This window comes from Larus michahellis, chromosome 9 (genome assembly GCF_964199755.1).
Source record: "Larus michahellis chromosome 9, bLarMic1.1, whole genome shotgun sequence".
NCBI classification, from domain to species: domain Eukaryota; kingdom Metazoa; phylum Chordata; class Aves; order Charadriiformes; family Laridae; genus Larus; species Larus michahellis.
The window spans coordinates 50770249-50835078 of record NC_133904.1 but is presented as its reverse complement, the minus strand read 5'-3'; the positions used below and the strand labels follow the sequence as shown (position 1 = coordinate 50835078).

At 61.2% G+C, this 64830-nt stretch overlaps 6 protein-coding genes across 16 annotated transcripts in view; 4 read left to right on the top strand and 2 right to left on the bottom strand.

Moving 5' to 3' along the window:
• Nucleotides 1–14833, top strand: part of OCRL (OCRL inositol polyphosphate-5-phosphatase) — a 23222-nt gene extending 8389 nt beyond the window's left edge. For 2 of the 5 annotated variants that reach the window (XM_074600336.1, XM_074600335.1), the window contains exons 13-22: nt 748–859; nt 1935–2044; nt 3024–3159; nt 4103–4213; nt 4499–4664; nt 4884–5119; nt 8504–8527; nt 10894–11013; nt 11236–11320; nt 12168–12987. In XM_074600336.1, coding sequence (XP_074456437.1) covers nt 748–859; nt 1935–2044; nt 3024–3159; nt 4103–4213; nt 4499–4664; nt 4884–5119; nt 8504–8527; nt 10894–11013; nt 11236–11320; nt 12168–12853 — 1786 coding nt within the window. In that variant the 3' untranslated portion in view covers nt 12854–12987. Of the gene's footprint in view, nt 1–747; nt 860–1934; nt 2045–3023; nt 3160–4102; nt 4214–4498; nt 4665–4883; nt 5120–8503; nt 8528–10893; nt 11014–11235; nt 11321–12167; nt 12988–13102; nt 13215–13366 lie in introns of those variants that run through there. The other 3 variants (XM_074600338.1, XM_074600339.1, XM_074600337.1) reach the window with 3 other exon arrangements.
• A 3965-nt stretch (nt 14834–18798) lies between these two features.
• APLN (apelin) lies at nt 18799–20824 on the bottom strand. Its single transcript, XM_074601229.1, has 3 exons — nt 20707–20824; nt 19681–19852; nt 18799–19588 (listed from the first exon to the last, which is right to left on the bottom strand). The coding sequence occupies exons 1-2, from the start codon at nt 20774–20776 to the stop codon at nt 19686–19688; spliced, it is 237 nt and encodes a 78-aa protein (XP_074457330.1). The 5' UTR covers nt 20777–20824; the 3' UTR covers nt 18799–19588; nt 19681–19685.
• A 7512-nt stretch (nt 20825–28336) lies between these two features.
• XPNPEP2 (X-prolyl aminopeptidase 2) lies at nt 28337–35063 on the top strand. 2 transcript variants are annotated; one of them, XM_074600347.1, is made up of 21 exons: nt 28337–28455; nt 29303–29376; nt 29495–29605; nt 29694–29757; nt 29955–30059; nt 30199–30285; nt 30389–30535; nt 30649–30750; nt 30861–30942; nt 31307–31502; nt 31687–31776; nt 31868–31977; nt 32060–32137; nt 32226–32297; nt 32429–32489; nt 32614–32683; nt 32806–32910; nt 33331–33390; nt 33574–33650; nt 33748–33846; nt 34728–35063. In XM_074600347.1, the coding sequence occupies exons 1-21, from the start codon at nt 28365–28367 to the stop codon at nt 34941–34943; spliced, it is 2097 nt and encodes a 698-aa protein (XP_074456448.1). In that variant the 5' UTR covers nt 28337–28364; the 3' UTR covers nt 34944–35063. The 2 variants fall into 2 exon arrangements, 1 of the variants encoding a protein (XP_074456448.1); XR_012588977.1 differs by lacking the exons at nt 33748–33846; nt 34728–35063 and having other exon boundaries at nt 33272–33390; nt 33574–33590.
• An 891-nt stretch (nt 35064–35954) lies between these two features.
• SASH3 (SAM and SH3 domain containing 3) lies at nt 35955–41810 on the top strand. 4 transcript variants are annotated; one of them, XR_012589029.1, is made up of 9 exons: nt 36065–36220; nt 38677–38772; nt 39016–39165; nt 39232–39376; nt 39452–39609; nt 39779–39985; nt 40298–40448; nt 40553–40845; nt 41054–41113. XR_012589029.1 is itself a non-coding variant. In XM_074600830.1 (8 exons), the coding sequence occupies exons 1-8, from the start codon at nt 36167–36169 to the stop codon at nt 40738–40740; spliced, it is 1149 nt and encodes a 382-aa protein (XP_074456931.1). In that variant the 5' UTR covers nt 35955–36166; the 3' UTR covers nt 40741–41810. The 4 variants fall into 4 exon arrangements, 3 of the variants coding, with proteins under 3 accessions (XP_074456931.1, XP_074456930.1, XP_074456929.1); XM_074600830.1 differs by having other exon boundaries at nt 35955–36220; nt 40553–41810; XM_074600829.1 differs by having other exon boundaries at nt 39235–39376; nt 40553–41810.
• Nucleotides 41811–42001: 191 nt separating this feature from the next.
• On the bottom strand, nt 42002–57569 carry ZDHHC9 (zDHHC palmitoyltransferase 9). Of its 3 annotated transcripts, none has more exons than XM_074600825.1 (10): nt 57478–57569; nt 56876–57159; nt 48597–48757; nt 47860–48018; nt 46743–46880; nt 46540–46588; nt 46150–46252; nt 45883–45986; nt 45178–45346; nt 42002–44371 (listed from the first exon to the last, which is right to left on the bottom strand). In XM_074600825.1, exons 2-10 carry the CDS (start codon nt 57040–57042, stop codon nt 44267–44269), a joined length of 1155 nt encoding a protein of 384 aa, XP_074456926.1. In that variant the 5' UTR covers nt 57043–57159; nt 57478–57569; the 3' UTR covers nt 42002–44266. The 3 variants fall into 3 exon arrangements, with proteins under 3 accessions (XP_074456926.1, XP_074456927.1, XP_074456928.1); XM_074600826.1 differs by having other exon boundaries at nt 42097–44371; nt 57516–57555; XM_074600827.1 differs by having other exon boundaries at nt 42097–44371; nt 57283–57500.
• Nucleotides 57570–57740: 171 nt separating this feature from the next.
• UTP14A (UTP14A small subunit processome component) lies at nt 57741–64087 on the top strand. The gene is made up of 14 exons (XM_074601021.1): nt 57741–58047; nt 58302–58372; nt 59044–59108; nt 59277–59419; nt 59572–59727; nt 60664–60783; nt 60865–60959; nt 61200–61323; nt 61415–61492; nt 61932–62322; nt 62443–62822; nt 62900–63087; nt 63160–63259; nt 63640–64087. Exons 1-14 carry the CDS (start codon nt 57988–57990, stop codon nt 63910–63912), a joined length of 2244 nt encoding a protein of 747 aa, XP_074457122.1. The 5' UTR covers nt 57741–57987; the 3' UTR covers nt 63913–64087.
• The last annotated feature ends 743 nt before the right edge of the window (nt 64088–64830 follow it).

Sequence of the window (64830 nt, the reverse complement as noted above, 5' to 3'; positions counted from 1 at the left end):
GAGTAAAGAGTGAATACCAGAAGTGTTTCTTTGGCTGCTGTAATGAGAAGGCTGTGGGTCTGTTTGAAAGCCCCGAGAGGAGTAGAGTAAGAGCAGGTGCCAGTGAGGTGTGGCTGACGGGTGAGACAGGACAGGTCACAAACTCAACGGGAACCTAACTCTGCTTTTGCCAATTCTGCATCAGGCAGCCTTTGCTGGGTAGATGATACAGCAGTGGCCTGATCTGGCTGAAAGAAAGGCAGTGGAAAACAAACCGGTAAAACCACGGTATGACATGAGGTATGAGCAGGCAGGTACGTGCATGTCAGCCTGCCGAACTGGTTGACAAGCAGGCTCTGCTTGGCCTGCTCCGTCATTGCCCTCTGCTGTACACAGGGGCCAGAATACAGGTGGGGTTTGTGGAGGTTGAGAGGTTGTAGAGCTTGGTGAGATACACTGGTTTCACCTTGTTAGAGAGTTGGTGGTGGTCTCAGGCTTTTTTCGGACTGAGGCAAACCCAAGTCTCTACCATTAAATCAAGTCTCCGATCCCATGTGGGATTCCAAAGGAGATGGACTTAGTACTGTAGTATCTGCTGCCACTAGAAATTTCTGCTGTCAGATTTGATCTGTCACGTCTCCTTTTGTCTTCCACGTGTCTCAATCTTAATCACCAGCAGCCAACCATCTATTCTCTGCCCCTTCCTCCCTGTGCAGCCTGCAGTACTAACTCCTGCCTCTTCTCTTCCATGTTTGTCTTCGTTTTCAGCGTTGTCGTCTGGCTGGGAGACCTGAACTACAGGCTTTGTCTCCCTGATGCCAGTGAAGTGAAAAGTCTTATCAGTAAGAACGAGCTTCAGAAGCTGCTGACATACGACCAGGTCAGTGAACTCCGCTTATGTTTGCTCCGTGCTTGTGAGGCCGTCTTGGTTTGAGACGTGCGTGTGCTTGGGAGGAGCTGGCGGACGCCCTGCGACATAGACGCTAGACCCTCGACAGAGCTCTGGGTGGCCTGGTGCCATCAGCCCCCTAAACAAAACTCGATTGTGCGTGGTACCGGGGTTACCGGGTGACTCAACTACCATAGAAGTCTCTTTGCGTCTCCTTGGAAGAGTTCTCTCTTACTTACAAGCTAGAAGACAGGAATTTGTAACGGCCACAAAAGCTGCTGTAATCAGTGTTCTGGAAGAGGTATTGATTCGGAGAGCAGCGCCTGTAGCCGAGCCTCTCTGCTCAGCCGGTTTGACCTAAATTCGGTGCTGTAGTCTGCCCCGCTCAGCGCTTCTTCGCAGCACACTGAAAACTGAGACAGCACCAGACGTGCCTTTAAGATGAAGGATTGTACCTGTGAAACATGAACAGAAATAGTGTAATATCATCTCTGACACACAATTTAACAGTAAATCTGATTGATTCTGTTCTGTAGCTCATTTCCGCCATGCTGCGGAGTTTCATGCAGAAAACAACTGTAGCTGAGATTTTTTGTGAGGAAAACGACTAGGAAATTTTTCAGAAGACTAAATGAGAAAAGGAAAGTAGTGTCAGGTTGTCAGCCAAGCGCACTCCTGGAGGCTTTTGCTAAAATGATTGGCAGTGAAATATTAATGATGGTGATGCTTAAGCCTGAAAACTAATGAAGGCATTTAGCACAAGTGGAGCAATTAATATTTCCCTTAACTATTGTTCTGTGCGGTCTGCATGGTCTGGTAAGCAGCGCTACGCCGATTTGTATTCAGTGTGTTCAGAAAACATTCCACTGATACGTTGAATTTTTACCCCTGTTAAGGGTATAAGGTGTGAGAGGCGGTTTGGGGGGTGGCTGGTGAATCCCACGGCCACAGGTTGCCATTGCTCTGCCTGTGGAGCTGCTTCTGACACTGGCGTGTGGGGGGTGTTTGGGGTGGTTTGTTGGTTTCGGTTTTGTTTAATATTTAAAGTCTTCTTTTTCTGCTTTAGCTGAACATTCAGCGCACTCACAAGAAAGCATTTGCAGATTTTACCGAGGGAGAGATTAAATTCATCCCCACATATAAATATGACTCTAAAACAGATCGCTGGGACTCCAGGTAAATCGGCTGCCTATGGACATGTTTGCCCATGACATAAAAAGCATTTTCTCACAAAACTTGATTTCCTGCTTCCTAGAGCTGCAAATACCTCTCAGTGTTATGGTGATGGCTGGAGTGCACAGAAAGTTTGTACTCCTTCGTTTCCCCTGCTTTCTGAAATAAGCAGACCCTGCGTACGTTGGCCAGGCGCAGGCCTTAAACCTCAGTCGCTGCTGACTCCAGTACTGGGCGCGGGCACAGCGTGAACGCGCAGGTGGCCCTGCACTGGAGGGTTTCTTCTGCTACCAGGGACAGACAAACAGTATGAAAGGAATTGAAGAGATAAGGAAACGCTGTCTCTGAGTCATCCTGTCCCCTGACTTGCACGCCTGCTGGGATGGCTGCACTGCGATAGCAGCAGTGGTTCCTGCCTGCTGCTCTCTGCTTGGTGCCTCCCACAGACGTTTGTGCATCTGCTGCAGAAGCTGCTTCTAAATGGAGAAACTCCCAAGAAGGAGTTTCAAACCATATAGCGATTGGATTTTACTCTGCCCGTGTTTATGAATCAGCACAGTAGTTAATCTGGAGAAGGGTAACCCAGGATTCAGTCTTCCTAACATAATAGTAATAGCTGAGTAGACTTTCCGTAGTGAAACAATAGCCGATGGATCAGATTGTAGTGGGCAGAAAGATCTGGCAGCAAAAGAAACTAGTGTGGCTTGGGTCACGGTACACATGGCTTCAGGCTGTGGAAACGGTCTTGTTTGAGTTTTTGTTTCCTGATGCTGGAAAGGATGAGAATTTCAGCTCTTGCATAGGGAAAGGGGAAGAAATAAGATAGTATTGAAGATGAGGGAAGTGACAGGAGCTCATCCCATCGCTGCTGATGCAGGCACTGACGGTGGGGGTGGAGGGAGCGGCCTGGCTGGGAAGAGGAACAGCTTGGATGGTTTGTTAGGATTGTTGGTTTTCCCTGGTAACCTGTTTTTCTTTGTAGTGGAAAGTGTCGTGTGCCAGCATGGTGTGATCGAATCCTTTGGAGAGGAGGGAACATAAATCAGCTCCGATATTGCAGTCATATGGAGCTGAAGACTAGTGACCACAAACCAGTCAGCGCGCTTTTCCGCATCGGGGTAACTTTTTTTATATGCTAGGGTAGGATCCCAATATTGTCACGCATTCCTTCGGGAGGCGGTTACATAGTCGAGGCACCTCTGCTAATGCTGTTGCAAGAGGACAGAGTAAATAAAAATCAGGTGCGTCCCCTGTGTAGGTGTGCGGCTGTAGGCAGCCGTGCCAGCCTCTGCTCAGCAAACAGCTCGGCAGCCGTGGTCTTCACGTGCGACGCAGCTTAGCTGGGTGGCACCGGGACGGTGTTATGCCACAGTAATGCAGGTGTTCGCTGGAGTTTACCCGAGCGGGTGTGCTCATGTAGGAAAGAGAAAAGCATTCCCATCGACTGTTGTAATGATGCTGCTTAGCTTCTGGGGTATAAGCCATGATCTCTAGTACTAGAATGGGTGAGTTACTCTTCTCTCCTTCGCAAGGAGACACAGCAGATACCCGTAAATAGTTGTGCCTGCTGTTGCAGCGCTGCCTCTGATGTTTAAGAGGGTGTGCCACTGGTTCACCTCTGCATTTCTTTGATGGTGGGTACCTGGCAGCAGGTTTGGGTTTCGTAGCTTACTGAGTAAAGACAGTCCATGGCCGTTTTTGCTACTTCCTGCTCCCTAGTAGCTCAAGTCTCCTTAAAGAAGGGCCTTTCTCCTCTTCCTCTGGAGAATCACAAGTAATGCTGCAGGATGCCAGTGCTGTCCCAGAGAGATCGCCCCCAGTAATCTCCCAGTAGTGTGATCAGTGGCCAGAAAGACCCTAGTAACAGCTGTAGGGGTAAAAGATGCCTAAAGTTGCATATGCAGCTTGGAGGTGCACCCATGCGTGCAACTTCTCTTAGCCTCTCAGCTGCATGTAGCAAGTACTTAGAGAAATAATTCACTTCTGCAGTTTCCTTGTGATCAAAAGAGTTCCTGTGAAGCTGGTCAGAAACTTTGCTGAGTGTTTTCTGATCTTCCACAGGTAAAGGTTGTGGATGAGCAGAAGTATCGGAAGTCGTTTGAAGACATTGTTCGTCTAATGGACAGAATGGAGAATGACTTTCTTCCTTCGCTGGAGCTAAGCAGGAGAGAAGTGAGGATAAAACCTGAATCCCTGTCCGCTTCCCAAACACAGCAGCCTTAGAAGTGCTAGAACTACTTTTAGAGACTTTGATTCAGTAAACTGGATTATAGAAAAATGAACCTTATCTTATAATCAGGAATCGGGTCGTCTTGGCTGCTTGGCAGGTCTTCTGTTAGGAGTTCTGCATTGTGTGGGTGATTCCCAGCCATGGGTTGCCCCTCCGGAGTCTGGATGCCTCGCTCTGTGTCCCGTCCTCGCCACTGATACGATTTGTGTCTTCTCTTTGCTCTGCAGTTTGAGTTTGAGAATGTCAAGTTCCGTCAGCTGCAGAAGCAGAAGTTCCAGATCACCAATAACGGGCAGGTCACCTGTCACTTCTCCTTCATCCCAAAGCTCAACGACATCCACTACTGTAAGCCATGGCTTCGGGCCGAGCCTTGTGAAGGTTACTTGGAGCCAGGTGAGTTTTACCACGGTTTCTAGAGGGTGTACCGGTGCGGACAGCCACCCCATCTCCATTCGGTCCTTCCCACTTCTCCTGTGTCTTGCCTTTCTTGCCATCATCCTTGTTTGTTTGTCTTCTCAGTTTTGTATCCTTTGTCTCTGCCACTGTATGTTTGTCCTTGTCATTCCTTTTGGAGAGTGTCTGTGTGTTCTTGAGAGCTCCGCTCTGTTGCAGATGAGAGCACAGACATCTCCCTGGACGTGTATGTCAGTAAGGACTCGGTAACCCTTCTGAACTCTGGCGAGGATAAAATTGAGGATATTCTTGTCCTTCACTTGGACCGAGGGAAGGACTATTTCCTTACCATCAGTGGGACCTACCTGCCCAGCTGCTTTGGCACCTCCCTGGAGGCCTTATGCCGAATGAGACGACCGATCCGAGAAGTTCCAGTCACGAAACTCATTGACCTGGTGAGTAGCAGCATCCTGGAGCAGCTCTCTTAACAGGGAGAGAGCCTATTGCCTTCTGGTTACTTCTAGGAGTAATGCCTTCAGCTCGGGTCAGCTGTGCTGGCTCTGAGCTGATTTACTTTTTCCAGAGCTTGAGGTGCTCTGTTATTTCCCTCCACCCACCTCCAAGGGATTTTGACAGCCTGTGCTTGATCCCCTATTTCTGAGTAGGTTCTAAATATTGCTTGGTGGGACAAAAAAGTGATCCCAGCACCTTGTGTTTTGTTACTGTCATGTTGGTGCTGGCAGGCTCAGCTGGGTGGCACTGGTGTGTTGTAAGAGGGATGACTGAAATGCTCTCCTCCGAGGTCCCTGGGCTGCTTCTGCAGTGACGAGGGCTCCAGGAGCCTTTTCCTCTGGATGCTTGTGGCGTTGGCCCTGCTGAGGGGAAGGGACAAGCAGGAGGACTGAAGAAAGGACTTTGATGCTGTCAGGTTTAGTGCTGGGCACGGCTCAGCAAATGGCCGGTCTCGCAGCCTCTGTGGCCGGTTCCTCTCACACCGACCGCAGTAAGCGAGCTCTCCAGCCATGCAGAGATAACTGTTCCTCTCCGCAAGCTTCACCGGCCCCTAGCATCAGTAGTCATCCTTCAGAAGCCACTTGTGTGCGTGTGAGGGGGGCAATCGTGCCCTGGTCGCCTTTTGTCTTTTGGTATCTCATGGCTGTTTCTGACGTTCGGCCCCATTTGGGGGATGTTAATTCCTGTTCTCGGCCTGCATTCATTCCTCTCTTCTGACGGCCTTTCCTGGCCTTGCTTCAGTGAGGTTTCGCAGTTCCTGAGTTTTAGTCTGTTACCCGTTCTTTTTCAGCCAGGAAAACCAGTCTTTGTTGTTCATTTGAAAAATTAGCCCTGTTCTCTTAGTCTCACTGACAGGTGATACCTTCCCTCTCTTCTCATATCTTGCAGTCTCATCCTCACATGCGTCTTTTTTGTCCAGTGAGCTGCTGCTTTTTCACATCTGTAGGTTTGGCAGCTTCCACTCCCATCTGCTTACGCTTCTTTCTCTTCCCTTTAGCAGTTGCACCGTGCTCTTGAACCTCTTTCGGTTCCCACCTTTTGTTGTAGGTGTCTACTTTTCTCACAGGCCCAACATACAGCAAGGCCGTTATTACACCAGAATTTCGGTAATCGCAAGATCAGGCTAAGCAGAATCCAGGTGGCAAGATACAGTGTTTGCCCCCTCAATTCAAGCAGCTAATGCAGGCCTCAGGCTCCTCATACTTTTCAGGATTCGACTGAAAGTCAGTCTTGTTCTAGAAATGAGTTGAACTTGGTCTGGAGCGTTTCATCGGTCTTGGTGGCTTTTCCACCTGCTTTTATCCGCTCAGTGCTCAGCGCTGACTTCTTGTTGGTAGGTAGGAACTCGGGCCTAGACTCTTAGCTTCTGCCCTCACAGACAAACACTATTACTTTTCTAAGAGTACTTTGAGGCTTTCTCTGCTTCCTTTACCTGTAGGTTTCCTCCTTCTGTTATTCAGTGAAACATACAGAAGTACAGGAAGCAAAACAAGCAGCGAAGAGCATCCTGTCCCAGCATCCGCAGCAAAGAAACAGCCTCTTGTGTCGGCGAGGTCAGTGTGACTGCAGTGCTTCAATCAGAACATGTTAAGCAAGCTCAAGGAATACGATGTGTAACGTCCCAAAGCAAAACTTAGTCACTTGGATTGTAAAGCTACTGTCATGTTGGAGCTATTTTAGGTCTTTGGTTTTGATCGTACCTGTGAGTTGAGAAATTCTTGGAGACAGGACAAGCTGAGCACGTTCTGCCAGGGCGAGCGGTGCTGGTGCTCACCGCTCTGCAGCCGGAGCGGTTTGGTCCAGTTACGTGTATTTGGATGATGTTTAGACTGTGTGCAAGGAAAGCAGTGTGCTTGTTGTGTTAAGAACCGTTTTCCCTCCTGCACTTCTGTAGCGTTAGGGCTTGTCATTCGCTGCACCGAGCATTTTTCCCAGCTCTCTCAGTTGCCCTCAGCAGAGGGAGATCGGGAGAATGCAGGTGAATAAGGGTGTGAGAGGCGGTTTGAAGCAGAATGGCAAAGTGTAGGTGGGAGCTTTGGAAACGCCTCTCCTAGTTATCCTGGGAGAAGCTGCTGACACTTGAGCATCTCGCCTTTGGGATTTCAGTATTAGTGTCTCATCCTGTTTTTTCTTGGGATCCTACTGTGGGCTTTAAAAAGCCTCTTGAAGAACCTTTGTCGGGAGCAGGTTAGTCTCACGGAGCTAGTCATGCCGAACGCTACGGGAAGGGAGGTGAACAGCGGGGCAGGCAGTCAGGTAGGTGGTAGTGAGACGGTTGGGATGACTCACTGAATTACGAAATGAGCCTCTCCCGTGCAGCGTGGCTATCTGCCGTCCCAAGCCTGTGACTGCGGTCCCTCCCCCTGTGCCTTGGAAGAAGGACCTGCGCCAGCTCGTGTTTGGAGCAAGCTGTTCCCTGCAAGAGGCCGGTCTGTCGTGGCTGTGTTAAAACTCTGAGCTTCCAAAGGAAGCAGGCGCTGCAGAAATGGCGGGAGAGACCGAGGTGCTGCTCCCTCCCAGGCATGCCCTGTGCCGTGCCGGCTGCGGCTACGTTTCCAGCTCAGCCCTTGAAAGCATTTAGGTTGCTCCCACCCTGAAAGGTCGATCCGCCAAAACTCAGCTTGGGCAACCTGCTTCTGTGTCCTCCTGCGGACTCCGCTAACCAGTGTCGCACACTGCCAGCCCGCACTGCGCTGGCGAACGGATGCTGTGTTCCAGGATCACCGGAGGGATTGGCCGTGCAGCCTGGAGGGGGCTTTGGCATGCTCCTCCTCGCACTGTGCTAATACTATTAGGTTGAGACAGACGAGCAGCCTGGGGTTTTGAGCACAAACACTCATTTCCCTGACTATACACAAAGCTGCTTAGGGGGCCTGTTAGCTCCACAGCTGCCACACACTCAGAAATACAGATTTAGCCTAGTGAATGTTTTATCTCTGGCCTGGTCACAAGGGAAGATGGCTGAAATAATACGGGGATATTTATTTCTGACCGGGAAGATTCAAGAAGGGGAACTTTTTCCTGGCGTTTACCTCTCATCTGCCTGTGGCCCGACTGCTCACTAGTAGCGAGCAGGGCTGCTGCAAGGCCCCTGTGAGGAGTTTGGAGAAATCCTGACAAGGTTGTGCATCATGTGAGCAGGATTTTTGCTAATTGGCAGGCAAATCTCTCGCCGCAGGTTTAACTTTGGCCATGTCAGCAAAATGTGTGAAGGACCTGGCATTCAGTGGGTTCTTGTAATGCAAATGAGGTTTCTGCTTAATCTGAGAGTACATTCCCTCTCTTAACGATGCTTTTTCCTCTTCTCTCTTTCCCACTGCTCTCAGGGAGAAGACAGCTTCTTAGAAAAGGTAACGCACGCAATGGCTGGGAAGTCTGCTTACCAATGCCTTGTTTGTAAAGAGTGAGAGTTTTCCCCCGTTCGCTGGGGAGGAGGGAGGGGAGGTGGGAGCAGAGGGAGCGCTCCTTCCAGCAAAGCCTCTTAGCGCAGCTGCGGGCTGGATGAGAACACGTAGAAGCACAAAGCGACCCCGTAGCCGAGATGGGGCCAGCCCAACTGAGCTGCTTAAAGCTCACCAAATTTGCTTTGGCGGGGGAAAAAAATACTGTCCTCATCCTGGCAGCAGTGATAGACGTTTCCAGAAAAGATTGGCTACCTTTGACATACCTGAATTAGCCCTAACTGTGCGCACAAGGTGGGGTTCACCACAGCACCCTCTTCAGACCTGTGGGGAGCCAGCTGAATTCAAAAACTGAAGTATTTTGCTCTTTCCATCTTGGCGTGTCCTTATGGAGGCCTCACATAGGAGGCAGATGTTTCTCTGCTTCCTCGAGCAGCAGAGCTTGGGCTGCCGCCCCCGCCGCCCCCATCGCCCCCGATGCCTGAGCGGGATCCCAGCTTTGCTTTGCACTTGTGCTCGGTGCTGGGACTGAGTGAGTCAACTCTGCCGCTCAGAGAGCAAGTGGAAGGTGCAGGGGGGTGTGCTGGTGTTGCTCCCGCTCTCCCTGCGCTGGCTCGGGCGTTTGGTAACTTGTTCGAGCTCCGAGCCTCCCTGCGCTGGGTCACTTGTCCCTCTCCAGGCTGGCAGCGCAGTGACAGGGTAAAACAGGAGATGGAGTGGATGTCGCCTCCCCAAGAGGGGGCTGAACTCGGGTGTTGAACCAGATGAAGCTTCCAGACTCCTTCCTGGCAGCGGGGAAGGGAGGAGTTTGGTGCCGGCCTCCTGGGAACAGCCTTTTGCAGAACATCTTCCTTCCCGGGGAGAGGACGCAAACCTGCCTCCTCTTCCTCGCAGGCGGCAGGAGAGGGCGCTCAGGGCCTGGCCAATGCTCAAGGAAAACCGAGAACCCAGCTCCTCCTCCTCCTCCTCCGCCGCCGCCGCCCTGAGCCTTCTCTGCTCTAAGCAGCCGGGGTCTCCTGCCCCGGGGGTCTCCGCAGCTCCCCGCGTCGTGCCAAGGGCAGCTGGCAGAACCGGGTGCTGCTCTGGCACTCGGCGCCGCTGCTGCGACGCCCTGGCGTGGGGATTTTCTGTTGAAGAGCCCTAAGCTCTCGGAGGGCCCGCAGCTCTCGCCTCTTCCCGTTTAGAGGAAAGCTGTAATGCGCTTGCCTAACGTGCCGCTTCCGACCCTGCTCTGTGCGCTCGGATGAGCGAGGCAGACGTGTGCTCACCACCAGCCTCTGCTGGCTGGGTAAAATCTAGCGGTGTGCGAGGCAAAGCAAAGCGGTGCTGTGCTGTGGCAAGTGTGGCTATTGCCCGTGCCGGCGGGGCTCGTGCCAACCTGAGGTGTCTCTGGGGAAGCCGAACCCTGCCCCAGCTGGCTGTGAGCGATTGTGTGTGCTGCAGAGGGACGGCGATCGCAGTTGTCACGTAAGCTGACAGCTGAAATGAAGCGCTTTGCGTTTGGCTTGTGGGGCTCCTCTCTGCTGGTGTCCTTGGGTTGTGCTCCTGCTTTTGTGCCCGTCTCTTCGGGGCGCTTCTGCTGAAGGTGCTTGAGGGGAGCTGTGCATGGCTTCCTCCGTGGGAGCACACAGGAACATGAGCCATCGTAGAGTGAGAGTAAAATCAAGCAAAATACATTGATCCCCTTCAAGATTGGTGTGATGGAGACTTCTGAGCAGTTGAGCTCATCAGCTGCTTTGCATGAGTAAGTGGGAAAACGTGACGGTGGTGTCAGGATAGTCTGTGTTGAGCAGAGCCTGCTCCTTAGGAAAATGAGGAAAGAAACTAGAGAACTGGCCTGTTTCAGAGCCCGGAGAGCAGACGCGGTCAGAGCACACGGGAGTCGGGAGATCAGCTGGGTGAGCAGGGCACGGTGTCCGGGTTGGACCTGAAATGTGGAAGCCACTGCAGCAGAAGGACTCGTCAGGCTCCATCCCCCGGTGTCAGCCGCAGGGCGCGGGGTGGGAGCTGTGGTTTGGACAGGCTGGCTCTGCCAGCGAGAGACCCATCCTGGGGGAGCTGGTGTGGCCGGGGCGAGTCCTCTGAGCATGGCTGAGACTCTGCTGCAGTTTCGTGGTGGACCAGGCAGGGTGTTGTGTGGGGCAGCGGGAGGGAGCGGAGCTGGGACCTACAGAGTGATGGCTCTGGGCTGTAAAAGAAGGTAAGGGCCAAGTGAGCTCTGGGTCCTGCTTCGTCCCCTCTCCAGGCTTTCTTTACCAACGCCCTTCCAGAGGGAGTGAGGTTTCCCTGAAACGTTGTGTGCTCTTTGCCACCAGGAGAAATCCGTTCTGCAGATGGGCTCCCTGGACAACGAGGATGCGAGTGGGGTGCCGCTGCAGGTGCCGAAGGAGATCTGGCTCTTGGTGGACCACTTGTTCAAGCACGCCTGCCACCAGGTGAGGGAGAGGGCCCCTGCCATGCCGGGGAGCTCTGAGGAGCCTGGTGACCTGATTCATTGCTAGCACCTGGAGATAACTCCAGTTTGGTATTTATGGGGCAGGGCTTTTCTCCTGGGCTTGAGGCACTGGCTGGGGGTACCAGCTTCCACCTGCTGTCGCTATGTGCCTCAGCCTTTGCGAGGACGGTGACTTTGTCCATCCCTGTGCTGTTTTTGGCAGGAGGACCTGTTCCAGACTCCAGGCATGCAAGAAGAGTTGGAGCAGATCATTGACTGCCTGGACACCAGTATCCCCGAGAAAATCCGTATCCTTGCTGCGCCTGCCTTTCCCAGGAGCCTGCTGGATCTCGGCTCTGCTGGGAGAGCTCCCTCTCTGGAGAGCTTGTCTGCGACCGGTAGCTGGCAGGGTCCCTGCTGGGGGGTTGGCTCCCCTCTGTCCCCCAGAGATAACCTCTTGTTATGGTTTGAGGAACCCACAACAACTTATTGTGATTTAGACAATTATTCCATCACCTGACAACCCCTCCCCACCCAGGAAGGGGAATCGGGGAAAAACAAGAAAACCCAAGGGTTGAAATGTAAACAGATTGAATAGAATAAGACTAAATAATTAGCATTAATAATACAAAAGAGCCAGTATTGATCCCGACACCGATATAAACTAGACAAGAACTATACCCAGCTCATTCCATCAGCAGAAGCCATGCACTGCCAGCCACTAGAGTCTTCTAGAAGTGCAGTTTTCCCAGGCATTAGAAGAGAAGTTAGTCCTGCGTCGCTCAAACCAGGACAGCTCTCTTGAAGCTGAAGGTCTGCTGGCTAAAGCAGCCACAGGGCCAGAGCTCTGGAAGCTTCTGCAAGGCTGTGCCCGGCACAGGAGCTGAGGAGGGTGGACACTGGGGAGCACGAGCTGGAGAAGGGGCTTCTGTCAGGCTACACGGTGGGCAAACGCAGTGCAGGGTGGATGGAACAGCGTTTTCCGTGGATGGGGAGGAGGAGGAGGAGTGCTTTGGTGTCAAGTGGTGGTTGGGAAGGCAGAGAACTTGCAAGACCTGCAAGGAGGAAGCAGGGAGGAGGAGGAGAGGCAGGGAGCAGGCTGGGGAGGGAGGTGGTCCATCTGCTCGGCATGGCCCTTGATTCCCACTGCTCCAGCGGGAAGTAACCACTCCGTGGCTGAAGCACTCCTCATCTTCCTGGAGGCCCTGCCGGAGCCCGTCATCTGCTACGAGCTGTACCAGCGATGCCTCGACTGGTCGCACAGCAGCCGGCTGTGCCGGCAGGTGCGGTGCTGCCTCTGGCTCCGCTTGCTGCCGGCTCAGGACGGCTCTCCCCACCACTGCCACCTCCGCCGTGGTTCAGGGCCTTGCTGGGTCCCGCTCCCTTCCCGTGAGCTGGCGAGGGGCTTTGGGAGCTGGCCTTTGGAGAGTCTTTGCAGGGGGCAGGGTGACCTGGGTGCTCTGGCAATGCTTTCCTGCCCCAAGGCTGGCACTGCAGTGTTCCCCAGCAGTCCTGGTGGCTTCCAAAGAGCCCCCGAGCTTGCCCTGTGTCACCCTGAGCACATGGGGGTTAGCCTCCACTGGTCTCGGGGGCTCAAGCACCTGCTCAGAGCCGCAGTTCCCGTGCTTCCCTTGAGGACTAGGGCTGAGTGGCTCTTAAAAAAAGCTGGTGGGGCAGCAAGCAAGGCCAAGCGTCTCCTTGGGCAGAAGGTGACGTTTTGGGGCGTTTTCAGTACTAACATCGGGAAACCTCTTGTCCTCATGCTGCTGCTGTGCAGCCAGGAGCATGAGAGCTGGGATCCGACTGGTAGCGAGTGGGAAGCAGCCCCAGGGCCGTGGTAGTTTTTGCCTGGTGACACAGTTATGCTGGAGGCAGTGTTACCAGGCGCCAAAGCCCGTGAGTGCCGTCAGCACCAGGCTACAGCTAGTAGTTGCTTGCGTTCTGGGCCTGGGGCTTGTGCCACTGGGCCTGCAGCAGCCTCAAGGCAGCGGAAGGGGGACGGCCGCCCATCTCGTGTCTGGAGTGTCCCAGCATGCCCAGGCTGCAGCGGTGGGAGCCAGGAGAGATTCCTGTCTCTCCTTTCTTTGCAGGTGATTTTCCAGCTGCCTCGTTGCCATCGCAGCGTGTTTCGGTACCTAATGTCGTTCCTCCGAGAGCTGCTCAAGTACTCAGAAGTCAACAACGTCAGTGTCGCCATGATCGGTAAGTGTGCCGTTTCGTCCCTCTGCTCCTGCTGCCCTCACTGAAACGTTATGTTTCAGTGTTCATAACGTTGAAACGTTATGTATGGCCTTTCCTGGCCACTTTCAACGTCTCTGTTCCTGACCGGTAACGAATTTTGCCTACATGTACAGCCGCCTTGTTCTCCAGCCTCCTCCTGCGCCCTCCACCCAATCTGATGGCAAAGCAGACTCAGCAGGACCGCCAGCGTGCCACCAACTTCCTCTACAGCTTCCTGCTCGCCGGGGATGAGGAGTGACTCCTGCCCGTGTGCCAAAGCTGAGGCCCGTGCCACCAGCCTTGCGCTGAGGCCGGGCTTCTGACAGCTCCAGAAGGCTAAAAGGCTCTGAGCTTCTCCAAGTGCCGTGTTTACAGTAGGAAGGGACGTGTTCCCCTCTCCTTCCCACCGCTCTACCCTACGCTGCAGAGAACCTGCACACTCATTGCACTGCCATCCACGACAGCAGCCTCCTGCTTTCTCCCCGGGAGCTGGGTGGATCCGTTGATACCCAAGCACTGTGCCAGCGACCCATCGTCCCGTGACAGTGTCACCAGTTCCCCAAGTCACGCTTCTCACTCCTTTTCACCCCCGTCTCCCTGGAGCCATTGTGGGGAAGGGTGGAGACTGCTGGTGCTCTTGGAGGGCTGTGTCACGGCTGGCTGGTGGCATGGCTGTGTCCCTGCAGGTGCGTGTGCTGGTGTGCACTGACTGTACTGTTGGCCATCTGTCACCCTCTGCCACGCAACAGACCAAGCCAACCCTGATGGCCTGTCACTGTGCTGTGAAAGCTGGACCGTGGCTGTCCCAGGAAGGTTATCTGGACGTTGGGCCTCTTCCCTGCAGCAGGGCCTCATCCTCTCCCCTTGCTCCTGGAGTACAAGGCTCGGGCACACCGGTCTCTCCCTGCGCGCCCAGCCTTCTGCCCCTGTCCCCCCAGCCTTGCTCTTCCTTCTGGGCCGGGGGGTGGTGGGTGACTCGCAGGGGCCTGCGTCGGGCAGGGCGGGGAGCTGCAGGGCTGTCCCTGTGCGTGGCAGGGAGCAGGACGCGGCTCCTGTCCCAGCCCCGCTTGCAGAGCTGTGGGGGTAGGACGGGGGCTGGGTGATGGGGGGGCTGTTGGATGCTGTCCTTCCCCTCCTCCCCAGGCTGCTGCCGGAGGGCACGAGCTGTGGGGAGAAAGTGAGGGGGGGAAAGGAGCCAGAAATCCAGGCAGGGATGTGGGGGTGTTGTGCTGGGGGGGCTGTGGTGCCAGGGTCACACAGCAGGGGAGGGGACAGCCCTGGGGCCGGCAACTGATGGGTGCAGGAGAGGCCTGTCCCGCTGGAACACTAAGCAGAGTCCTGCCCGCTCGGCCGGGGGCTGTGCGGCCTCGGATGAGGGGGGCAGAGCTGTGGGCAGGGGGGGCTGCAGTGCCGGAGCCCCCGCCGGTGCTCAGCCCCCAGGCGTCCGTGTGGCTCCGTGGTCCCCGTGCACCGGCTGAACTGCTGGGGGCTCCCCCACCTTGCGACCATTTTTTTTTTTTTTTTCTTTCTTTAAAATTTTTAAATTACGTAATTTATTGGGAAACTGTTCGTTCCAAATAAACCTCCGTTGTGCAAGGTTTTGCGGGGCTGCGCTGGGTGCTCGCACCGAGCCTGCCATCCCTCACGTAGCTGCGTCCCGCGCGGCGCAGGGGTGGCTCCTGCTGGGCTGCGGCATCCCGTGACACAGAGCCGCAGCTCAGCTCAACCGTCCCCCCCGTCCCCTTGCCCACGGCTGGAGCCTCGCACCGAGGGGCTCCAAAGGCAGCCGAGTCCTCCCCTGGGCTCTCCCACCCCGGCGGTGGCCGGGCAGAGCTGGGGACAGCAGCAGAGGTTCCCCCTCCCCTGGTTCTTGCTGGCTCAGCTCCTGCTCCTGGGTAGCAGCTTGCAGGCTCCTGACACGCGGGCAACCTGCAGCCCAGCACCGGTTGCCTGTTGGGCGGACAGGCCTGGCACAGGGGACGCTGCGGCCGGAGGGGTCGGCACGGAGCAGGGCCTGGGGTGCGCGGGAGCCGCAGGGGGCTGGTGCCAGCGCGTGGCACAGGGCTTTTGCAGGCCCGAGCAGCGATGCCCGTGGCCCCCGGGTCCCGCTAGCTTGGCAAGTGGAGCCATGGTGGAGAAAGCCAGCGCGTCCTGCCGCAGGAAACGGCCGCCGGTGTCATCTCCATCTGCTTCCTGACAGCTCCTTGAGAGCAGGGCCGTGCCCGGGCAGCTGCTCCCGGCCCTGTCACGGAGGGGACCGGTGCAAGGTGCCGGCATTGTTTCCCCGGCCACCACATTCCTGCCACTGCCGGCGGAAATGCCGGAGCTGAGCACGAAGCCCTGCTGCTCCCCAGGGATGGGGCCGAAGGCTGGGCGAGACCATCCTCCAGGCTCGGCACGGGGCACAGGGATCTTCGGGGCACCCTGGAGGCGGTTGGTGCCCTGCTCTGCACCCTGCTTGGAGGTGGGGGGCTCACGTGTGCCCACTGGCCACCACGGGCTGATGGTGGGTCGGGCAGAGCTGGTAGCATCCCAGCGGTGAGTCTGACACAAGCGGTCGGGCTCAGCCTGTGATTTCGGCACAGCCGGTGTCCCATGTCCACCTGGGGCGTCCATCGCAGGCGGGGCGTGAGCCCTGCCTGTCCCTCTGGGTGCAGCCGGAGCTCCCCAAGGACTGGAGGGCTCCAGCGATTGCTCAGCCCATTCCCATCCCTCTCCCAGCATCCGGAGGGTTTCCCCGCTCAGCGGGCCGGGACCCAGCAGAGCACCCCGTCCTCGCCACGCCGAGGCCAGTGCCTGCACACACGCACCCGGCGACAGCAGCGCGGGGTGGGGGTTGCCGGTACGCACTCGCCATCTGCCCCTGGCTCCCCATCTGCCCCTGGCTCCGGGGACGCTGCAGCCCTCCGGCCTCAAACCCCCCGGCAGCTCTCGCAGCAGCCGCTGCGCTGGAGATGCTGCTCCAGCTGTGCCTCCCCCTGCCCGTCCCCGTCCCTGCCACAGCTCCGCGCCGCGGTGCCAAGGCTCCGGCAGCCTGCCGGGGAGCTGCCATGACACGTACCGTGCACAGGGAACGTGGCGGAGCCCAGCAGCCTCCCACCTGCCTGCGGGCAGCCGGCCAGGCCAGGAAAAGCCAGAGATTCCTTAGGTCTCCCGGCCCAGGAGCCTTTTCCTCCGGCACGGGCTGGCCACAGCCCAACTGGGGGGTCCTCCCCGGCCTCCTCCTTCCAGGCCGGCGCGGGGGGGCCGGGGTCAGGGCTCAGCTGTGCAGCCCCTGGCCGCAGCCCAAGCCCCCGCGCGCAGGGCCCTGGGGCACCGCTGCCTCGCCTGGCACAGCCTGCGGGGGGGGTCTCTGCCTGTGCTGCCCCGGCGCCCCCCGCCAGAGCTCATGGGCAGGGCGCTGGTGCCTGCGGCCGGGGGCGGCGGGGGGGTGGTTTGGGGTGCAGGGGAAGAGCCCTCCCAGTTCAAACCAGTAGCAGCAGCACCGTACGGTGGCAATGGAGGGATGGTACCCTCACCACCACCCCCCGACCCAGCCAGAGCAGGAGCTGGGGTCAGCCGGGGGGGGCTGTGGCCAGGGCACCGCGTCTGGGCCCCGTCACGGCACCGGTGGCAGCGCCGCCGCGGCCCCGCAGGCTCATGGGGCTGGAAACGGCGGCGGCGCAGGGCCCGGGACGGGACCGGGCAGCCCTCGCTGCCCACCCCACACCACGGCGGGTCCCCGGAGGCTTGGGGGCAGCCGGCCCCACGGCGGGCGTGGGTGGGCGGCGTGGGGGGAGCGTGGGGGGAGCGCGCTGGCGCGTGGCCGGGCAGCACATCCCTCCCGGTCCCGCAGGATGAGCTAATGGAGGCCAGCTGGGCCCAGCCCTGCTTCCCCCAGGCTCTGCTCCCAGCCCCGCAGCTGCAGCCTTTCCGCTCCTCGGCGGCCCCATTAACCCCCTCCCGGCCGGAGCTGCCACCCCCTACCCCCCCACCCGTGCCCCCCATGGCTGCCACCCTCCCCTGCCCACAGCCCCCACGGTGCCGGGGCTGAGCTGCCTCTGCCCGGGGACGTCGCTCGCAGGAGGCCTCCTGCAGACAATATGGGGTTTGGGGGCCCCGCACGGGCACTGCCATGCCTGGGGGTCCCGGCTGGGGCTGGGGGAGGTCCTGTCCCAGGGAGGGCTCAGCCCCCACCCACCACATGCAAGGTCCTACAGGGATCCTCAGTCCGCTGAGCCCCGGACCCACTGCCCCCCTGCCATGGGTCCTGCTCCCACAGAGCCCCGTGGGGACGGGGACATGAGGATAGAGACACCAGGGACAGGGACACCAGGGATGGGGATACGACAGGCAGGGAAACCAGGATGGGGACAGCAGAGACTGGGACACCAAGATGGGGATGCTAGGGACAGGAATACCAGGCACAGGGACACCAGGGCCGTAGACACCAGAGATGGCGACACCAAGGATGAGGACACCAGGGTGAGGGATGCCAGGGATGGAGATGCCATGCACCAGGCACCCATAGCTGCTCCTGGGCTGTGGGGGTCACGCTGGGGAAAGGGGGGATCTGGCAGCTGCTGGGGCTGCCTGGAGGCAGCAGAGTCAAAGGGGGCCAGTGAGACACCCATGCCCAGGACTGGGCCACCACCCCGCAGCACTGGGGCAGCCGCCGGCCGTTCACCCAGGGCTGGAGCACCTGGCGAGGCGCTCGGCACGGGCAGAGACAGCTCCAGCGGCTGCCGCACGGTCCCTGCCTGTCCCACCGGCCTCATCCTCCCCCGTGCTGGGGCCAGGCCGGGCCCAAACCCCCCCTGCCCCGGCATGGCGCTGCTGCACACGGGTGCTGCACCCTCGGCTTTGCCCAGCTCCCGCGGCTCTGCTGAGCACGGCGAGGGCAGCACGGCGGGAGCTGGGCAGGAACACCCGCACCTCCCTGGGGAAACCGCCTCACAAAAGCTGTTATCCCAGCAAAGGCTTCGGCTCACGAGCCGCTTGGGTCCCCCAGACCCGGGCACCGCCGGTGCCTGGGGGACAGTGAGCAGGACGGGACGCGCCATGTCCCACGGTGGCAGAGCCTGTCCCCCGCCCCGCTCCCCGCTTTTGAAGTGACTATTGCCGCTCAGCCCTGCCTCGCGCAGCTGATGCCCACCGCGGAGGGAACCGAGGTGAGCAGACAAATAAACCCCAGAAGAGGATAAAGGCCGGGGGGGTCTCGGGGCACCATTTGCAGCCAGGGGCTTTGCTCCACAGCCCTAGGGTCTCCCACCCCCAGCCACGCACCCCACACCGTCTTGGCCTGGACCAGCATCCCTGCGCCCTTCCGCATCCCGCCTCCATCACCCAGCCCCTCTGCAAGCCTGCGGGACACTGACCTGTTTTCCCACCCTCCTCCCCAACTTCCCAGCCCCGCAGCTGGTTTCTCTCTTCGCTGGGCGCCTTCTCTGCCAGCAGCGGGCTGGGGAAGGGGCTGCCTCAGCCCCCAGCCCCCGCCGGGCAGTGCCAGGAGGGAGCGGAGGGTCCCTGGGAGCCCTCCCCCCGGCAGGCGAGCAACCCCTGCCCCCACCTGCAAAACTGCGGGCTTACTGTCATCGTAACTCTTTATTATAAAGATGTATTTACACGGAATAAATCTTTACAGACATGAGACACGTGGTCAACGGGACCCGGCAGCACTCAGAGCAAGGGTCCCCCCTTTGGCATAGTCAGTGTTTGACACAGACACCCCAGTGCCCCCCCATGCTCCCAGTGCCCCATGGAGTGGAGCAGGGCAGAGGGGCCCAGAGCCCCACGCTGTGTCCTGGGTGGGCGCCCCACGCCTCGGGGGTCCCCAGGAGGTGGGTCTGCCAGTGGGGGGGTACCCCATGCTCACCAGGGAGGGGAGGGCAGCTCACCCAGGGTGTGGGATTAGCACCATGGGAATAAATAGACCCCCCAGGACAAGCTACGTGCTCGCCCCAGCGTGTGGGCCACAGGGAGGGATGGGGCAGGAGCCCCGAGGGAGCTCACAGACCCCTGCGGAGAAGCTCCTCCGCCTGACAAAGTGCTTTGCGCAGAGCCCGGGGGTCCCAGCGAGCCGATGCCCAGGGCAGCCCCGTGTCCACTGGGACAGGGGTGTCACGGCAGCCCCCGGTCTCACCACGGGCTGCACAGGCGACCTGCTCCCGGCCACCCCAGGAGGCGGGGGGGGAGGCAGGAGGCACCCACGGCACCAGACACGGAGCCAGGGCCACCAGGGACGGCCGCAGGGAGGAGGTGACGCCAGCCGAGGGCTCAGAGGTGGCACCCTGCGCTCGGGGCCGGCAGTCGAGCGGAGCAGGCTAGGACACAGAGCGGGCGATGGGAGCCGCGTCCCTGGAGGGCTGGTGGCAACCCTGCAACGAGAGCAAACCCAGGTACGCGTGAGTCCCCTCCCGGCAGCGTCACGCGTGTCCCCTTGTCCCCCTCACCTCCCGCTGCTCCTCACCTGCCTCAGAAGGGCATGGGGCCCTTGTGGGAGAGCCGGGGCCGGGGTCGCCGGTACCTCCGTGCACCCCCTGGCCGGTGCCCGGCCCCGCGCCGCGCACCCCGCGGCCTCACCAGGGTTCGGATGAGACCATCCTCCGCATCCTTCCCGTCCGGCGCCTGGCCCAGCGGCCCTGGGGACGGCAGGAAGAGCGTTAGCCGTGTCCCCCCACCCTGCCCGTGGGACGGGGATGCTGTGGCGCTTGCCCGCGGCAGGCAGGGCCCTGCCCGTTTCCTGAATTGCCCCCAGCAGGAGCCATTCGCCGGCCGAGTGCTTCCTGCGCCGAGGCGGCCAGGCCACCTGCGCCGAGCATGGCCACCACCTCGTGCGGCCACTGCTGCCGGCCTCAGCGCGGGACACTGAGCAGCCCAACCTCGGGCTTTGGCCCCCGACCCTCCCCAGAGCCACCCTCCTGCACCAGCAGCGGGGCAGCGCCCACCCAGACCCCCAGCCCTCGCCCTGCAGCCGGCTCCCCGCTGCTCCGCTGGCAGAGATGCTCCGGTCCCAGCACCACCAGTCACATGTGTGGCGAGCTGGGACAGGGCTCGCAGCCGGGCAAGGGGTCCGAGCCCCGCCGTGGGCAGCGTGGCAGGGCCGTGGCTCCCGCCGCCAGCCATGCCCTGGGCTGTCACCCGCGGCACCAGGCGGGTCGTGCCCCGGTGGCAGCGACGGCTCCCGGCCCTCGCCCAGCTGTTGTTCCGCTCGGCCGCCCGGAGGGATAGTGGGGGGGTTTGTTGGCACCATGAAAAGCGCTTTGTCCTCCCCTCACACCCCCCCAGCTCCTCAGCCGGCACGGGCAGGGGGTGCCAAGCCCCCCCTGCCATGAGCCCCGCTCCGACCACGCTCACCCGGTCACCGTCCCCTCCATCCTCCCCGCTGCACCGAGCGATGCCGGACCGAGGGATGGCGGGGGGGGCTCGGAAGGTGGGGGGGGGTGTTGTATGTGTGTGCGTCCCCCCCTCTCAACTCGGGGGTCCCAGCACTCACCGGCGGCGACCAGGGCGAGCCAGAGGAGGAGCAGCAGCAGCGCCAGGAGGAGCCAGCGCGGCGCGGCCATGCTGGGGGGGCGGCGGGAGGCGGCGGTGATGGCCCCGCTCCGGGGGGAGCCGCATTTGTAGGCGGTGAGAACCCGGCCCGGCCCCCCCCCGCCCGGTCATGTGGCCACCGGGCCCCCGGGGCGGGAGGGGGGGGTCCCGGGAGGGGTGCGGGCGATGGGGCGGGGCGGGGCGGTCCCGCCCCGCCCCGCCCCATCGCCCGCACCCCTCCCGGGACCCCCCCCCCAAGCCTTATCCCCCCCCCAGGAACCCCTCCCCGAGTCTTTTCCCCCCCATTCTGGGGATCGCCCGCCCCCCCAGCCCCGTCTCAGACACCCAGCCCCCCCCCGCAGTCCTGGTCCTGGGATCCCCCTCCCACCCTGGCCCCAGGAGCCCCCTCCCATGCTGGCCCTGGGACACCCCTCCCCCCCCCATATTGGCCCAGGACCCCCCTCCCATCATGGTACTGGGACCTCCCTTTTCCCAGCCTGGCCCCAGGACCCCCCCCACAGCCCAGCTCTGGGTTATCCCCCTCCCATCCTGGCCCTGGGACCCCCCCTCCCAGCCTAATCCTGGGATCCTGGGACTCTCCGCCCTGCCTGGCCCCCCCCTTCCCTCTTCCCCTGACACCCAAGGGGGCAGGAGGCTGTGCTGTCACCCCCCCTTCCATGCCCACTGCCCCCGGCAGCCCCTTTACCCCCCCCAGCCAGGCAGTGCCCGCAGAGGGGTCCACCTGCAGCTCCCCCCCCTGCTGCCCCCCATGTCATCAGCCACTGACTGGGGAGCGGGGCACGAAGCCCCCTATGCCGGGGCAATGGTGAGGGTGCCACCGCCGGGAGGGGAGACAGACCGACGCTGCAGGATGGGCACTGCAGCCTCCGGCTCTGCGCTGGGTGGGACATGGCGGGGGCTAAAGCACCCTGGGCCCCCCCCCCCATGCACAGCGGTGCCATGGGTGCTGGTCCTGCGTGGCCTGGGGGCTGCCTCAGCCCCTCGCCCACCCGGCTGTGCGGGTGCAGCCGCCGGCACGGTGACGAAGGCAGAACCGGGGTCTCCCTCAGCCTGGGGACCCCCTCGCCTGCAGCCAGGTGCTGCCGGGGAGGCCACGGGAACCACGCACCGAGCCAGGACATCGCCCGTCAGCACCCGCAGACATCACTGGGGGGGTTGGGGAGCCCCAACCCTGTTCGTAACACGCCCCCAAGCACCCTGGGGGTGAGGGCTGCCGGGACCCCCCCAGGCTGCCCCTCGGGGGTTTGGGGCTGGGAGATGGCAGCAGGGGAGGGGGCAGTCGGGGCACACTGCAAAACCACATGCGCCAAGGACGGCCGCGGTGACAGCCACAGCACGCTGGGGACACACGCTGGGCTCTGCAGTCGGGAAGCGGCTCCTCCAGGTCCCCTGGGCAGGGTGTGGGTGCAGGCGTGCATTGGGTTGGGTGGCCAGGTTTTGGTGGCAGGGGGCTGCAGTGGGGCTTCTGTCAGAAGATGCCGGGAGCTTCCCCCGTGTCCAACAGAGCCAATGCCAGCCGGTTCCAAGGGGGACCCACTGCTGGCCAAGGCTGAGCCCATCAGTGACAGTGGTAGCCATTCTGGGATAATATGTTTAGGAAAGGGAAAAAACCGCTGTGCAACAGCAGCCGGAGAGAGGAGTGAGAATGTGTGAGAGCAACAGCTCTGCAGACACCAAGGTCAGAGAAGAAGGAGGAGGAGGAGGAGGAGGTGCTCCAGGCACCGGAGCAGAGATTCCCCTGCAGCCCCTGGTGAAGCCCGTGGTGAGGCCGGCGGTGTCCTTCAGCCCGTGGAGGTCCACGGTGGAGCTGGGGGCTGCCCAAAGGATGCTGTGACCCTGTCGAGACAGGACCCCACGCTGGAGCAGCTCGTGGAGGACTGTCTCCCGTGGGAGGGACCCCACGCTGGAGCAGGGGAGAGTGTGAGGAGGAAGGAGCAGCAGAGACAACGTGTGATGACCCCACCACAACCCCCATTCCTGATCCCCCTGCGCTGGCGGAGGAGGTGGAGAAATGGGGAGTGAAGTTGAGCCTGGGAAGAAGGGAGAGGTGGGGGGGAGGGTGTTTTGAGATTTAGGTTTTATTTCTCGTTATCCTCCTCTGATTTGATTGGTAACACATTAATTTTTCCCCAAGTGAAGTCTGTTTTGCCCGTGACTGTAATTGGTGTGTGTGTTCTGTCCTTATCTCGACCCAGGAGCCTTTCGTTGTATTTTCTCTCCCCTCTCCCACTGAGGAGGGGGTGACTGAAGGTTTTGGTGGGCACGGGGCATCCAGCTGGGGTCAGGCCCCCCCAAGGTACGGGGTATCGCCCCTGCAGAAAGTGGGTGACAAGTACAACCGCTCCCTGGGACAGCACCGACATCGGGAGAGTGAGAGGTGGCCTTGCCCCGCCAGCACCCCAGCGTGCAGGGGGGGCTGTACTGGGGGGGTAGGGGAGAGAGGGGTGTATGGGGGGCTCTACAGGAGGGGCCGTACTGGGGGGTGCTGTAGGAGGAGCTGCAGGGGGTGTGTGGGGTGGGAGGCTGTACGGGGTTTGTGGGGAGAGGGGATGCTGAGGGTGCGGGGAGGGGGCTGTACAGGAGGGGCCGTAACGGGGGGGCTGTAAGAGGGGCTACGGGGGGGCGCAGGGACCATGTCGCAGCCCTGCAGGTGTCCGTAGGAGAACATCCTCCACGCCTGTTCCTGTCCCGCTGGTTGTGCCCCCCCCGCACCACCGCAGCCTGGCCAGGGGCTCTGGGCATGTTGGCCTGCAGCCCCAAAGCGGGGTGTTCCTTCGGGGGGGGCAGCTGGATCCCCAGACCTGCAGGCCAGCTGCCAGGCTCCGGGGCACAGCGGGGACCCCCACGTCCCACCCCCTGGGCACACATCCCCTGCTGGGCTCTGGGGCAGGCAGGGGCTGGCATGCCCTGCCTTCGCGAGGGGTTGTGGCGGCGTCCCCCCTGCCACCCCTCGCCTTCCGCATTCCTGCGGCCGCGCACACCCTCCCTCCCTCCCCAACCCGCGTCCTGTTTGCCGGGCGCGTCACCCCGGCCTGAGTCACCCCGCGGCCTCCGCAGGTGACGGAAGGCCAACAATAGCCCACAAAGGGAGGATGTCCCCCCAAAGCCTTCCTCCGGCTCGTCTTCGAGGAAACCTCCCGCGGGAGGGAAGGGCCCCACCGGACGCGCGGCGGCCGATGAGCTTCGTCCTGTTGACGCTGGCTTGCTCGGGGTGGCATGCGGCCCCGGGGGTCCCCAGGGACGGCCGGTGCCACCCTCCCATGCTGGGCGAGGAGGAGGAGGAGGGATGTGCAGTCGCAGGGGCTGACGCTGTACCCGTGGTGACGGGACAAGCCAGCCTCAGCCCCATCTCTTGGATGCGGCATGGGGGGGTGGCATCGCGGAGTTGAGCTCAGAGGTCGGGAATAAGGGGGTTGGGGGACACCCTTGTCACCATGCGGATCCCGTGGGACTGGGCGTGCAGCTCTGCGGTGACGGGCGGCTGGCGGGGAGGGCGGCGGGGGACGGGGGGACAGGGCACCGCTGCGGGTGTAGCCCCCACCCTGGCACTGGGCAGGGACCGGGCGGGGAGGATGGAAGCATCATTAGCACATCTCACTAATTAGCAGGATGGCAGCAAACCGCTGCCTGCCTGTCACCACGGCAACCGCGTCACTCATCCTTGAGAAACTTTGGTTGCCATAACAATTACGGGCAGCTTTGGTGTCACCCTGCGCCCCCCTCCCTCCTGTCCCTGTCCTGCCCGCACCGGGGCTGCTGGGGCCGGGGGTCCCCCGCCGCCCCCCTCCTGCGCTCCTCCGAGCGGGGGACCCATGGCGATGCCAGGAACAGGCAGCCCGAGAGCATCCGTGGCATAAGTGTCCCCCCCCCGCAGCAGGGGGACAGGATGGCGACGGGACCACCAGGCTCTGCTGCTGCTGGCCCCCGCGCTGCCCCGGAGCTGGGGCAGGACCGGGCGGGCGGGCAGGGGACAGGAGAGGGGGACGAGGGGACAGGGGGCTGTGCAGCTCCACAGCGCGGTCCTGGTGCCACCTCGTGGTGAGCAGCATCCCGGCGACACAGCTGGACGGTGGCTGCGGTGACACAGCTGGACAGTCCCTGCGCGGAGCAGACAGCCGGACAACCCCCCTGCGGGACGGACAGCCGCTGCGTGGGCTCAGGAGTCACTCGGTGGCCCAGTCGGGTGGTGGCCGTGCAGGCACGGTGTCCCCCAACCCTCCAGGCCCGGGGCCAGGCTGCTCCCCAGCCCCAGGGCAGGGGGGCTGCCCCACACCTCAGGGGGGCTGGTCACCGGCCCCACCAGGGAGTGCCAGGAGCGCAGTGCCCTGAGCCCCACATCCCTGCCGGCATCCCTGCTGGAATCCCTGCTGGCATGCCGGCCTTCATCCCTGCCTGCAACCCTGCCTGCATCCCTGCCAGCATCCCTGCCGGCATCCCTGCCTGCATCCCGGCCTGCATCCCTGCTGGAATCCCTGCTGGCATCCCTGCCAGCATCCCTGCCTGCATCCTTGGCAGCATCCCTGCCAGCATCCGTGCTGGAATCCCTGCTGGCATACCTGCCTGCATCCCTGCCTACATCCCTGCCTGCATCCCTGCCGGCATCCCTGCCAGCATCCCTGCCGGCATCCCTGCTAGAATCCCTGCTGGCATCCCTGCCTGTATCCCTGCCAGCATCCCTGCCGGCATCCCTGCTGGAATCCCTGCCTGCATCCCTGGCAGCATCCCTGCCTGCATTGTGCCTGTGCGCAGTGGCAACCATGCCAGAAAAAGCAGGATTGGAGGGTGGGGGGACAAGGTTGGGACAAGAGGGTGGCCAAGGGGCCGTGGTACGTGCCCCGGTGCCAGCAGGCGCTGTGGCAGCTGGGCACACCTGCAGCCCCCCGTCCTTGCGGTCCGGGCACTGTGAGCTTCTCCACTCTGGGGACAAGACAGGTCCCCCCAGATCCCAGTGCGTGGAGTGGCACCTGTGCCGGTTCCCTCAGTGCTGCCTTGATGCCGGGATGGGACGCGCCAGCTGCCCTGGGGCCGAGGGAGGGTTTCCATTGCTATTCAAGACCCTCCAAGGGTCCCGTAGAGGTGCTGCCACATTAAATGGGTTGAAAACCGTCTGTCCAAAAGGTCATGGAATGCCGCTGGGAAGGGGCAGCACCTCTGAGCGGGCCCATGGCTCCCACCCCTGGCCCGGCCGTATCCAGCCTCGTGGCCGTGCCCGGGCAGGGAAGCGGAGAGCGCGTGTGGGGTGGCGCAGGGACCCCCAGCCCCGGGGCTGGCCCAGGATAAGGATCCGGCCGGGAGAGGGGCTTGCGAGGAGGAGGGAAGGGCAGCAGAAGGGCGGCGGGCACGCTGCCGAGCCCAGGCGCCGGCCGGGCAGGGCTTCACGGGCTGTGGCGAGCAGCTCTCCCCCAGGGACCCCACCAGGGACCCCTGTCCTGCGTGGGGGTGTGCGTCCGTCCTGCGTGGGGGCGTGCGTCCGTCCTGCGTGGGGATGCGCGTCCTCCCCAGAAGGTCCGTGTCCGACCCGTGGACGGACACCTCCGCTGCCTGCCGATGCCAGGCCTGTCCTTCAGCCAGCCTTTCTCTTCAACGATCACAGAGAAGTCATTGAACCAGGTAGAGGAAATGCATGTGCAATAAAAGTGACAGGCCTCGGGGTCAAGGCTCGTTATGACTAAGATAATGAGGTTTTTAGTGAGGCAGATGCCGTGGCGGTCCGGAGCTCACGGGCTCAGCGGGACAAAGGGCACATCCCGGAGGGCTGATCCCACAGAGAGCGGGTCCCAGCGCAGCCCTCGGATGCGGCCGCCGGCCCCGAGCCTGTGCCTGGGGTGTGGGCAGGGGCTGGCACACCCCCGCAGGGCATTGCCACCATCGCGCTCCCCCCCCTCCATACGCTGCTGCCAAACGCGTCCCTGATCCCATCAGGCTGCTCGATGCTGAAACATGGCCGTTGTCTCCTTTGCCGGCGTTTCACACCTGACCCACTAATGTGCTCCGAATTCGTTATTCCTGTGACTCCGTTGTCAGGATCGTGTGCTCTCACTAGCGCTGCCGTTACCCCGTGCTCCCCCCTCAAGGCCTTACACCTATTCCTGCTCCCCAGGAACCTGTACCCGCACGACAGAGCTGGGCTCAGACGTTCAGCTCCATCTCCCCAAAGCCTGGTCCCTTTTCCATGTAACCGCTCCGGGTACAAGCCGGGATGCCAGCACCATGTGCGCTGTGTCCCCGTCCCTCCGTGCTCCTTCCAGACCCCACCTCGCTGTGCTGGGGGGTCCCCGTGCTCCTCCATGTCCCCCCTCCAGCTCTGCCCCACATCACCCACCTCTCTCTGTCTGCAGTCCCCGGGGGCCCGCAGCAGGATTCCGGGTGCCCTCCAGCCAGCCCCGCTCAGCCCGGGGAGACCCAGCGGGACCCGTGCCCACCCCGGGGGGTTTCCCGCACCACCACCTCTCACACAGCCCAAAGCGCCTGCAGGCGCCCGGGGCCCGCAGCGGTCTGGAGACCAGCGACACGGGCGAGCGCGGTGCACCGCTGCTGCCATCGCCGACCCGTCCTCCTCTCCCATCCCTTCCTGCCCCGCTTTGCCCTGGCACTGCCCACAGCCCCCCTGGCCAGCTCAGGGCTCATGGCTGAGGACGCGGCTCCTTCCCGCCCGCCAGCACGTCGCCTCACCCAGGGGATGTGGACGTTCGGCACGGAGCATCCCGGCAGCGCCCCGCACACAGGCACGGAGGTGAGAGCGGTTCAGGCGCTGATGTGGTCCTCGGTGCCGAACGGCTTTTCCCTGGGGTAAAAAGCCCAGTGGTGTGAGATTCCCGACCCCATTGCTAGAGCTGCAGTGGAAGAACCGCCATGTAAAAAAATTAGGGGCCCAGCCATGGCCAGGGGTTGCAAACTCGCGTGTTACCAGCACGCAGCCGTCTGCAGGAGCCAAAGGTGGGTGTCCCACCCGTGCCGTGGCTGCCCCTGCTGACGGCCGGCCACCAGCGCTGCTGGCACAGTCAGGGCCCCACAGGAGAGAAGGACATTTTTGCCTCCCGGTGACAGCTGTAATGTTTAGCAATTGCTATGGAGTGTCCCCCGCCCCCACCGCTGGCCTCTGCCAGCCCCGGGGGTGGCACCGGGCGCCGGGGTGGGGACGGCCACGGCCGTGCCCAGGAGGATGCTCTGCACGGCTGCCATCCCGGGCAGGTGGAGGGCGGCTCAGGGCGTCAGCTGGCTCTGGCAGCACGGTCCCCCCCCGGGCACCCTCACCCCAGGGGTCCCCGTGTCAGCTCTCCGTGGCTCCAGGGGACAGAGGTTTCCCCGGGGACGTGGGGGAGCAGAGCACTTGCAGTCCCTTCTTGCCCGCTGTGAATCCCGGGCTGGCACGTGCCAGGCTGAGCTGGCACAGCCCCACCTCTGCTCCGGGAGGATCTTTGGACTTTGTGCTGATTGTGCTGTTTGCTTTTATTTAGCAGCAGGATTCGCTTTCCATGCATAGGACAACAACCTCCCCCCCCAGTATCTGCTCCGGGCCTTGGCCCTCCCGTCCAGCATCCCCCCGCCCCTGGGGCAAAGGCGCAGGAGGAGGGACCTGTCACCCGAGGCACTGTGGAAATGTCCCCTCCGCTCCCCGTCCTGCCGGGCACCCCCAGGGCAGCCATGCGCCCTACGCAGTGGGTCGCAGCCTGGGTGCTGCTGCTCCACGGTACGTCCAGGCTGGGAGGTGGGGTGGACTCTGGCCCCAGCGCGGGGGGATGGAGGGGCTTTTTGCTGCAGTCCCAACCACGGCTTTGGGTGAAGCAAGGGAGGGTTTGCCCTGAGGGAGCCAGGGCTGTGCCGCTGCTCCAGCCCTGCCGCCCTAGGGCAGGGGGCCGGGCTGCGGAGAGGGGCTAATCCTGCCGGCCTGGCCCCGGGGATGAGCTCTGGGGAGGTGACGGGCAAGGAGCAGCTCCCAGGGGCACAGAAACCGGGCGCCCAAGGCCCCACCACACTAAGGGTGCCCCGTGGACCCGAGCCTGGTGCCCTTGTCCCAAGATGAAGAACCAGGTCCCTGCCCACAGATTGCAGCGGTGACGGTGATGGAGCGCTCGGGGGGAGGCGGTGGCAGGAGCCGCGGTGGCAGGGCGGTGGCACCAGATGCAGAGCAGTGCTGGGGAGAGGCCGGGTCCCGCCGGGGCACAGCCCTGGCTGCCGGCAGGTCCTCCAGCAGCCCCAGCACCGGGATGCCCGGGGATGCTCCTGCCAGCCCCCTCCCCAGCTCCCGGGCAGGGCGGGCACTGGCTGCGCACCCCCTGGGACTGTCCCCAGGCCATGGGGGCTGGCCATGCCCGGGAGCATTTGATTCCTCGACCCGGGTGATAGTGTTGGTTTTCACCCACTATTCCTGGGGCTAGAAACGCTGATTTTTGCAAAAAGCCCCAGTCTGGGCTGGCTGGGTGTTTGGGACTGGGGATGAGGGTCACAGCTGCCCCAGCGCTGGCCCTGGGATGGAGCAAGGGGCCAGCGGGACCCCGGGCTGCAGCCTGAACTGTGGGGTGTCCCCGTGTCCCCAGGCTGTGCCGCAGGCCAGCTGCCACAGGCTGCCTCCGCCAGGACCGATGTCCGGGACTGCTCCACGGACCCGCCGGTGAGCCCCGCCATGCCCAACCCTCCCTGTCCCTGGGACCCCTAGTGTGGGGGTCACCCCCCCAGCCCCACCGCGGCAGCCGGTGCTCCCCCCAGCACGTGTCCCCTTCTGCCACCAGTACCTGCCCCCTACGGCCACCAACACAACAGCGAGGCTTGCCGCTCTGCGGGACACCATGCGAGCCCACGGCGTCCATGCCTACATCGTGCCCTCCACGGATGCCCACATGGTAAGGCAGCAGCCTGCCCATGCCCCCGGGGACCGGCTCCCCGGCTGGTGCCCGCGGCCGCCCCTCACGGCTCCGTCCCCGGCTCCAGAGCGAGTACATCGCCGAGCGGGATGCCCGGCTGGGCTGGCTGACCGGCTTCACCGGCTCTGCAGGTGAGAGCATCCTCCTTGCCCTGGGGTCCCTGCGCGGGGGGCAGCACCCAGCTGCCTGCTGGTCCTCATCCTTGGGGCTCCTCGGGCAGGGCACGGTCCCGCTCCAGCAGCAGGTCGGGCTGGGGATCCCTGGGGGTCCCCGCCAGCTGCTGGGAGAGGGGGCAGAGGTGACGCCTGAGCCCCCACTCCTGTCCCAGGCACCGGCGTGGTGACGCAGGACAAGGCTGCCCTGTGGACCGACAGCCGCTACTGGACCCAGGCAGAGCGGCAGCTGGACTGCAACTGGGAGCTGCAGAGGACAAGTCAGTGTGGTGCAGGATGGGGGGGCCGCTGTGTCCCACCACCGCCAGGACCCCCCTGGCCCCACCACGGCCTCACCTGGGCTCGGCGTGGGCCGGGACGTGGTTTGTCCTCGTGGTGCCACCCAGGTCTCTCCTGCAGCCTGGATCGAGTCCATCGGGCTGTGGATCCTGGAGGCGGTTCCCGTGGGGGGGAACATCAGCTTGGACCCCTTCCTCTTCTCCATCGGTAGGGCTGGCCACCATATGGGGTGACCCTGCCCGATGCCAGGGCAGCTCCTGGGTGTGGATTTACCAGGTCCCCCCAACCGCGGGCTGTCTCCCCCCCTCAGACACCTGGAACAGCTACAGCCAGGCTCTGCACGGCTCTGGCAGGACCCTGGTCCCCATCGAGACCAACCTTGTGGATCAAGTGTGGGGTGACGAGAGACCCTCTTCACCCTCCAGCACGATCTACAGCCTCCCGGAGGCATTCACGGGTACGACGGCTGTCCTCCCCGAGGCTGCTGGGCGGATGCTCGCCCATGGCAGCCCCCAGCCCGGGGGGCCGTGGTGGTCCCTGAGCTGTGCCGGCCGCTCGGTTCCCTCCCAGGGAGCAGCTGGCAGGAGAAGGTGGCTGGGATCCGGCAGCAGATGGAGCAGCACGTCCGACGCCCCACAGCCGTGCTGCTGTCAGGGCTGGAGGAGACGGCCTGTGAGTAGCCACGGTGCCGTGGTGGGTGCCGTGGTGGGTGCCGTGGGCTCCGAGCCCTGGGGGTGGAGGGCAGCCGGCGGGCACAGGCTCGGAGGTCTCGTTCCCGGCAGGGCTCTTCAACCTCCGCGGAGACGACATCCCCTACAACCCCGTCTTCTACTCCTACGCCCTGCTGACCAACACCAACATAAGGTGGGCCTGCGGCACAGACGGGGGTCAGCACCCACCCTCCTTCCTTTCCGGGGCCAGCACCCATGGGACCCTCCCCTGCCCCAGCCGCCCCCTTCCCCAGACCCCACCACGTCCGGCAGCGCCCAGCCCCGTTGCGTGTCCCCTCCAAGCCCCCCAACTTTCTGAAGCCCAGCCCCCTCCCACCCAGCCCACCCTGGGGTGCAGCACCCTCCCTCCCAGCACAGCCTGAAGCCGACCCCCGTCCCCAGCCCAGCACCCCCTCCGGGACCCCCGGCCAACCCTTCCTCCCCGCTGGCTCCGGGGGGGACCCAAGGCAGCAGGCCAGCCCCAGGCGGTGCCCACCCCATCCCGCGTCCTTCCCCAGCCTCTTCGTGGACAAGAGGCGGCTGTCGGCGGCGGCGCAGGAGTCCCTGCGGGCAGACTGCCCGGGGCCGCTGTGCGTGGAGCTGCAGGAGTATGGGCAGGCGCGCGCCCACCTCCACCGCTACGCCCAGGGCAATGTCACCATCTGGCTGGGCACCGAGTACACCACCTACGGCCTCTACGGCGTCATCCCCCAGGTGGGACACTGACACGTGCCGGCGTTGGCACCAGTGCCATTGAGCCTGGCCATGGGCGACGTGGGTCCTGCCAGGCTCGGGGACAGCCCCATGCCACTGAGCCACGGGGGCGCAAGATGCCCCGCGGCCATCCCTGGGGCACGAGGGGGCTGGTGGCCGTGCCACCCCCAGCCTGCCCTTGCAGGAGAAGCTGCTGGAGGACAGCTACTCCCCCGTCATGATGGCCAAGGCTGTGAAAAACGCCAAGGAGCAGGAGCTGCTGCGAGCCGCTCACGTAAGGGCTGTCCCCGTCCCCACGGCCCCGAGCAGGAGTGGGGGTTGCCGGGGGAAGCGGGTGCTGATGCCTCCCGCTGGGCCACCCCCAGCTCCGGGACGCCGTGGCTGTCATCCAGTACCTGCTGTGGCTGGAGAAGATGGTCCCGCAGGGGCAGGTGGACGAGTTTTCAGGGGCACAGCACATCGACATGCTCCGCCGGTCAGTGCTGCCGCCCCCGAGCCCGCCGCCCGGTGCAGGGCAGCCAGGGACCCCCAGCATCTCCCTCCCTGCTGCCTTCCAGGGCCCAGGAGCACAGCCGCGGGCCCAGCTTCCAGTCCATCTCCGCCAGCGGGCTCAACGCGGCGCTGGCCCACTACAGGTACGGCTCAGCCCCGGCCAGGGCTGGGGGGGCCAGGGCCAGCAGCAGCGGTGGGGAGCGGGCTCTGACCCCCCTTTTCCCCTCGCAGCCCCTCCAACGGGAGCAGTCGGAACCTGTCTGTGGATGAGATGTATCTCTCGGACACCGGAGGGCAATATCTGTGCGTAGCCCTTAGTGCGGACCCCCTCAGCACTGCACAGCCCCCCCACCCCCTCCCCACGCCCCCAGCGCAGGGTGGTGGCAGCGCTGGGGCTGCATCCCCCTCCCCCCGTTCACGTCCCCCCTTTGCAGGGACGGGACGACAGACATCACGCGGACGGTGCACTGGGGTGTGCCCACCCCACTGCAGAAGGTACCAGCCCCACCCCCCCCCCCGCCAGCCAGCACCCTCTGCGGCACTCAGCACCGGGGCTGGATGTGCCAGGGGGACCCTCCGGGTACCACCGCGCTCAGCCCCCCTGCCGTGCCCCTCGTAGGAAGCCTACACCCGTGTGCTGATGGGCAACATCGACCTGTCCCGCCTCGTCTTCCCGCCCAACACGGCAGGTGGGTGCTGAGCCAGGCGCCGGGCAGCCCGGCCATGTCCAGCCCCCCCGAGCATGGGGGGGAGGAGGGCAGGGGGGCCCTCACCGGCCCACTGGCTCCCATCCCACCCCATCGTTCCCCAGGGAGAACAGTGGAGTCCTTCGCCCGCCGGGCGCTCTGGGACATTGGACTCAACTACGGCCACGGGACCGGCCACGGCATCGGCAACTTCCTCTCGGTCCACGAATGTAGGTGCTGCGGCACCGGCACCAGCACAGGGGACACGGGCTGAGCTGCGGGGGACAGGGACGAGGACAGGGGCTCATCTGGGGCTTCTCATAGCCCAGCTGAGCCTCTTGCTGAGGGCAGGTGTCCCCCACCTGCAGGGTGCTGCGGTCCTTGCCATGGTCCCACGGTCCTTGACAGGGTGGTCCCATGGTCCTTGTTGGGATGATCCAATGGTCCTTGCCAGGGTAGCCCCATGGTCCTTGCTAAGGTGGCTCCATGGTCCTTGCTGTGGTGGCTCACAGTCCTTGCTGGGGTGGCCCCATGGTGCTTGCTGGGGTGGCCACGTGGTTCTTGCCAGTGAAACACCTTGGTCCTTGCCAGGGTGTCCCCGCAGCACGCGCTGTCCCCAGGAGCTGTGACCCCCCCCATGTCTCCTGCAGGGCCCGTGGGCTTCCAGTCCAACAACGTGCCACTGGCGGCCGGCATGTTCACCTCCATCGGTACGTGTGCCCATCGCTCCGGCCAGCGCCTCGGGCTCTCGGGGGTGTCCCCGAGGTGCAGAGCCCGGCCAGGGATGGAGGTGTTCAGCGCTCGGCCCTGCTCAGGGCCCCCTGGGGTGGGATGGGATGGGATAGGGGAGTTGCTGGGGGTCAGAACTCACTGGGTGCCTTCCCGGCCCCCAGAGCCTGGGTACTACCGTGATGGCGAGTTCGGGATCCGCATTGAGGACGTTGCCCTCGTGGTGGAGGCGCAGACCAAGGTAGGGCAATGGGGCTGCGGTGGCGGGGGTGGCACAGCGCCAGGTGGGGTGTGTCGGGCCAGGGGTGGGGACACCCAACGCCACCTCTCTGCGTCAGCACCAGAGCAAGGAGAAGCCCTTCCTGACCTTCGAGGTGGTGTCCCTGGTGCCCTACGACCGCAACCTCATCGACCTCAGCCTCCTGTCACCGGAGCAGGTACGGGGTGCTCGGGGCAGGGGGGCAGAGCAGGGATGTGGGATCGGCCTGGGGGATGCACATGGGGTTGGGAGTGCACTTAGTGGGAAACCAGGACCATGGCTTGAGGTTGGGGCAGGTAAACCCTGAGGGGGGGTGGGATTCTGCCCCTCTGCTCCGCTCTGGGAGACCCCCCTGCAGCGCTGCCTCCAGCCCTGGGGCACCAACAGCAGAAGGACACGGAGCTGTTGGAGCGGGGCCAGAGGAGGCCCCGGAGCTGCTGGGAGGGCTGGAGCCCCTCTGCTGTGGGGACAGGCTGAGAGAGCTGGGGGGGTTCAGCCTGGAGAAGAGAAGGCTCCGCGGAGACCTTCCAGCCCCTGCCAGTCCCTAAAGGGGCTCCAGGAAAGCTGGGGAGGGACTCTGGAGCAGGGAGGGGAGCCATGGGACGAGCGGGAAGGGTTTTCCACTGGAAGAGGGGAAGAAATTGTTTGCTGTGAGGGCGGTGAGCCCCTGGCCCAGGCTGCCCAGAGAAGCTGTGGCTGCCCCATCCCTGGAGGGGTTCAAGGCCAGGTTGGACGGGGCTTGGAGCAACCTGGGCTGGTGGGAGGTGTCCCTGCCCAGGGCAGGGGGTGCCACTGGGTGGCCTTTAAGGTCCCTTCCAGCCCAAACTATTTTATGATTCTATTCTATGATTCTACAAGCCTGAAGGGGGCCGGGGCAGGGAGAGATGTGTGGATGGAGAGGGGCAACAGGGTGTGCGGGTGGGGCCAGTGACCGGGCTGTGGGCTAGCTGGATGGGGAGGGCCAATGGGGGAAAGGGGAATGCGGGCAGTGAGGGGGGTGCAGGTGGCCGGGGCAGCCCCCTGCAGCCCCCTGCAGCCCCCCGCGGTGCCCGGCTGCAGATCCGGTACCTGAACACCTACTACGAGACCATCCGGGCGCGCGTGGGGCCGGAGCTGCAGCGGCAGCGGCTGGAGGAGGAGTACCGCTGGCTGCAGAGGAACACCGAGCCCTTCCCGCTGGGCAGTGCCGCCACCGCCACCGCCGCCACGGCCACCCTGGGCACGCTGGCCCTCGCCTCCCTCCTCTCGGCTCTGCTCGCCGGGCTGCAGGCCTGACCCCGCGCCGGCCCCGCGCCAGCCCCCTCCCAGCTGCCGCCGTTTCTTCTCCCCGACACTCACTTCCTTTTTTTTTTGTTTTCTATTTGCTCGTTTGCGATTAAACATGAGCAATGCCGGCGGGTGCCTGCACGCTGCTGTGCCCTGCCCCGGCGGCCCGGTGTGCTGCCAGCTGCCATCCTCGATGGATGGTGTGGGGCTGGGGTCCGGCCCCACACACGTCACCCTCCCCATGCCGTCTGCCCTGCCCAGCACCGGCAGCGAAGAGGCAGATTCAGGGCAGATTTTAATTCTTGGGATGAGAGATGGAGGAACTGGAGCAAGAGGGTGGAGGGCAGCCAGCCCAACCGGGGGCCATCCCCGCTGCCCTGCGGGTGCCAACACGCACGTCCCACCTGGGCTTGACATCCAGCCAGGAGGACCTGCGGATGCAGGGGACAGAGGGGACCCAGACCAAGCATCACACGGAGGGGTTGGCCATCATGTGCAGCATGAGAAGAGCCTGGAGAAGAGAAGGCTCCGCGGAGACCTTCCAGCCCCTGCCAGTCCCTAAAGGGGCTCCAGGAAAGCTGGGGAGGGACTCTGGAGCAGGGAGGGGAGCCATGGGACGAGGGGGAAGGGGGTTACACTGAAAGAGGGGAGATTTAGGTGAGATCTGGGTCAGAAACTCTTGGCTGTGAGGGCGGTGAGCCCCTGGCCCAGGCTGCCCAGAGAAGCTGTGGCTGCCCCATCCCTGGAGGGGTTCAAGGCCAGGTTGGACGGGGCTTGGAGCAACCTGGGCTGGTGGGAGGTGTCCCTGCCCAGGGCAGGGGGTGCCACTGGGTGGCCTTTAAGGTCCCTTCAACCCAAACCATTCTGTGATTCTATGGTTGGGCACAGGGAGTGAGCATGGTGGAGGGCTTGGGGACCTTCCCCCTTTGCAGAAGGGGGACGCGGTGCCCACCAGCAGCACTGCCGAGAGGCGGCAGCATGGCTGCGGGGTGGCAGGGTGCACACAGGCATCCCCCCCAGGGGCCCCGGGCAGGGCAGCAGCTTCGTGGAGGGTTTCCTTCCTCCTGCCCCAGCCCGCGCACCCGCCGGCCGCCCCGCGCCGCGCCGCTGCAAGCGCCTCTCATGTGACCGCCGGCTTCCTGTGCGCTTCCCAGCCTCGGTGCCGGTGCTTCGGTACGTGCCGTGCCAGGCGCCGCCTGAACGCTGCACCCTTGCCGCCGGGCCCCAGCACCATGCTGCGCCGCAAGCCCTCCAACGCCGGGGAGAAAGAGCCAGGACACAGGAAGGTGAGCGCCGGTGGCACTGGGCTGCCCTCGGCACCGGCTGGTGTCCCCTTGTGCCCATCACCAGCCGAGCCCGGGCTGCCCATGGGATGCTGAGCAGGGAGCCCTGGTGCTGGGGGGCTGGGGCAGCCGTGGGGCTGATCCCTGTGGGGCCCGGGGGCAGCACCGCCAGCAGTCAGTCCCTGCCACCTCTGGCCACTGTGGCTTCGCCAGTGCGTGGTCTTGTCCTTGTCCCGTGCCCTGCTCCCACCCCGGCTCGCAGACAGGTGGGATGGGTGTCCAGGATGCACAGACCCCCGGGGTCAGCGTGGGTGCAAGCTGGGGTGCCCGTGGGACCCGTGGGGCTCTGCCGGGGGGACAGCGGCTCCCTCTCCCCATGGCTCCCCGCAGCGTGGGCGGCCGCCTGCCGTTTCCTGCCAGGGGGGACGGCCACGGTGCTGGCACACGGCTCCCAGCCCGGCCCGCGCAGCAAGGTGTCTGCGGTCGAGGCAGTGCGAGGCTGCAGCTCCGTCATGTGCATTGGCCGCTTCCTCCGGCAGCACCGCACTGAGCGTCGGAAGCCACCGGCAGCACCGGTTACCAGCACGGCGGCCTCTCAAGCCCCCGGCACAGCAGGGCCAGGGTGGGCTGGCTTTGGCAACAGTGCTCGGTGCCGTGGTCCTGCCCACGACCGGCAGAGATCCCGGCAGAGCCACACGCCATGGCGGCTCCTCCATGCTGGGAAGCTCCTGGGGAAATCTGGGTGAAGCGTCCCCTGCCTGTGCCGGGGGTGGCCCAGTGAGCCCGGCAGGCCCCGGCGGGCATCCCCTGCCCTTGCCCAGCCACCGCCGCTGCTCTCACTTCCCTCTCGCTGCCATGCTACCCGGGGGGGGGCCTGGCGGCCCCAGCTCCATGGCTCCCCACTGCCAGGCTTTCCAGAGCTGCTCTTGCCCCCTGGCTCCTCCAGCCCTGGGGCAGTGGCTGTGGAGGCCTTTCCTGGCTGCGGGGGGACACAGGGCACAAAGTTCTTTCATCTGAAGGGTGCGGGGAGGGACCCGAGGGGTTCTGGGGCTGGAGTCAGGCAAACCAACAGCATCTCCGCATGGATGCACCAGCGGAGCTGGTCCTGCTACGTAAACCACAGCGGGGATGGAGGCGGGTCTCCCTCATCCGAGCCAGACCTCTATAAGAAAATGGCAAAAATAAGTAATACAGGGGCTCAGTCGAGTTGATAAAGTGGATGAGGGAAGGCGCGGAGCCGTGCCTGAGCAGGGCCGGGCTGTGCAGGGGCTGAGCAGGGCCTCAGCTGCCTCCGGCACAGGCAGGAGCTCAGGGCGGGCAGAGCAACTTGAGAAAGGAAATTGCTGCCTTTGCGGTCGAGGCAAGACCGAGTGCCGCGGCGTGTGCTCCGAGCGCGCCGGCAGACGGGAGCGGAGCTCGCCCAGCATTCGCATGCAAGCTGGCTCCTACGGCAGCGCCGGCGCTGGGCATCCGGGGATGAGGGAGACCCGGAACCAGGTGGCCACCCAGCTGGGTGGCCCGGCTGGCTGGCACTGGGCTGGCACTGGGAACCGCTTCCCATGTGGGACAGGCACCCGAGGACATGGAGAGGAGGGAAGAAGAGCCAGGGAGGCAGGCAGGGGGCACAGGGCATACTGGAAGAGGCACTGATGGAGGACTGAGACCCAAAACCGCTTCGGTGGCCTTGGCAGAAAGCCGGGACTGGCAGGGGAGGTGCTCTCCGGGCTGTGGGACGGTGCTCGCAGGCAGAAAACCTTGGCAGCTTTCAGGCCTGGAGCTGAGCACGAGGGCAGCGGCACGGGCACGGCAGCACTCCTGCTCTCAGCAGCTGAAAACAGCCGTTAGCTGCCAGACGCTCGCAGGGAAGGGAGGGACCGACCCACGGTACGGCCACCGCAGGAGCAGGACTGAGCTCGAGGCGGGTCCCACTCTGCTCGCGTTCCCAAAATGCCTGGCCTGGGGGCTGGGCAGTGCAACAAGCCCCCATTTGGTTGCCGAGCGGGGCGGCTGCGTTGCAGAGCCCCCCTGTTTTCCCAGCACGCACCCAGCCCCTGTGCCACGGCCGTGGCGCGGTCCCGGGCTGCCCCCGGCTCGGCGGTGCCAGGCTCAGCGCCGGAGCGCCCGCAGCGGGTGCTGGCGCAGGGGCTGTCAGCGCTGCTCAGCCCGCAGCAGCACCATGCCGCGCAGCCCCTGCCCCAGCAACGCTGTGCCAAGAGGCCACGTACACACCGAGAGCGATGCCGGGTCTCTGCACCCCAGGTCCCCGGGGGCTCACAACACACAGCAGCTCTTGCGGGGGGCAGGAAGGGCCAGGCTGTGCCAGCCAAAAAACTCCTGCGGCAGCAGCATCACCCTGGGGCGGCTCTGGCTTGCTCAGGGGCCCGGCTGCCGGAGGGGAGGGTGGGAGCTGGCACAGGGGGGCGTGGGAAGAAGCCCTCACAGCTTTCCCTCTCCCCCAGCTCTCCCTCCAGCGCTCCAGCAGCTTCAAGGACTTTGCCAAGTCCAAAGTCAGCTCCCCCGCGCCGAGCGAGAAGGAGTTCAACCTGGAGGAGAACGTGAGTGTCTGGCCTCCCCGCAGGGCGGCAGCACCCCCTGCCACCTCCTGCTCCCCCAGGGCACAGCCCTTTCCTGAGCCCGTTTCCCCAAAATCCTGGTCCTCCTGGTGGCCCACATGCCGTGGAGCAGCCCCAGCACCGCCTTTGGGGTGTCGCTCCCCAGGGAGTCTTGCAGCCCCGTGCGACCCAGCTGAGGTTTTCCCGGGGCGGGGGCCCTGCCTTCACTCTCCATCCCTCTGCCAGATCCCCGAGGATGAGTCCAGCAGCGCCGGCCCCGACGATGCCGCACGGAGCAGCGGGATGAAGCTGGGCAAGAAGTGGCGGGCCGTCATCTCCCGCACCATGAACCGCAAGATGGGCAGGATGGCCGTGAAAGCCCTGGCCGAAGGGAAGGTGAGCGGGGCGCCCGGGCAGGCGGGGGGCAGCTCCCCCTCCCTCAGCCTGACCCTGGTCCCCCAGCAGGGAGACGTGGAGGAGGAGGGCCCCCTGTGCCCCCCGTCCCCAGCCAGCAGCACGGAGGAGCCGAGCCACGAAAAGGTGCCCCTGTCCTACGTGGAGATGGAGGAAGACGGGCACCCATCCCTCAGCCGCCAGCTGTCCAGCGGTGAGCCTGGCCCCGGCAGGACGCCAGCCCCTCGCCCCACCGCCGGGCACGTCCTGACCTCCCTCCCCTCCGCAGGCAGCGAGGTTTCCAGCCCCAGCCCCGGGGGCAGCCAGCGGGAGAGCCTGCGGCTGGAGGAGAGCGGCCCAGCCTACACCGGCCCCTTCTGCGGCCGGGCCCGCGTCCACACCGACTTCACACCCAGCCCCTACGACAAGGACTCGCTGAAGCTGCGGGTGAGCCACGGTGGGGCCGGCCCGGGCTGGGGAGAGAGGGGGCGAGGGGCAGGACCAGGGTGCAGGCACTGGGGAGGGAGGCAGGGTGGCTGGGGACCCCTCTGAGGGGGGGGTTCCCCAGCCGTTCCCAAGCCTGCACCCACCTCCACCCCCATCTCCCTCGGCCCAGAAAGGGGACATCATCGGCATCATCGAGAAGCCGCCCGTGGGCACCTGGACCGGGCTGCTCAACAACAGGGTGGGCTCCTTCAAGTTCATCTACGTGGATGTCATCCCCGAGGAGACGGCCCCCGCCCGCAAGAGCCGCGGCCCCAGCAAGAGCAAGCGGCCCAAGCCCAAGACCCTCCACGAGCTGCTGGAGCGCATCAACCTGCAGGTAAGGGACGGTGGCCCGTGGGGGGACAGTGGCACCGCGCACGAGTCCAGGTGCCAGCAGCAGGACCACCCTCCCCTCTGCCCCCCAGCAGCCCTTCACGATCCCCCATCCCCATGGGTCCCTCCACCTCGTGCCCAAGCACCACTGTGCGGGCAGGGGACACACACGGGGCTTTTCTGGATGATTCTCGGGCAAGTGCTGGCCACGGACTTGCGCCAAGGTGAGAGCCACGTGGCCAGTGCCAAGGGGCAGGTGAGGGGAGCTGGGGGAGCTGTGCCGTGCTCCGCTCACCCCTCCGCCCCCCGGCCGCAGGAGCACACCTCCACCCTGCTGCTCAACGGCTACCAGACCCTGGAGGACTTCAAGGAGCTGCGGGAGACCCACCTCAACGAGCTGAACATCACGGACCCCCAGCACCGCGCCAAGCTGCTCACGGCCGCCGAGCTCCTCCTGGATTACGACAGTAAGAGGCGGGGGGAGGTCGGGGACACCGCACGCCGCCCACAGCCCCCGCACCGGGCAGCCCCAGCCTCGCTGCCCGCTAACGCCACATCCCGTCTCTCCCAGCAGCGAGCGAGCCGGAGGAAGGCGACAGCTCCGACGCCCAGCCTTCGCCCTTGGAGCCCAAGGTGGACATTCCCCGGGACTCGGGCTGCTTCGAGGGATCGGAGACCTTAGACAGCAGCCGGGACGAGGCCGAGCTGGGGGGTCCCGAGGGGCAGCTGCAGGCGCTCTCCCTGGCAGAGTCCTCCTGAGCCTGCCCTGCCTGCTGGCACTGCTGCGCCGACGGGCACAGCCCACAGCTGCTTCCACCCCAGCGGGTCAGGGCTGGAGGGGACAGTTGCTCGGGGGGGAAGCAGGTGAGCCCCGGCAGCGGGACCCCACAGGCGCTGTGGGCAGCTCGGCCATTGGTCCCCCGAGGCTGCCCCGTTTGCTGCCCCCAGGACAATTTGTACTGCGCTGCCTCGCTCCGCTGCCCCGACACGGGTGCCCCAGGCACCCTGGGGACCACGTTCCCCGCCGAGGGCCTGGATTACCTCCCCGGGGTTTGCCCCACTTTATCCACAGCTTTAGGAGCTCCTCCCAGAGCCCTTGTCTGCTGGGCTGAGCGCACAGGAGCCTGGAAGGACAGGGAGGTCTGCGGCAGGCAGGGATGGAGCAAACCCGGCGCTGAGCAGCTGGGTGGGAGAGCCCAGAGGTGCCACCGAGCCCAGCTCCTCGCCATGAGAGGACACCCATGCTGCCTTCCTCCAGCATCTTCCCCGCAGAGCCAGGGCGAGCGCAGAAAGGTTTGCTGGACAGTTTGGATTGCCAGGGAGAGGTTTGGCCAAGCTGAGAGCAGCCCAGCAAGGGCACGACGAGCCCCCTCCCTCAGCTCAAGGTGGCCCCCAAAGGGCACCAAGCCTGGTCCAGGGGGGTACAAGAGGGAAGTGGAGCAATCACCCTGCTGCCCCACAAGCAGATGGGCTCAGCAGGGTGAGGCTGTCACCCAGCACCACAGCCCCTTCCAGACTGCCAGATCCCCCCCAAAGCACCCCAGGCATCCCCCAGGAAGGGGCAGGGGAGCTGCAGCCGAGCCAGGGCCCCACAGAGCCCCCCTGCATGGGCAGGGGCAGGCAGGGGAAGGGATCCCCACAGGAGCACGGGGCAGCCTGTAACATCAACCAGCTGCTGCTCCCGGGCTGGGGGCACCTACCCCAGCCCCCTTCGGCCAGCTCTGCCTGCTGCACGCCACCAGCTCCTGCACTGCGGCATCGGCCTTTGGGCACCCAGGCTCTTCCTTTGCGCTCCATCCCAATAAAGGTGTGCAAGTCCGTTCCGCTCCAGCCTGCAGCCTGCTTCCTATGCGCCAGGAGGGAGCTGGGGAAGGGAGCAGTGGCTGCAGGTAACAGAAAGCTTCCCAGGGCCCTCCCCAGCTGCAGCCAGTGGGATTTGTCACCGTTAGGTCTGGGCTGCAGCATCTCTGCACCGAGACCCCCGCTTTCACCCGCAGGACGCAAATGAGACAAGGCAGATAAGCCACCCTGGAAGTGTGAGATGTAGAGGCTGGAAAGCCACAGGGAAGGGAAGGGGGCAGCGGGTTTGGGGAGGCACAGACAGAGGCAGAGGCTACAGCTCAGCCATTTTTCAAACCAATTAAGTTTCCTTCATTGTTTTAAAATTAAAAAAAAAAAAAAAAAGAAGAAGAAAAAGAAAGAAACCCCAACCCTCGCCCTACCCCCACTTCCTTCACAGAGAACCTGAACAGAGCAGGCAGGAACCACAGGTGCAGGCAGCATCCGCGACGGCCCCAGCAGGCAGCACTCAACACACCGCATTAGAAAATAGATTAGTAAAACCAAAAAATACACTTTTTCACAACGAGTTTGAGATTTGGTCAGTAGCGTGTTGGGGCAGGTGGGAGAGGAGGGGTGCTCCCACCGCCAGCAGGGTGTGTGGGGCCTGGGGCTGCAGCTGGGGCTTGTCCCAGGCCCCCCTGCCCCGGGGGGACAGGCCAGGTCTGGCTGCAGGGTGGCAGCGGCTGCGAGCTGGGCAGCTCCGGCCCCACTGGCAGTGGGAGGTCCGAGCTCCTTCCCTGGTAAGTACCAGCAGGGAGCAGCTGCAGGGACACTCTGAACCTGCTGCCGGAGCCCAGGGCAGCAGCTCTGCCCTCTCCCCTGGGAGAGGAGACCCTGGCACTTCAGGAGAGGGGGCAGCGCTGGTCGCCACATTAATACCACTTCAGCCACTGCCAGGCACGGCCCAGGTCAACACTGCAAGGGGGCAGGGAAGAGGAGCAAGTTGGGAGGCACACATCAGGCTCCGGGGGGACAAGGCTCCCCGCTTCGCTCCACGCCACTGTCAAAAGCAGGATGGCATACGAGGCCAGGGAAGGAAGAGCAGCAAGTTCACGCTGCCAGGCAGGAGCATGATGGAGAAACAAGCAGGACCGACCCGGCAGGACATCCTCCACCTGCCACCCACCTACTGCATGTCTGCGGGGAGGCACACAAGTACCCAGCACTGGGATGGAGAGCTGCCAGGGCGCAAAATCGCCTTCCCTCCATCGCTGGCGCTTGCGGGGACCCAGCAGACACAAGGCTCTTCCCAGCCCAGCTGCCACGCGCAGGACAGGGAGTGTCACAGTGGAAGAGGAGCCCTGCCATGGCACAGAGCTCTCCCACCACTACCTGCCCCTGGCCTCTCCTCCCTCCTCTGCCGAGGAGGCGCGGATGGCCGACACCGCACAGCCAGTCCCAGGACAGCTGGCAAAGCCCAGGGAAGAGTCAAGGCTCTGAAAGCCAGTCGAGGATGGCTGAGAAATGCAGGGCAAGGCAGGGGGGACATGGGGGCACAATGACACGACACAGAATTGGGGCTGAGGCTCTGCAGAGCAGCGGCCGAGTGGTGTGCCACAGCCTGGCGAGCAAGGGGAGGGCACGCCTGTGCTCGGCACAGGAACCCGGGAGCAAACGCAGCCCTGGCACAAGCTAGAGAGCCAGTGGCACAGGTTGACCCTCCCCTGCAGCTTGATACACCCCTTGCACAACCGCTCTGCAGCCAGCGTGGGGTGGAGACAAGCGGCAGGAAGACAGGCTGCCCCGCTCCTTCCCTCGAGCCCCAAGTCAGGCGTGAGCCCCGGGGAAAGACGGGAAGGAGGGCCCCTGCCGCAACTGCTCTTGCGCCAGCTAAGTCACACGAAAAGAAGGAGCACGGGAAGGAAGCTACTTTAAACATCGTTGCCAGCAGAACACCTTCCCAGTTGTCTTGGCCCTTTTGGCACCAAAATGTCTCCTGACAACCCCTGCCACGTTAACCAATAAAACAATGCCACAGATTAGAGGAAGGAGGGAGGAGGGGAGAGAGGACGCTACTGCCATAAATTGCTTTCCCCTTCCCACCAGGATTCCTCAGCAGTAGGGAGCAGGCCGACCCTAATGTCACTTCTGAGCTGCTTGACCACAAGTCATCTCGTCAGAAAGTTGGGGCCAAAGGGAGGGAAAGCCCTGGCCACCGAGCCGGTATTTAGCATCCAGGACAACCTGCAGAGCAAGAGGTCCTGCCTCGGCCTGCAGGCAGACCAGCTTCGGTGGTGGTGGGTGCCCCTCAGTGACCAAGGCAGGCCACTCAGGCTCGTTATCCTTTGACACCATGCACCGCCTGCGCATCGAGGTGAACAATGACTAAAGCAAAATGGCCATGAGGAATCGTTTGCCTGCCATCCAGCCCATCTCCTCCTCTCCTCTATCACTTCCAGCTTTGATTAGACAAAACAAGAAAGTTCTCCCTTTCAAGCAGATGCTAGTGCTCTGCTTGCCCAGCGTCCTGGGATGGGACTGGGAGCTCCCCAGACGTTAGCTGCTTCTCCTCTGGCATCTCAGCGTTGCTCAGGGATGGCACAGGGACCTGGAGAGAAAAGACAGCAGTGACTTGCACGAATACACCCCAATACAGAGAACCTGTCTGAGCTTGGCCCTGCTCCTGTCTCCAGCTCTACCAGGCAGAGCTCTCAGCAGTGTTTGGGAAGAGGAGAAACCAGGGGCCACCAAACAGGCAAAACAGCAGCTTCATGAAGATCTGGAGCACTGGACTGCTCCTACAGTAGTGGTCTGGACTGTTTCCACCAGAGAAACAGCAGCTCATGCCCAAGCAGGAGTAGGCCCAGCCACTTTCCACCGTGTTCACAGAATAATTTCAGTGGGAAGGGCACTCTGTAGGTCTCCTGTCCAACCACATCCTTAAAGTGGAGCTAATTTCGAAGACAGAGCAGGCTGCTCAGGGTCATATCCAGTGGAGCGATGGTTTTCTCCAAGGATGGCGATCCCACACCTGTGAGGGCCCTTCCCAGGCACAACCCTTCAGCTTGCACTCAGTGCCAAAAGATGCCTGCAATCTCCCACCCCTCCTCAGCCCCTCCTAGCCTCCATTAAGTGCCAGTTCCTGGGTGCTCTCACGGAGATGCAGCCAGCTGTGATTTCCTTTGAGGTTTACTAGGAGTCAGAGTAGCCCAGCACCCTCCCAGCCAGCCCCAGACAGACACCGGTTTCCAGGGCCAGAGCACAACAGGCTTTTCATTGGAGCCTCTCAGCAAGGCCATAAGTGCTGCTTTGCTCCTGCTAAGTCACACTATCAGCTTTCTCTCTGCTGGCCCAAAGCACCAGCAACTCCAAGCAGGACACCCACTCACTCCCCACACAGAGGGAATCACTCACGGCACTCAGGTGAGGAACGCTGCCATCCTTCTGCTGGGCGCTGCTCTCCTCTGCCTGCCCACCAGGGCCCTGGGCGACAGTGGGCTCTTGAGCGCTGGTCCCTCGTGGGCACGACTCCTCCTGAGTTGTGCTCTCCTCTTGCTGCAAGATGCCCCGTCTGTCCAAGACACTGCAAGAACAGAATCACACCGTCAGAGACCCCACGCCTCTCCCGAAGCCAACTTCTTTTCCTGTAGGAAAAGTGCTGGTGGAAGACAAATGTCAGGGGAAGGGGTTCCTCTTCAAAACAGGCTGTGCACAGCCCAAACCTAATTTACAGTGTCTATGTTCCTCCTGTGAAACCAAGCCCCTAGGAGAGCAGCCCTGTTCAGAGTGTGGGAGCCCACCAAAACAAGTGCCCTGGAAAGAGCGTCCACTCCATACGCTGCCCCAGGGAAGAGGAGCCACTCCTCCACCGGCTTCCCAAGCACATGGTGACAGCGAGCACATCACAAGCTTGAATCACTGAAGATATGCAAGGAAGGCAACACAGGACCTTCCTCCCCAGAGCACCCAGTCATGTCCCAAGAGACCTCCAGAAGCACTCAACACACACAGAGCTGGCAGAAGAGCAGCCAGGTCTTGCACCCAAACAAGGAAAGCTCCTCCCAGTCCTGCACTGGGCTCTGGGGGCAAAAGCGGCAGGGCTGCCCATTGAGAGCTTACCTGGGGGGAAGAGGCCCACAGAGCACCTCACAGCAGTTCTTCACTATGTTGCCATGGCTGTAGGGATTCTGCACGCGGTTCTTCCCAGTCCAGGACCCCTTAATCTGCAACAGTCAGGGCACAAGCTCAGGTCTGCTCCACCAACACCTGCCCACGGTGCCCTGCCTCAGCCTGCAGGGCATGTCAGCAAGGTGGGCACAGCCATGACACACCGAGGAAGTGATGAGAAACGGAGATGGCTCAGAGGAACAGAAAGACTCTACTTACATCTTCGTTGGTTGTCTGATTCAGTGCCACCAGGAAGGTGTGGAACCCAGTTAACCCCACCACTGACCACAGGGTGAAGAAACAGATAAGCACCTCCAGTACAGTAAGAAGAGTTAAGGACTGGGAGCAGCCTGGGAACAGTCCCAGCCCAGCTGTGTCACTACCCCAGGCACACCACCCTAACTTCTCCTCTTCTCCTAGACATGGTTTTCTGTTTTACCCTCCTCCCAAAAGCCACGAAATTGCTCTTCACCTTGTAATCATGGGGGAAAATGCCCTGAAAGACTCCTTAGAGAAGCCTCGGCATCAAGAGTCCAGCCCCTCCATAACACAGCTCACACTAACCCCCAGCTCTGGAGAAGCCAACCCCCTCGCTCTGTGGAAGGATATGTCCCTGGGGTTTCCTTCAACGTGTTCAGGAACCCAATCTTCAGAGATTCTGGCAATACAAAGAGAGAGACACTTTTTGTCTGGAACATCCCAGTGAGTCCAGTTCCCTTTCCCACTCCATCACTTCTGGGTTCGCAACACCGTCTGCATCACCCCTCCCCCTTAGCCAGCCCAGCCTTCCACCTCTCCGCAGCCAGACTCACTCAGTGCTACGTAGACTATGTTGAAGGTGAAGATGTAGATGGTGAGGAGTGAGAGCGAGAGGATGAAGAGGTAGAAATAGCGGTAGTTCCTCTTCCCCACGCAGTTGCCCACCCAGGGACAGTGATGGTCGAAGCGCTCTGTGAAAGCGAAGATGGAGGTCAGTGCTACTCTAGCACGGTCCTGCCTGCCTCCAGACGCTTACTCCTGTGCCCTGAACTCAAAAACTTCCAAGGCTGACAAGGACTCCCTGGGCCACCAAGTCCAACCCTCTGCTAACTCAGGGCCCCACATCACGGCCCCCTTCCAGAAGGGTAGGCCAGGTAAGAAAGCGCAAAATCAATTTACTAATGAGTCATTTTGCACATTAAGACAGAGTTTAAGAGCTTGGCCCCATGCACGCCTTCTCCCCCAAGAGACTTGAGGTATAATAGCTTTTACTAGAGCAGCACATAGGTTAGATGAAGGCCTGGGGGTTCAGAAGTTCTTATCTAACCCATGTGCCACTTTATTCCTACTAGAATTATTAGAAGACGGTTCAACGAACTGCATAAAAACTCAAAGGATGGGAAGCTGCAGAAGAGGAAAGGGATCCAAAAGAATGGGATTTCTTCCTTGAGAAGGGATGCTGAACATGAGCCAATTATGATACGCAAAAGGGCTAAGACAGCATCTGTTATGCAGCAAGGGGAACACAAAACGGGGCACTCAATGTAACAGCAGAATCTCCGTGCTGATGCAAGAAGCTGCTTTCACACAAGACGCAGCTCTCCACTGGAACCCTCTAGCCCAGCAAGGTCAGCAGTTGAGTGAAACTTAAAAATGGACTGCACATTTACATGGACAAGTTAGACTTATGTTAGACGAGTTATTGCCAAAGAAGTACTGACAAAAGATGAACCATCTGGCTTCAGGTTCTGAGCAAATCTCAAGCTCCTCGAGCTTAAGATGAGGCAGACTGTCCCCGTCTGTTCACAGCACACCACTCTGGATTCGCTCAGCAGGCGCAGCATGAGACCTGATACGGAGCGAAGCTGGGTGCAGATCTTCACCTATTCTCTTCCAAAGGCTCTCACCTAACACCCAGCCGCAGGATCAGGCACGGCCTCTTCTACTCACCCACACAGTTGTCGCAGATGCTGCAGTGAGAGGCACGGGGCGGACGGAAGATCTTACATGTGTAGCAATACTTCAGCTTCACTATCTGGTTGTTGATCTGGAAGTTTTTAATCCGCGGGGGTGGCCGCTGACCCTGTGGCACAGTCCCATTCGTGGCCTCTGAGAGAGACAACCAAGCAGAGATCAGACCTGCCTGCTACAACACGACAGGCCTAGAATGACAACTTGCCTCCCTGCTTCTCCTACCAGTGGGATCAGAGCCTGCTGGGTCTAGAGCCAGCAGCTGCAGCTCTGCTCACACGGTCCAGAGCCAACCTGGCAGCTTGGAGGCAGGAAGAGGGATGCCAGGGCTTCCATGGGCAGATTGAGAGGGGATGGGGCATGTGTGTCACTCTACAGACCCCCACCCACCAAAATTCCTCTATACCTGAAGGGGCCCAGATGAAGCTTCCTGCCCCTCTTCCCAAAAGCAAACTGAGTTTGTATGTACACAGCCACAAGAGAGAAAGCAGCACGTGAAAATGTTCCCAGAAAGGGAAGCAGGTACACCGCACCGTCTTTTTGAGACTCAGCCAAGCAGAATTAGCCAGCAGGTAGTAAGATGCCCCATTTGGGGCAATCCTCACTTCTGGAGGGCCAGGCAGGAAGAAAGGCTCTGCAGAGAACATAGCCTCTAGATACACCAGAAATACAGAGGCTTTTCCAGCCATCGCCAGTTCAGCTGGCTCCACACTCACCAATCTCCATCTCGATGAAGGCTGCCTCGTCAGGCAGGGCTCTCGGGATCACCCCAGGATCACTGAAGCTCGTCCGCAGGAGCGTGGCCATGGCGAACAGGAAGAGAACTGCTGCAAACACGGGGATGGCTGGGGACAGCTGGACTGCCAGGTACCGACACCTGCAGAGAAACGTCAGGAGGCGATGAATCAGACCACCGCAAGGTCTGCCTGAGCCAGGACCTGAAAGCCTGTCAAGGCATCAGAGTCCAGACTTTTCTGAACACTGGCTACGTCTTGAGAAGAGAGGCTGTTCAGCACTTCCTTCTGATCCCACCACCACACGGAAACACCCCTGGGGCTGCTTTAACGACTAGCCATGATCAAAGTACCACCATGTTTTTAACCAGCCAGGCACAGCATACTTTCCATTGTTTTGGTTTGTTTCCAGCTCCCATTTTGCTCAGAGTCACAGGCCACACCAGAAACCAGCCAGCTAGAGGGATCTTGCCTAGAGGACACCCGCTGCAGCCAGCTGCCAAGGGACAGACCATGTCTCCAGGAGAAGCACCCAAGGCCTGGTCTGAGAGCCCACCACTGGAGAGAGCCGGAAGGCACGGAAGCACATCAGAAGGCTGGGAATCTCTGGCTGTTCCCTAAAGAGGCAGCAGCTTCCAGTACCACAGAAATTACTTTCCAGGGATGAACTGTGTCTGTGCTTCTCAGGAATGGATTCACATGGAAGTGCAACATTCCCATGCAATAAGATGTCTGCCTTCCTTTGACTTTTCTGAGGTAAAGGACTTGAAAGCTCCAAATGAAGTAGAAAGGCTCCTGCCCCAAGACAACCCCAGCTCCAGAGAGAAAACACAGTGTAAGGTTTGTTTGCTTTATAAATACAGAAAGATGCAATGAGGAATTTATGTCGCTAATCCTTCTGATTGAGGCAGTGCAAATGGAGCAAAGAGATTAATCTCACTGTGGCCTGTGTCACTTCTGGACACCTCCAAACATGCCTCCATGGGCACTGCAGCACAGACCATGCAGATGGCCTGTACAGAGATCATGGTTCAGAGATGTACTGGCCTGAAAGAAAACATATTTCTACCCTGATTCCTTCAGAAACCCCCCGTTATGTCGGGGTGAAGTTCCTATGCAGATTTCCCATGGTTTAAGGGAAACCCCACCCAAATCCCAATGCTTGTGCAATATTTCCCCTCTCCTTGCATGCCTTGCTTCCCCAGGTTCCTCCCAACAAAGCTGGGTTCCCAGGCTTTCTGGTAAGCCCTGACTCCACAGGGGTGAGTCCAACCCAGACTCCTGCTCCCATCCACAGTTGCTCTCCAAGAAAGCATAAGGCTACTGTGGTGAAAGGCATGGGATTATCCTCCCCAGTGAATCTGTCATCCTAAGCAAGGCGATTCCTACGACATCCGTAGCATTAACAATTTAATTCCAGATAACCTTCCCACCCATAGCTTCTCTGAACACAGTAAAGTTTCTAGCTCCAGCTGGTTCCTTTGCAGCACTGAATTCTGCAAGCCTTCCACTGCAGAAGGATCACCGGGCTTTAATTTGCCATCACTTGATTCCAGCGAGTGTCCCCTGTGTGCAACGAGGTACAGAAAGGGCTGTAAACTGAAGCTACGGTATGCTTTTGAAGCTACAGTATGCTTTGGCCGCAGCTGCAGCATGCAGTGTCCACAGCGATGCACAGGGCCTGTCCCCTAAACCAACGTTGTTAATTTTAGACACTACAAACTCTACAGCTACTCAACACAACACAACTCTTACAGTTGTCCACGTGCAGAGCCCTGCCTACATTCGAAGAGCCAGGCTGAGCAGCCAGAGGACTGAGCCTCCCGTCTGTAGGCAGCCTAAGACAACTTTGCTTTCCCTTTGCAAGGGCAAAGTCTAGAAAGAGAGCTGCAAGTCAGTCAGCAATTAAACAGAAACCTTGGATCCCATTTTGGGAAGGAATATGGTTTTATTCTTCTAATAGCTGGACACAATCTGGCTCAAAGGGCTACAGCTTGACCCTTGTCCAGCTGCCATGACAGCTTTTATAACTGTTGTAACATGAACATGTTACAGGCTTAAAATACGGATTCATGAACTGTGTTAAAGCTGAGCCAAAACTGCGCCAGAGCTCCCAGCCTCAGATACACACTAACACCTTATAAGTTTCTTCAGTGTACTGTCAGCAAAGAGATTTATTACCTGCAAGCACATGATCTGTGTCGGGTGTACTCTCCCAGGCGCAGACCTGAAAGCTTTACAAAGCAGCACTCAAGAATAAACGGGATCAGTCCCTGCAGCAACCCGCGCGGTCCCCGCTCCATCTGCGTACGAGCACGAGCGTGGGATGTGACTCACTCCCTGCTGACCATTTCCCATGCATCTTTGTAAGGAAACCTGCCCTTTGGGGATGGAGCAAGTCCTGCTGTCCCTGAGGCACAGCAAGAGTGGCCTCAAGATCGATGTTACCACACCGCAGAGCGTGGCATGGGAATGGGAAGAAGCCTGCAATTTTAGGAGATGAAAGAGATGACTGCGCGACCATCCTCCCCGCTATGGGAAGGGAAGCGGCAGCATCCAGCCAGTACCCAGCCCTTCCATCCAGCTCCCAGCATGGCACAGGCACTGGGCAGGTTAGGTCCCCAATTCAGGAGGGGAGAGAAGCAATCTCAGACAGACTGTCTGTCTGCCCAGAGGTGGGGAGGGGGGAGGGACAAAGCCCCAGAGAACACCAGATGCCTGCTCTCCTGTCTGATGGGGAAAAGATACCTAGAAACTCATGCAAGGAAGTATTAAAACTAGGTCCTGCAGCTACCATTCACTGAAGTGCATGAGATGTCTGCTCAGCGAAGGCATTGTCCTGTTGCCATCATCCCTCCAGCATGAAGCAAACAACCAGGCACTGCGCTGGACGCTCAGCCCCGTCCCTCACGACGTGCCCTGGCACAGCAGGGGCTGAGCAGCACCCCCCTGCTTCCCCAGGGAGCTGGGCTGGCAGCACTGCTGTGTCCCCTCAAACGAACGTCCCGGAGGCCAGGTCAGAGATGTGTGAACGAGACAAACTCCCACCACGCTGAAACTGCACCCCAAGACACAACACCAAGCCCACCACGTTGACTCCCATCCCTCCCTGCGCTGGCGGAGCCTTGCTTTTAGGAAGGTGTCTTTTGGGGAAGATGCCCCGTCCATCTGCCACATCAGAGAAAGCCAAGTGCTGTCCAGAACGGCTAAGCAACAGGTAAGGCCTCCATGTGAGGTTTTGACTTGGTACTCACTAGCGCTGGGGAGTCTTCAGTCTACGCCTCGTCTACGGTGCGATTACGCTCAGCAATTCATTTGCAGTCCTAAGTAACAGACATTTTAAAGATCTTTTGTTTGGGAAAGCTGAGAGTCAACAGAGACATACTGTTGGCATGTACGGATATTGCTCCTCCTCCACTCCCAGTGCAATATCTGTGTTCTTGAGCATTTTGTCATCTAATAGCAGACAATAACAGCACTATCACAAGTCATCATCATGGGGGACGAGGGGGGGGGACTGGGGGGTGAGAAAGGCTTAAACAAAGAGATCATCAGAATAGAGCAGAGGGGGAGCAGCAAGAAGCAGCAGCTGGGAGGTGCCATGAGTTTACAGTGCAAGGACTGCTTGACCGATTATTTTGTGACAACTTCAGTAGGTCTGTTGTAAGCAGCACATTAAGCAAAGCTCTAGAGGAAGGGGAAAACACACCAGCCCCCATGGAAGTGGACCTCAGCCATGGCCATCAGGCAGCACATCTCACGGCCAGGCCCCTCCGGGGTTCAGTGCAAGCTCTGCTGTATAATTCATTTATGTCTCCCTTGCAATCACCTATTTAACTTTCCTAAGCTAAGGTATAACCACACTGTCTACTTGTCGTGAACGCCAGCAAAGCAAAGTGGCATCTTTACCAAATGCCTGACCCTCACCACAGCACTTACAGCCATCTGCATCTCCCAGAGCTGGGACCCTTTCCAGACACTGATGTACTTGTGGTCAGTGTGGAAACAGTTGTGCTGAAAACCTGGGTAACCGCCACACTGCAATGCTACAAGTTCGGGGCCCGCTCAGGCAGAACTTGAGCTGCCTACAGAAACTCTCTGCGTCTGTCAACAGCGATGCAGAAAGTGCTCGCTAGAGACCCACTTCACAGGCAGTTCCACTGCGAGCACATGCCACGTACTTCCAACCCAACCGATGCAGCAAGTGACTTTAGGCAGGAGACAGAAAGGTTATGCTGATGTTATTGCTCTTTTCCCAGCTACGCTCAAATCTCTGCACAGGCGGGAGAGCACCCCGACACCCGCGTGGGGAATGGCAGTGCTGCAGAGGATGCGCAGGCTGCAGGGAGAGGGAATTGTTTTCTGAGAAGTAGCCCACATACAAGAAAAAGGGCATGCAATCCAAAAATCCGGAAGCAGCCACTTTGCGCAGAAACACGTCTTCACGAGCAAAATCAGCTGAACTCCAGATACCAACAAGTTTACCTCTATCATAACTACTAAAAAGTGCCAATCAACTTGTGTGTAAGTTTTGACAATGCTTGACATAGACCTAACCAGAGGTAAAAGCCAGCTCAGAAGCACATGTTTTTCAGTGCAAAATCTTGGAACTTCAGGCTTTGGAAAAAAAAAAATTTAAAAAATATTAAGTCACATGAAAGGTCAAGCATAGATTATTTTTTTCCAACTCATCAGAAAACAAAGAAATTTTAATCTCTACATAGGTAAGAAAGTAGAAAAAAAAATAAAGCGATAAACATGCTTCGTTATTGGAAAAGCAAACAGCAGCCCCTTCCCGCACTCAGGAGCCTGGCATTGCAGGCGCTATCTTGCCTGTAACATTTAAAGTGTTGACGGTTCATACTGAAAAGCTGAAGACAAAAGAAATCCAGTTCTCTTGCAGCTGCTTTGGAGAGCTGAATGGAGAAGTCTCACTTCAGGAGGGCCATTACAGACACGCTGGCAAACTGCAACGGAAACCCCCAGCAGCCAGAGAGAGGACGCTACCTCCCATCATCTTAATTCCCAAACGGATTTCACTAATTGCTTTACCTGGGCTTCTCTTCATGCTCGAATACCACAAGCATAGTTAGACAACTAAGTGCCCTATCACAAAAGCTGACATACCAAATAAGTGCCTGAAATAACGCCAGGAGGATATTAAACAGAATTTTATGTGACACGTTATGGTCACAGAGTAGACCCAATTAAATATAGGTCTCGGACCCTGCAGGGACCAGCCTCAGCCCTTGAGCAGCAGAAGCTGCTTTCTGCCAAGGTAGTAGAGAGAGAGGTGCCCTTGGGCAGAGGACTCTGGTCGCTGCAGAGCACTTCCCCGGGAGCCAGTACAGCTCCACGGCTTCTGCTTTATCTGGGAGGGAGGAGCTGGATCTCCAGGTACAGCGCTGATAGCTCAGCCAGTCCTCCAGGGCCTGCTGGCTCCCCAAGGAAAAGACTTACCCGATCTAGACCACAGCTCTGCGGTCTAGGGGATAAAAACATAAAAATTCCCCCACACGGGGCTGAGGAGGCTTCAGACCATTCAACTGGAGATGCGGCAGATGAGCCGACAGCATCAGAGCTACTTGGAGGGGGAAAAAAAATACCACCAGCAGCAGCCCAAACAGAAAGGCTGTCATTTATTTCACGGCCGGGGAGGACTCTTTCAGGGAGGAACGCGTGGCTTATCTCATGACGCGCGATGCCAGTCACCACCGGCTCTCCAGCAAGAGCGTTTGTAATCAGAGCCCAGCCAGAGCAGCCTGGAGGGCGAGGATCAAACCCGCACTGGCTCGGATCGCCTAGCAAGACATTTTCTGGCTTCAGGCGTCCCCGAGCCTTGTTTAGACAAGGTGTGAGTGCGCAAGTGATTCAGCTGAATGAAATAAGCATTCACAACACAGGCACCCCTGCAGTGAGAGTACAAGAATTAAAAGGACTCCTCCACCCACCACAGTCTGCTTCTCTCCAAAACCAGATTCTAACAACCCTGTTCCTCCGTAGCACAAACTTTAAGGGAGAAATCATGAATTTCCACACAAACGCCAAAGAATCTGCCAAAGGCCGAAACAAATGGATAACACAGAGAAAAGATAAAGGCCGAGACCCTTATGCAAAAGCAGCCTAACGCACGCAGAAGGCATACAGGGTAAGCAGGGCTCGCGAGCACCCAAGCTGCTCATCTTCTCAGCTTGGGCAGTGAAGCAGAGACACTGTGGAGTGTTTTCTGGTTGGGAAGGCAATATTTCGTCCCTATCACAAGTTCAAAAATCCCCAAAGAATTTCAAACCAAACCCACCTCTTTCAAACAGAAAACTTCAAGGTGTTGTGCTTTTACAGGATGAAATGGATATTTTGGATTTTCCCAAACTTTTCCTCATCTCCCCAGTTGAAACCACTCAGATGATTTAACTAAAATTCAGAGACGACTCTGCTCCCAGCTAAACTTCCCCCAGGCCAGCAGTTCCCACAGAGACCACCCTCTGGCTCTACGCAGAAGGCAGGTCCTGGGTGTCTGGGTGCGAGCAAGGATGGGAGCGACCCTGACACAGGGCTATGCCTCCCAGAGCACAGGAAGGGGCTTCTTGAGTAATTTCTAGTCCCCCACTGCAGCCACGGCAAACCAGCCATCGCGCCACCGGCTCTGCCGGCATGGCCTAGGACTGGAAAGGCAGCCTTGGGTTGCTCTGCCCCACACAACCATGGCAGGCAGCTGGCGACGGCAAACATGGTAGAGCGGGATGTGGCTTCACTCTTCGGCTAAGGACAGGCTCCACAGGGAGTGAGAGCAATTATCCCTTGCAATAAGTGTTTCTGGAGCAGTAATAAATATTTCTGGAGCAGTAACACTTATTAGTTCTTCCTGCAAGGCAGGAAGTCTTAGACCCATTTTTCAGATGGCAAAAAACCAAACAACAAAACAAACAGTGGTGTCATTTCATACCTTTGAATTTAGACTGAGTCAGGGATAATTTGGGCTTTCCACACTCAGGATCCCAACACCTCGCATTACAGTTGTATGGCACCTGCCTCCAAAGATACACGACGACTAAGCAGAAAAACCAGTCCCATACCTGACCAAGACCCGATGGTAGCCACTTCATTGCTGCTCTTGGGATGTGGCAAGCCTTGTCAGACTGTTCCAGAAAGCCCTTTCCAAGGCTGCCAGCAATATCCGCTAACAAGAGGAGCTAGGGAGAGCGATGCCGGGCCAGGGGAAACCAAGACAAGTTCCCTCGTCTGAGGAAGATGTCTAGGAGGCCAGCATCTGGAGGAATAGCCAGGGCTTAACCAGCGAGCAGTTTCTTCCGCTTGCTTTCCTGGCTTAAAGGGCTTTTGTGTTACCCAACACCAGTTAGGACCTTGGCCTCCCTAAGAACAACATAAACATGCTGATGGAGACAGAGGAAGGAAAGTTTCGCAGTTGTTGGCTGATCCAAGCTCATCCTCAAACCAGGAACAAGGGGCAGTTCTGTCCGCTCCCCACAACATCATCGCTTAGGCAAACACAGGCTTTTTTTCCCCCCTTTGTTTGTTTTTTTGTAGGATTAGTCTAAGGCCAGATCAGTTTCCCAACGCAGCTCACACAGGAGAGCTGTGGGGAGGGGGCAGGCCCTGCTCTTTCCACAGCATCCAAGACTTCAGCTGCAGGTCTTTAGGCTGCTGAGCTGATCTAAAAGGGCAGCCAGATCCTCTCCAAACACCAGGGCTCCAGCTCCCGGGAGCATCTGCTGTAGTGCAGCACTCTGCAACACCCAGCTAGCTGGCAGCTGCAGGGCAGGTTGGATCAGTGCTAAACCTTGCTGCCACCGAGCTCACTCCTTTTTTTGTTAAATCTCTGGCTGGGTCACCTCCCTCATTGGGCCGACTGGGGGGCAGGGATGCAGGCTGGGCCCCACTGGCCTCGGCTGCGGCAGCAGCAGTGCCCTTGCACCCCGGCTATCCCCAGGCAAGAAGCAGGCGCCCCAAACCCCCGTCCCCTCTAACCGTGCTCAGGACAAGGGACTGCAAGTCACAAACACAGGGAAGCACACAAAAAGCTGGCATCGCATCGCAAGCAGAGCCAGGGGAAAACTCCATCCTCCCCCAAAACCTCCAGGGTCACTCTGCTGAGGGTGCAGAGGCAGATCCCGCCAGAGAGCCCTGCACCCAGCTCCTCTCCACCACCCTCCCCTCCCACTCCCGAGGCCACCGGGCAGTCGGGCCCCAACCAAGCCCTGTCCTGGGGCCACAGGGTCAGCCAGCCGCCACGGGGAACTCACTCGAAGGCGAAGAAGAGGGCACAGGTGCCGAGGATGAGGAAGAGCGTCAGGTAGAAGATGCCCTTCTGCCGGGCCATCATGATGCGGCCATCGCAGCAGAAGGTGTTCCTGCCCGGCAGCTTCTCCCATTTCCGAACCACCTTCTTCCTCGCCACCATCACCGACATGGCGGGGCCGTCACTGGGGCGGTGGCAGCCGCCACACCTCCAGGCGCTGCTGCTGCTGCTCCTCCGCCGTCCGCGGCCCCGGCATCATCGGGGACGGGGGGGAGCTCGGTCTGGGGGCTGCGGGGAGAGGGAGAAGCACCTCAGCACCGGGACCGGCGGGGAAGGATGGAGGAACAGAGGGGGCACGGCGGCCGTCGCTATGGCAACCCACCCGGGAGGGGTGTTGCCATGGAAACCCACCGGCGAAAGAAGGCGGGGGGGCGGGAAGCTCAGGCCCTGAGGGGAGTGGTGGGGCCTACCGGGAGGGGAGTGGGCAGGGCAGCCCCCACCTCACCGCCACTCTGGGACCCGACCCCGGGAGGGGAAAGGAAGGGCAGGGAAGGGAAGGGAAGGAAGAGCGGGGAAGGGCCCGACGCCACCGCCGCCGCCGCTCACCCCGTGCTGGTGCCAACAGCACCGGGCCGGGCCGCTACCTTTCCCTCAGCGCCGCAGGAGGGGCCGCCACGCCCCGCGTCGCCGACAGGGGCGGGGCCTCGTCAGCCATTGGCTTCTGCCGCCACCGGCGCCCCGCCTCGCCGCTTCCTGCTTTCTCATTGGTCCAGCGGGACGTCACTCTACGGGGTCTACCTCGACCCCGCCCCTCCTTGCTTTCTCATTGGGCCAGCGCGACGTCACTCTACGGAGGCTCCCTCCGCCCCGGTGCGGACAAGGGAAGGCGGGGCCCGACCGGGCCGCTCCCCCCGGGGTCCCGCTCCTAGGCTTTGCCCCGGGGGGAGCGGCCCGGTCGGGCCCCACCCGCCAGGCCCCGTTGCCACGGCAACCGTGACGTCAGGCAGGGCGGTGGTAGGAGTCCAGTCGGAAGCGTCGCGCTTTCTGGCAGCGTCGCGTTGCGGCCTGGCGCTTTACGGCGCGGCGCTTTACGGCTGTTCCCCGGCGTGAGGCGGGATGGCGGAGGAGTGGCTCGGGGTGGAGGCGGCCGTGAGCGCCAGCGAGGGCGAGGATGAGGTGAGGGCGGCGGGGAATGGGGTGGGATCGCCCTCCCATGGTAGTCGCCGCTGCTTTACGTGGTGCTCTGGGGGCTCCCGCGGCCCGGGGAGGCTGCAGGGAGGGCGGCGTGGCTTGGGCGGGGGTGCAGGCCGCGGCCCCCGGGCTGGCCCAGTTGTGCTGGGGCTTCAGGCCTGCCCGGGCAGGGGGTTTGCTCTGCCAGGCCCCTGCCTGAGCCGGGGCCGGGCTCTGTAATGGTGTCTGACGTGTTCTAGGGGCAGGAGGATGGTGAGCGGCGGCACCGACAACTCCTGGAGGCGGTCAGCTCCCTTTCCGGACGGAGGCGGTGAGTTGGGGGGGTGTCTGAGGGGCTTTTGCAGCAGCCACGCTGTGTTCCATCCCTGTTTTCCCCGGGGGGCCGCATAGGAGCGCTTTGGAAGGGGGCAGAAGGGAGGGCACTCGCTTCCCTTTCCCGCTGGTACCGGCTCTTCTGCCTCTGCCGTAGCAGCAGGTTGGAGGTGAAGTACGTGGGGGCACACGAAGAACCTTTCGGTTTATTTTCTTTTCATAGAATCACAGAGTCATAGCATACCAGGTTGGAAGGGACCTCAGGGTTCGACTGGTCCAACCTTTCTTGGCCAAAGCATGGTCTAGACAAGATGGCCCAGTACCCTGGCCAGCTGAGTCTTAAAAGTGTCCAATATTGGGGAATCCACCACTTCCCTGGGGAGATTATTCCAATGGGTGATTCTTCTCATTGTGAAAAATCTTGTGTCCCATCCAAATCTCTCCAGGAATAAATTGTACTCATTACCCCTCGTTTTTTCCATGTGACTCCATGTAAAAAAGGAGTCTCCTCCTTCTGTGTAGCCACCATTTAAATACTGGAACGTGGTGATAAGGTTTCCTCTAAGCTTTCTCTTCTCAAGGCTGAGCAAACACAGTTCTCTCAGCCTTTCCTCATATGGCAGGCTTCCCCGTCCCTTGATCATCCTGGTGGCCTTTCTCTTCTCACAGGCGGAAGCTGGCAGAACGTACGGAGGCAAGTGTGCAGGTGTCCGAGTTCAATGTCAGCTGCAAAGGTGAGATCCCCAGGAAGCTGGGCAGAGCTCCTGCTGTCTAACAGGGGCAGCACTACCCACTAACAGCTTAGGATTTGCTGTGTCTGCCTGGATCTTTGGGCTGAATGCAGCTGCAGCCCCTTGACTTGGCGATGCCGTGCCTGTGTTGACGTGTGGGACCTTGTGTAGGTGCTGGGGAGAAGCTGGTGCTGTCTGAGCTCCTGCAGCCCATACGTCCCAAATCTGCCCTGAGCAGCGTGAAGAAGGAGCTGACCAGAGTGAAGCAGAAAAAGGCAGTGGAGCTGCCGCTCAGCAAAGAGGAGGCAAAGCGGGTGAGTGAGCCTGTGCAGGCAGCAGAGGGAAGTTCTGGCCTTACGGGGCAGGAGAGCTGAGTTACTGTGCACCTCTCTACTCCTCCCTGATGTGGACTGGCTTTTTTTCTGTACATCAGCCTTTCTATGCTCACGCTTTTCCTTTCTTGCAGGTTGTGAGGGAAGCTGCCTATGTCGGGACCTCTAAAGACGTGGGCAAATGGCAGCAGGTGGTTTTGCAGAACCGCCGAGCAGAGCAGCTAGTTTTCCCTCTGAAGCAGGAGATTGCTACAGTCGTCCCCCTGGAGCGAGTGACTTCAGCGTGGAAGGTGGGTGCCGTCACATCTCACACAGCTCCCAGGGCTCAGCTGGGGCAGCTCAGTGTTTCCTGGCTGCACTGGGAGGAGTGAGGTAGACATGAGGAAGGCCCAGCCTGTAGCAGAGGCTCTGGGCAGGTGCATGCTGAGCTTGGGAAGACTTAAAAGGGAAGTATTCTGTGTTCCTCACACATAGCAGATGTGTAAATGTTCTCTGGGAGAGGCCAGGTAAGGCATAAGCAGGGGCTTTGGAGCCTGCTCTGTCCCCTCTCCTCTTTTTAACCTTTCAGCTCTAGGCACACAGGCTGAGACTGCTGTTTCCCAGCCCCTGGGCTGAGCCTGCTAGTAGCCCTCAGCCACTTGTGCTGAGGCAGAGCGGGGGGTTGGTTTGTCAAAGCCTGTGTAAGGGTGCTCTTGGTTTTGAACGCGAGGTCCCATGGGGATGTGCTGCTGGCATCAGAGTCGCTGTCGCCCCTGAGAGCTCTCCCAGCTGGCCACAGGCTCCCATGAGAGGCAGCTCCTGCTGAACTCCCGACATACGCGGTACTCGCCTCAATCTGGCCAAAGGTCGCTTTCCGTTGTGGTGGGACATGGTGTTGCATAGCCTGGAACTTCTGCTGTGTGCTTGTTGTCCTGTGCTACGTGGTCAGCACTGCCTGTTGACTGCGAGCCTGTTTCTCTACCCTGGTAGGAATTCTGCCCGCCCTAACCTGGTGCGATGGCTGGGAGGGCACCTAGGCAGGCTCACGGCGAGCCTCAGGCTGTTGTGTGGGACCCGTGAGCAGGGCTGTGACCCCAGCGCCCACGAGGAAGGGGACACGCTTCTCTGGGCCCTCCTGTGGACCTGCTCAGAGGCACCAGGAAGGATGGGGACGTCTGGGGGAGTGTTGGCTCTTGCAGTTCTTCTCGTCTCATCGTGCTCTTGCGGTTTCTATTCTGTCCCAACAGGCCCGAACTCCCCTGGAGCAGGAGATCTTTGGACTGCTCCACAGAACGCAGCAGCCCATCACAGACCCGCTCCTGACGCCGGAGGAGACAGCCTCGCTGCAGGCAATGAGCTTGGAGGAGGTAAGTGCTTTGCCCCCGTGCCGTGCCCTGGCTCTGAACGCCTCCTCTTGGCGCCTGCCCTCACTCTGTGCTCCCTGGCAGGCCCGACAGCGGCGGGCAGAGCTGCAGAAGGCTCGGGCTCTGCAGTCCTACTACGAAGCCAAGGCTCGGCGAGAGAAGAGGATCAAGAGCAAGAAGTAAGGCTGTGCCTTTGCTGGGCTTGGTGTGGTGGGAAAGGGCAGGGTCTTGGCCTCGGCGCTGGAGCCGACCCCAGTGCATGGGTATGGCCAAAACATGGAGGAAGGCAGAGCGGCCGCTGTCCTCCCCGGGATCTGTGACGTATCAGGCAGCCTCCTGCCGAAAACAGCACTGTGTTCCCAAGGGCCTTCCCAGCACCATGGGGTCTCACTCCCTGGCTCTCTGCCCTTGTGCTGCAGGTACCATCGTGTGCTGAAAAAAAGCAAGAGACGCAAAGCTTTAAAGGAGTTTGAGCTGCTGCACAAGTCGGACCCTGAGGCCGCCTTGGCAAAGCTGGAGGAGCTGGAGCAGCTCAGGATGCAGGTGCTGCTTCTGCGTTTCTCCCCCACCCCTTGGGAAGTCCCCTCTTCTGAGCGTGCTCTTTCTGATGCTTCTCTCTTCCTCTTCCACCTAGGAGCGGATGAGTCTTAAGCACCAGAACAAGGGAAAATGGGCCCGCTCCAGGGCCATTATGGCTAAGTATGACCTGGAGGTGAGATCACAGAATGGTTTGGGTTGAAGGGACCTTAAAGCCCACCCAGTGGCACCCCCTGCCCTGGGCAGGGACACCTCCCACCAGCCCAGGTTGCTCCAAGCCCCGTCCAACCTGGCCTTGAACCCCTCCAGGGATGGGGCAGCCACAGCTTCTCTGGGCAACCTGGGCCAGGGGCTCACTGCCCTCAGTGTAAAACACTTCTTCCTTATGTCCAACCTAAACCTGCCCTCGTTCAGTTTAAAATCATTGTCCCTTGTCCTGTCACTACAGGCCTTGGTACAAAGTCTCTCTGTTCTTATAAATCCCTTTTACATGTTGAAAGGCCACAATAAGGTCCCCGATGCAGGGTGGGGAATGGGGAGACAGCTGAGGTGGGGCAAGGAAGGTGGGCATGTTGTTTCTGGCCTGTGTTAGAAACATGTCAATCCCCTCCCAGGCCCGCAAGGCCATGCAGGAGCAGCTGGCCAGGAACAAGGAGTTGATGCAGAAGGTGCGGGTGGAGCTGCCTGAGGAGGAGCCAGGTGATGTGCCCGAGGAGGACCTCACGTCGGTGACCGTCCCCACCGTCCCTGCGGGTGCCAACACAGCTAATCCCTGGATGCTGGGCAAACCCAGCGGCCCAGCCGAGGAGCCTGAGGTGCAGGAGCGTCTTGAAGACGTTGCGGTGCCTGGTGCTGCGGAGAGCAAGGAGGAGATGTCAGAGGAGGAGGAGATGTCAGAGGAGGAAGCTCTGCTGCAAGGCTTTGAGCAGAAACGACACGCGCGACAGCAGCAGGCAGGGAGCCCTGAGGGACAACGTGAGGAGCTCACAGCCCCGGGCAGTGCAGGTCTGGTGTGCTGCAGAGTCGAGCAAAGGAAAGGGGGTCGTGGGGGCTGTTTTCTGCTGTCCTGCTCTCTCCCTCCCTGCTCCTGGGTGACTGTTTCTCACCTGTTGCCTCAATCCGTAGGTGCTGATGAGACGGAGGTGGTTACTGAACTGCCGGGGAACAGCCCCATCCACCCCGTCTGTGCCGAGGAGCAGACGAGCCTGGGGATTGAGCAGCCTGCCCAGGCCCAGGAGGAGACACTGCTGTCGGAGCAGCTGGGCCGGGTGCGGACGATGGAGGATGTTGAGGCTCTGGCCTCAGAGGAGCGTGTGGAAGAGCAGGAGAAGCCAACAGCCCCAAGAGCAGAGAAGGGAGTGCGGCAGCAGAAGGAAGGCAGAGCTGGGGACAATCATGACAAGAAGCCGCCGGCCAAGAAGAAGATGATTAGCCTGCAGGCTGTGCTGGCTGGGAAGTCCCAGGAGGCTCAGTGCCCCAGCCTACCTGTGGTCGTGGAGGAGGAGGTCAGCGGGATGAGATGAGCTTGCCCCTTGGTCCCAGGGCCAGGCTGACTGCAGGGCACTGACTCCTCTCTCCACAGGAGGGTGGCATCGACCAAAGAGGGGTCATCACAGAGGCCTTTGCTGGGGACGACGTGGTCGCTGACTTCCGCCGGGAGAAGCGCAAGGCAGAGGAGGCTGGGAAGCCGCAGCCGGTGAACTTGGTGCTGCCGGGCTGGGGCGAGTGGGGAGGCACCGGACTGAAACCCAGCGCCAAGAAAAGAAAACGGTAAGTGTGGAAGGGCTGCAGCAATGTGCCTCGGCCCAGCACCAGGGCCTGACGTCTTTGCTTGCCCGGCAGGTTCCTGCTCAAGCCGCCCCCGGCGCCTCCCAGGAAGGACAAGCACTTGCCACACGTCATCATGAGCGAGAAGCGCAACATCCACGCGGCAGCACATCAGGTGGGTGATGCCCAGCCTCTGTGATTGGCAGCAGCGAGCGCTCCAGCACCCAGGCTGGCCCAGAACCGTCCTGTGTCCCGTTCCCAGAGCATCCTGAATCCCTGCCTAGCCACGTAGTTTCCAGCTTTGATGACCCAGAGGCCAGTAGGGTGATGGAGGGAAGAGGAATTTTCAGGACTGCTCCCTTGACAGCTGCTGCCACCTTCCTGGGCTCTGCTGGAGGGGATGGAGGGGGGTGGGCAGCGGGGCAGGGGCCTGGAAGCACAGTGTGAGCGTGTCCTGGACGAGTGGGAATCGGCAGCAGCGTGGGATGAGAGCAGCCCCTGCGGTGCTGGGCTGGGTCGCTGTGGGGGTTACCCCCCTGCCCTCTTTCCCCGCAGGTCAGCGAGCTGCCCTTCCCCTTTGAGAGGCACCAGCAGTTTGAGCAGAGCATCCGGATGCCGATGGGCCCCACCTGGAACACGCAGCGTGCTTTCCAGAAGCTGACCGCCCCCCGCGTCGTTACCCGAGCAGGCCACATCATCCAGCCCATCTCTGCCGAGGATGTCGCCGATGTGGCTGCCACGGCTGGCAGTGGAGCCAAGCCAGCGCTAGAAATTGAGCCCAAGCGGCAAGAGCAGCCCTTTCGTCGCCCGCGCAAGAGAGTGCGGTAGCTCCATGCCCGTGTGTCCCTGGTGCTTGGACTGGAGCAGGCGGAGGAACCGGGAGAGGCTCCTGGTTCTGTCCAGTACCTTCTGCCACTTCCCCTGCAATAAACAAGCTCCTGGCCTGCCTTGCCTGCGCACTCTGGTGCCTGCCCAGGCAGCGCCCGGCACGGGACAGCTGTGCCCTCCTGCCTGTCCTTGGGGCCCCGTGCGGGGCAGGGTGGCTTGGCCTGGTGTGACGTGACCAGCGTGCTGCGGGGCAGGCCGGGGAGCTACGGCGAGGGGCTGGAGTGCGGCGAGGGGGTGGAGCAGCCGCCGGTGCTCCCTCGGGGCCGGGTTTCACTTGCCCTGGGTTTTTTTTGTCTTTCATACCCCTATTTTTTATATATAATATAACATAGATATTTTATTTTTTTAATCTTGGCTAAAGGGGCTTTCTGACAGCCCTGCTGTGCTGAGCCCGGCCCCGGGCCGCCCCTCCTGGGGTCCACCTGCAGCTCCAGAGCACCTTCTGCCCCGCTCTGACAAACCCCCTCAGCTGGAAAAGGGGTCTGTGTGCGGCGCTGCCCTTGTGCAGGCGCTGGGAGCTGGCTCTGCCCCTGGCGCAGCCACCCTGCCCTCTTCCTGCCGCTGAGCCCAGCCTCCCTGCCCAGCCCAGCCCTCCCAGGGTGACGCAGGGTGCTCGGGGTGCTTGGTGCGTCCGGCACTAGCGGAGGGATGTGCCGGAGCCTTATGGTGAAACAGGAGCGGGCAGGGAGCGCTCCAGGCCTCTCTTCCCACGTGTGCTGCGCTCATGCCAGCCCGAGAAACACGCCCCAGCCCCAGACGAGGAGCTGGAGCTGCTGCTGCTCCCAGGAAACACGTCCCTGGCTCCGGGGACGCCTCCTCCCACACTGGCACCGCAGCCAGGCCGGGTCCCCGGGCTGC

Coding starts and splice junctions, on each gene's coding strand:
- SASH3 (XM_074600830.1), top strand. CDS start 36,167: ATGCTGCGCCGCAAGCCCTCCAACGCCGGGGAGAAAGAGCCAGGACAC. Junction 38,773..39,015: donor AGTTCAACCTGGAGGAGAAC/GTGAGTGTCTGG, acceptor TCCCTCTGCCAG/ATCCCCGAGGATGAGTCCAG. Junction 39,377..39,451: donor CAGCCGCCAGCTGTCCAGCG/GTGAGCCTGGCC, acceptor TCCCCTCCGCAG/GCAGCGAGGTTTCCAGCCCC.
- ZDHHC9 (XM_074600825.1), bottom strand. CDS start 57,042: ATGTCGGTGATGGTGGCGAGGAAGAAGGTGGTTCGGAAATGGGAGAAG. Junction 46,881..47,859: donor CATCTGCGACAACTGTGTGG/GTGAGTAGAAGA, acceptor TCGCTTTCACAG/AGCGCTTCGACCATCACTGT. Junction 45,347..45,882: donor TGTGGGCCTCTTCCCCCCAG/GTAAGCTCTCAA, acceptor CTGTTCTTGCAG/TGTCTTGGACAGACGGGGCA.
- UTP14A (XM_074601021.1), top strand. CDS start 57,988: ATGGCGGAGGAGTGGCTCGGGGTGGAGGCGGCCGTGAGCGCCAGCGAG. Junction 59,420..59,571: donor GCAAAGAGGAGGCAAAGCGG/GTGAGTGAGCCT, acceptor CCTTTCTTGCAG/GTTGTGAGGGAAGCTGCCTA. Junction 59,728..60,663: donor GAGTGACTTCAGCGTGGAAG/GTGGGTGCCGTC, acceptor CTGTCCCAACAG/GCCCGAACTCCCCTGGAGCA.
- XPNPEP2 (XM_074600347.1), top strand. CDS start 28,365: ATGTCCCCTCCGCTCCCCGTCCTGCCGGGCACCCCCAGGGCAGCCATG. Junction 30,536..30,648: donor CCTCCCGGAGGCATTCACGG/GTACGACGGCTG, acceptor GTTCCCTCCCAG/GGAGCAGCTGGCAGGAGAAG. Junction 31,978..32,059: donor CACATCGACATGCTCCGCCG/GTCAGTGCTGCC, acceptor GCTGCCTTCCAG/GGCCCAGGAGCACAGCCGCG.
- APLN (XM_074601229.1), bottom strand. CDS start 20,776: ATGGCCGCGCCGCGCTGGCTCCTCCTGGCGCTGCTGCTGCTCCTCCTC. Junction 19,853..20,706: donor GCTCGCCCTGGTCGCCGCCG/GTGAGTGCTGGG, acceptor TGCCGTCCCCAG/GGCCGCTGGGCCAGGCGCCG.